Genomic DNA, 72,089 nt, shown 5'->3' with positions numbered 1-72,089 from the left:
AATACTGAATATAATGCCAATATAATTAATTTCGTTAATTACGGCATAATGGCGTTGTTTGACAATGCCACATACATGATTGATGGCAAAACTATTGAAAATAGTATAAAAAAGACGCCGATGCTGCTACAACATCAATAGGTATAACAAGACAATCTGATGATTATACAAGATCAGCTGGCCCGTCAATGATGTTTACTAAAGACACTTCTGACTTTCCTGACAGCAGACAGTATTATATAGAACAACAAAGAAACTCTGCCAACACCTGTGATGTTGATTCACAGCAGGTAATGACTAACGTTAATGCAAGCATCAACTTAATTAGGTTTTAAAACACGTCGATCGATGTTAAGAGGTAGTAGAAGATCTTGATGCTCGATTCCACTGTCTCACAATTGTTGGTTTTGAAACGTTAAAAAGGTTTTTCGGTGCCAAACATACAATTGTATTTGTAAGAAAGACTACTGACGATGATGCTATTTGGCGAGATGGTGCTTGCGTTAATGCTGGTAAAGTATTACTAACAAAACTTTCCTTGTGTATGCTGGTAATGACTCCAACAATTACCAAAGAACAAAAATTGCTCTCTTTTATGGAATCATTATTATCATGGTTAACAACAACTACAGGCAGTGTTCAAAGTACCGTTAATGGTTTCTCCACGTGGCATATAGATCTCAGCAAGGTCTTTCTGCTTCAATGCATATTTGCACTGTTTATCAAAATACTGAACAAGTAAACTCGCAAGAGGAAAGTCAAATGATATTTGACAAACTTGGAGTTTCTGAAGTTCAACTGAGGATAAATATACATCAAGAACAAGCTGAAGATATATTATTACATTTTGAATTAAATCATGTAGCACGTGCATATTATCGGTTAATAACATTTATGGGACCTGATCAAAATATAAATACTGGTTTGCAAATATCACAACTAATTTTTACAAATCTGTATCAGAGTTATTATTTTACGCTAGAACATCTTGATTTATCTAGACAATCAGTCGAACTCGAATAAATAGCTGTTCCTAATTACAGAGGAGATGCTGCAATACCCAGCGACAAAATCAATGTTACTGGAAGGTGTTGGTGGACGAATGAGAGTTGTTGATACTGTAGTAGAAAACATGTAATTAAATCACTCAGGATATTTATAAATATCATAACATGTTAGTGTCAGTCTGACTAATAGTCAGATCAAAAGCGTCAATCAAGTTCAGCAAAAAGCTGCGGAATAAAAATATCACTTAAAAAAGATCAAATCACAGGTGGTCAGAATAAACTATCCTTGTCAGAACGTCAACTCAGACATTTCAATAGCGCCAAGCAATCAAAAACAGGCTCTTAACTATATTTCCGCTGGTGCGGTTAAAAATGCAATTAAAACAGGTGATATATTTCCACTTTTTTCAGCTTTACCGGTGTTAATAGCCGCTACAGCTCCAACCATTGCATAAAAAGCTGCACTTGGTGTTTTAAGTGGTATTGCTGGACATGCTGGTAAAAAGATAACTGAAAACATAACAGGAGGGAGAATAAAAAAGGGGAAGGGGTATAAGATTACCAGGGACCCCCTATCGATACGGAAAAGTTCTGAGACTTCCAGGAACAATTCGTTAATCCGTCCAATGTCAAATTATGATTTAATTGATGCTGCCAACAAACTGAAAAAATATTTTTATGAGTGATCAATTACCAAAGCATCCAAACAATGTTGAAACGGGAATTATTAATCTTGATAATAGTCCTGGGCCTGTTACTCATTGGGTTACATACGCCTTTTATCCGCGAAGTTCTATTTATTTTGATTCACATGGGCTTCATCCACCAGTAGAATGTTTAAAATACGCCAAAAACATTGCATTTTGGTATTCATTATTGCCAAAACAAACACTAACTGGTCCGAGAATATGTGGTAGTGAAGTAATTAATGTACTCAACGCTATATCAAAATCAATATTACCACCTCTTAAAGTCGTGCATGTCTTACAAATAGCCGTTAATAGTTTAAAACAGATCTTAAAGTACAGTATACTGATTGATATTTACGGAAGACCTTCTTCTATCAGAGACGAGGAAAAAAGATGATATTGATGATGGAACACCAGACTGGAATGTTGTCAGTATTCCAACAGGCAGTTATCAAATCGAACAAATCAATGATGAATTCCAGCGAAGAATAAAATATATTACTGAAACAGAATCCAAAATAGCTAATACAGTTCATTGGCCAACGTTATCATCTGCGATTGAAATATATTCTCCAGATTACGTTGTAGATATTTATCAATCATCAATTAGATCTATTTTAAGTTGGAATGAAATTCCGCCAGGATATCAAGAACCACCAGAACAAAAAATAAATGAATTTCTTACAAATGAGAATTTTTTTTATAAGAACTACACAATATGAGAATGAATATCCGTGGAACAGTAATCGTGATTTACATAGATCCCTTGTATATTTAAAATATGAAAAATCTATGTTGATGAAAATATGATTAAATTAATAAGTGATACAATTAAAGGTGAACATCAGAATGTATTCATGACTCTACGTCAGTGATTTGAAAAATATATTCAAGTGTATCCAAATGACGAAGTAAACAACAAATAATTGAAACAATGCAACATTTAAATCAGGTTGTATCAGAGCTTGATATTACAAATTTAAAAGCTATTCAATATGCACTTAACGCGAGTCTTAGTACTAGAGGAAAAATGACACATGCAAAACCATGTATTTCTCGATCATTACAAAATAAATGAAGAACAATTACCAACATTTGTATTACCAGGATTTAACGACGACGAACAAAAATAAATAATTTAACGATATTAACTTTCCTAAAATATTTGAGTCATGGAGAAAAATAGATCCACTGGCAGAGATGGCGACAGACATATTTCACCAGGAATTGTAAATATAACATTAATCATTGCAGTTAATCTTGTTTGCAATGCAATTGATGGCAGTTATCAAATAGAGTTTGAACAATAAAATCAAATTCAATAAGGATATATTTTATATACTTTTACACCGCAGGTACCTCCTGGATATTTGAATGTACAAGAGCCTATTAATCCATTTTATCTACGATATCATAATTGGTTATTATCAAGAATACATTTAAAACTTACTGACCAATCCGGAAACTTAATTGATTTAAGAAATTAAAATCTGAATATAAATGTATACGTACGATCTTAACGTTTGTTTTTTGATCATGCACAGTGTTTTACAATTAATTATTTAATCAAGAGATATTATAAAGTGTACCAAACATGTGAGAGTTTTCATAGAAGACACAGAGGTACTTACCCTGTACTCCCTTATATAAATAAAACCCTAACCTTAACCAGATATGGTTCAGTCATGACAATGGTTTAGTCAGGGATACCACATAGTGTCATAACAATGGTTCAGTCATGACAGTGGTTCAGTCAGGAATACCACGTAGTGTCATGGCATATAATCTTTATTCTAGGGACGGCAAAATACATATCACCTGAATTATAAGGACGGCACAATACATAAACGGGAGCCGTCTCTACGTTCAACAAATTTGTGCACTGCCCAATAATCAACCCATGGAGAGTGCAAAATATTATATATACCGACGTTTAAAAAAAAAATACCTCAAATTGATGAAATAACCGTTCTATCATGATTAGTTTACTTGACATAAAAAATACCTTACATGTTTCATGACTGACAAAGTGCACTAATATATGTAATTCTGGTACTTTCACCAACAATGAATAGAAATCTCAGAATGAATAAACAATTGTTCTATCAATGATTATTTTAACAATGAGTATAATGACAAAAAAAGTAAATAAATAAATAGTAATATAATATTAGTAGTAACACCCAAGGTAACTACTTAATTACTCTACTGGAGATATCTTAGCTTGACAGCTTTACCTCCCTTCAACAATAATGAAAAGTTAAGTTTGTTTTCATTTTTTGAAAAAGCACATCTGGTAATATTATCTGCGACGCTCTGAACCGAAGGTCTGCACATATCAAACTGTTTGCGACCTGCATTCATTCATTGAAATATTATTTCTTCACCTGTCTCTACATTTGTAGATACAGCTGCTCTGGCGATCTTACTATTATGGCCAGAATTTCCAAATTTACAGTAATTTAAAAAAATATATGTTGAGCTGTCTGTATTTTTAAGGCCATCTTGCACACACAAATGCGTGTTTCCTCTAAGTCAGCACCACTCTTCAAACATGGTGTTGGTCATAAACTCCCTCTCCGTACACTTTGTAAATGATATCTGCAGAATTCGCTTACACAAGGTTTGTCACAGGGAGTTGTAGAGCCAATCATAACCCACAAGCATTTGTTCTTTGTTTGAATCATTGTATATATAATATCTTTTTGAATATATATTTGTCTTAATTATAATATGAACGAATTGACGGAGATTAAAATTAAGCCTTCTAAAAATAAATTTACTCTTTACAGAATATCACTCGACTTACCAATGCGATTAATGACGCTTGATACGATTAATGACGCCTAAAAAGGATTTAGCAAGGATGGTGCATCTCATGTCGATGAGACAATGAACGTCAAACAAGCGGCAACGATTGCAATTATCTCGACGGTCAAAGATATTATTCAGAGTAAATTTTATTGTATTAACAGAAACAAACAATACTTGGATTATCAGAGACAAACGTGACCGTGTCCTTCATAATGAAAAAATTGTCGCATTAAGTAAACATTCCAAACCAGGCATGTTAACCGGTATTCGCAAACTGTATTATGAAAGAGCGTATCATATAGCCGCGGTTATGTATGGAATTTATCTGATAAATGATAAACCCATCTGTCAGAGACGTCGCTGAATTAGGAAAGAAATAAAATTGGTAAAAACAAGAAAAGCAGAGATTTTATACGAATCAAAGCATAAATCGAATGGAGCTTTGATTGAAATTATTGATCATAATGCGCATGGGTAGACTAATGCAGTAACAATATTTCCACGAAATCAAACTGCTAAATTTTACCAAGGAGATATATTTGATTTTATTAACGAAATAAGTAAGAATGATCCTGTATCAGTGTGGTTATTTCAAAGTTCAGATAATGGAAGTTATGCTCTGTTCTTACAACCTAATTGCGTTAATTATCGTTCAAAATCTCTCCATGAAGAAATGAAAACTCATGCGTTTAAATATACCCATGACCCTGACGATATCAGGTCTGAACAATTACTGAGTAATTGTTTAACTGTTCCTTCAGCTGCTGATCATTTTGCTAGAGAGAAAAAGTCGCGGAAACCAACACGGCAGGATTTTCTTCAAGAAATACAACGCAGCTGTGTCGAATATGGCCACGGTGGATTATGGAATACTGAATACGATTATAGAAATTTTATTTCAGTTGATATGATTGCATGTTATCTGGGACCTTTTCATGGTATAGGAGAGTGTTCTGAGTATTTTGAGCGATTTGGACATCCCAAACATGAAATGACCAGAATATCGATAAATGGACCATTACCGGATTTTGATTTGACTGGATTGGCTTGTATCGAGTCATTTAAGTTTGCCAAAAATCTTCATCCCGTTTGTTATGTCAGGCTTGGCAAACATTTTTCAGAACAAATATGAGCACCAACAGTATTATTACCGTATATATTCGATGTAAACATACTAGTATTGTTAACAGTAAGTAAAGCAATTATATCATATCGTCCACAGACTGAAGTTTGGTTACCACAACAAAAGAACTATTCTGATGATGAAAATCCTGATATAACTGATTTTGAGAATAAAATCTCATGATCATAAATGACATTGTACAAGATTGATACTAGATGATTCTGAACTAGATTTTATAATTGCTGATAAAATGAATAGAAATACGTTTATAAGTCGAAGTAATGCTAATTTATCAGACAGAGCCAAAAAAAAAGGTACACTTGTGAGTTATATTGATGGCGAGTCACCGAAATTTATTCATTTAAGATCTTCAGTGCTCGCGTACGTTTCGATAAATCTATTATCAATGATAAATAAAGTTTCTGAGTTTGCTGTCAGAGTCGCTAATGATTCATTTTAAATCAATACAAAATATAGGATTGATAGAAGAACTACATATCGGCACGTATGCATCATGGGGTGAATGGAAAATAAAACAAGAACATATATTCAATTATTCTGAGACCACCGACGTTGAAATTAAAGGTGTTTATTGCCAAAAAGATCAAATATCAAAATTATCATCTGCACCATTGGTAAATTATCCTATAGCTTGACATATAACAGTTTATCTCAATGGATGTTGAGGTAAAACAACTCGGGTGATCGAATTATTCTTGAACAGTTGTTCAGAAATAGTCGTATTAACACCTACACACGGACTAAATGAAATATTAAATAATGCACTTATTTCAATGGAAGGGAGATCAATGAACTCCTGAACGAATGGGCGATAAATATATTCCAAGGATTATTGTTTGGGATGAAATATATACAGTGTCGCAAAAACACTAAAAATATTTCTTCATTGGTTATTGACAAAAAATACTGCTGTGATAATATGTGGCGATCATGGTCAACCACCGCCTTTTGTCGGATTGTCTCCATATGGATGGCTGAGGAGTTTTGTAGATTATTATGAAGAAATAACCGATGAACAAAGAGCACTTGATCCAGAATTAAAATAGTTTAAGAAATTCATCAGACTACAACCGTATAAAGTGAAATAATGCGTGTAATAATTTCAGAAACTCCTATTAATAATTTTTGGAATTTATGGAGACCGAATGATTTGATAGTTGCAAGTAGAAAGATAGTTCGTGATACACTTCAAGAACAACTATTTATATCACACAAAGAACAAGTTTCAAATCTACCCGTACGATTGTGTTATCGACCGGTTGATACGCGACGAAATATCGACGTTGATATACCAGAATCATCAGAAAAACAAAAATCTTGTATTAAATGATATTGTCTTTGTTCCCGTCAATGTTGCTGAGGGCGTTAACCATGGAAAAATTCAATGGAAGCTAGGATACGCACTGACACTTCATTCATCACAAGGATTAACCATCTCTGATACAAATGTTTGGATCGTCGATGATCGTATCGAATAGTGAAATTAATTTATCTCACAGTATCTCGAGTCAGAAAAATATCTCAGCTGCGGAGAATTGCCATAGACTTCACAGAAATTACTGGTAATAGCAATGTTATTAACAATAATATAGTAAGAAAATAATTAGTTATAAACATTTTGAGAAAAAAAATAAATAAGAGCGACATTGATGACGATGCTGAATTTATCATGACATTGAAACAACAGCAAAATAATCATTGTGCGGTCTGTAATACAGTAATGTTGTGGCAGTATTCAAATAATAATCCAATACAATTTTCCGTAGAAAAAATTAATATTAATTTTGGTCAGACACGCGAAAGTGTGATGCTGACATGTCTTGAATGTAATCGGAGTCGAGGTGCTCGTTTACAAAAGTGAATGCGGTGGTAATTGTGTCTTCATGAATTACTTGTAGTTGCTCGCGTACAAATCCACGTTGAGGAGCAGTTGAAAATTTAGTCTGTAGATTGCAGGTCTACCCGTGGATTTTACCACGCTAGAAATTTTATATGTCGTAATACTCCAAATGGGATCAGTCGCTCTTTCTTTTTTACCGCCTTCATGTTCACCGGGTTCATATAAATATCTTACAGTAACATTACCTAACAATGGTTCTTTTGAAAATTCATATCGTTGTATTGGTTTATGTTTGTTTATTTGCAATCGCATTGAGGGGTTTCATGGCAGTTGTTCGAGTAATTTCATTATTCAATGCGTTTATCACACTTGGTAATCTTGAAAATCATTAGCGAGATCTCATACCTTTCTGAAGTATTTCCTTTGCATCTCGATATCCAAGTAACCGCTCAGCAAGTGTTCGATTAAATCGTTCAACAATTGCCTGATCGCGATGAATTGCAGTATGTCCTCGTCTAATTTTGACATTATGTTTTTTCATCAGAGATGATACTGCACGAAGAAATCCTTTGGCAGGATCAACTTGTAATAGTTGTGGCCATCGTAAAGGTCGTCGTTGATAAATTCCCTCACAAGCAGAATAAACTTCAGTTGCTGTTTTAGTTGATAAGGGCTCTGCTTCCTTATATCTACTTGGAACGTCAACGACAATTAACGCGTATTTGTTTGTTAACTGACGTCTTCCAATTTTAATAGTATGATGTGGTAAAAATAAAATATCTCCTTGATGAACTTCATTAGGAATGCTGACATCAAAATGTGCATACTGAATTTATTTAGTTGGTGGTAGTTAAATTTGTCATATTGCCTGTCGTACCAACCATTTTGAAGCAACGGAACATGTAACATTTGCTGCATCAGCGGGTTTACTAATCTAACCCTCCAATATCCTCTTGGGCTATAATAAATCGATTCCATTATTTCAATAATCGGTTAATTAATTACCGGCTCCGAGCAATAATTTACCTTTCATCGCAGATCTTACCAACAAATTAGGTAATGATTCCCTGAAAGATTTATTTTTTATAGAATTTAATGCATGAATTAACTTCACATCTGCAATATGTCGTTGCTGCAGATCTTTTCTTTTATAAGCTACATCATGAGCGTGACATGCTCGATCAATATCATTTATATAATACTCTCCAGGTCTTGGTTGACCTTGTTTATCAATTCGGTTACCAGTACCACAATAAATATATCCAGGAAGATGTTTTACTCCTGGGTATTTAGCCCATGGAGTTCCTGGTAATTGTCCTAATGAGGCAGCGATATCACCACAAATTTTATTATTAGAAATAAAATTATATTTATTTGTACCACATTTTACGCATTTACCTGTAAGTGCACACTTTTTATTTTTGTTATCATTGTTGTTGATCCACTTGTGGGGGTGGATGCTCTACATCAAACAAAATATAGATTCATATTATTTATTATATTTCTACAACATGGATGTCATTGATTTCTCAGAAACACGAAAACAAGAGCCAGTAAAACATATTTCAGCATTACCAAATTCATTCAGAATGATAATAATAGTTCCATCCGGATCGGGTAAAACACAATTACTGCTTAATTTGATAATGAGATGGCTTAAATGGGATAATTTGTATTTAGTAGCTCCGTCAGGTATTGATCAGCGGTGTTATGATGTACTTAAAGATCTTAATGAAAATGCAAAATTGTTAAATGAAGGTGGTGACGACATTATTTATTTTATAACTGATATTGATAAAGTACCATCCGTAGATGACCTTCATGGATTTATGAATAATTTAGTTGTTTATGTTGATGTTATGCTTCACAAACAAACAAATCCAGCAAGAATATTTTCCCGTGGAAGGCATAACAATACTGATGTGATTTATGTTACTCAGCGATATGTACAAATACCTAAAGTGATCAGAGATAACTGTACTATTTTAGTTGTGCTTAATGTAGTTGATACACATACTCTGCGAAATATTCACCAGACTTGGTGTTGTGGGGATATGGACATGATTAAGTTCAAATTTATTTTTTTCAAAAGCACAATCTGCTCCGCACGGATTTATAACAATAAATTTACATGATCCCAGAACAAGATATCGTGTAGATCTTGATAAAATATTTGGTTGATATAATACTGATTTAATTATAGCAGCAGAGAGGGTGCGACCTCAACAAAACGACCGGTGGATAATCAAAACACACTTACAAATTTAGAAAAACACTAACGACAAAAATAAAGTAACAAAACGAACTAACAAAATTAGAGACACTCTCGGTGAGTTACTGGCTTTGGTTTGGCGTTAGTGACCTTTTATTTGCATTTTGTTTTCATATGAGGTTTTAGTTTTCAAACTGACGTTTCAGCAAAAGGTCTGTTCACCCTCTCTGCTGCTCAACTACCTCACTAATCTAATCTAGCCCTCTCTAGCTGATACTTAGCAATACAAGTGCTAAAATTACACTGTCTACCTTGGTGGGAGTAAGGCAAGGGCGATCTCCTTTAGAGGAAATGGATTTAAATCCCCTCCGTTTTTAGTTACTGCTTCCGCTCGTGTTATTAAACCTACTCATGGGGAGACCTGGCAAAGGTTTTACAACTTGAGCTCTTGCGACGTTTGGAGCGATTCTAAGGTGTTTCTCACACGAGGAAATATATTCCAGATGTATTTCAGTAATGAAGCAGATGCCTCCTCAGTCAACAAAGTGTTACTGTCAGAATCTTTTAAGGCGGAAAGTTCACCGGTCGAGAAAAAATTTGTTGGGTCGCATCGTCATGGCGTTACATACAGCTCCAGCCATTCCATCGCCTCCATCATCGCAATAAATTTTCTTACACGATACTTACAGACCAGGTTTAGATTCGTACGGTGGCCAATCTAGAATATCGAGGATATCACAGGCAGCAGCAGAAGGTTCTATTTTTGTAATACAGCCTGAAAATAATTGACGATAGTCCACGACAAAAATGATACAAATTACCACCAGCCAATAAGGCCTCAATGCTGTAATCCGGACTAAAAATATACAGAGCTTTTTAATACCGATGGCAATCCAAGCCTTGCATGTAAGCATGACTGAAGCGACATAAAAAAACACCACACACTTACCAAAAAATAGCAAAAGGAGATTGCCATGCAAAGATGATTTATGTTGAATAACTGTTTCACAGATTGATTTTAACACTGAAATATTCATATATCTTTACCACACGTTATCCAGTCCACTATGTAGTTAACTTGTGCTTGTAATAAACCTGCTTTGTAAAACTCAGTTACCATAATAGATAACAACTGGTTCAAGCCATTCACTGATATTGTATGTTGATGTTATGAAACTGTGGTTCCTTGATATTCACGTAAAAGCACTAATCGATAAAATTCGTAGAATCACAACCATAAAAATGTATAAAAACAAGAGTATATACAGTCCGACAACGGATATGAAGTTGAAATGTCCAAGACACACACGATGCATAAATGTATGAGAATATAATATCCAACAACGGATATGACGTTGACGAATCGCGTCATTCATATCAACAGATATGAAATTACGACACTGTGAACTTATCGTTATCTAGGAGATGATCCACTACAGTGTTATTGCCGGAATCGAGTAATTAATAATATAAAATATGAAATTAATGAATGGAATAACAGAAAACTGAGCAGAGATATCGAGTAGAATAATGCAAGTCTCCGACATGACTGATTCAATTTCTCTCGGATATTGAGATACAAAATTATTGGAAATAAATTTGCCGTTCTGTAACTGATAAATTTTTTTTATCATAAGATCGATTCACAGATCAAACTCAGACTGCTGGTGTAGTATTCAATTTGGACTCTCGTTAAATTATGCCCCTTCCGGGTCATTTTTCAACAGCTGTGATCAAACTCTTCACTTTAAAAACTGACCTTTTTTGTAAAATATCATGGTAAATAACGACCTCTTCAAGTCACATTATCATACTGCAACAAAATGCAACGTTGATGTTTGACCCTCTTCTAAAATGAAGGCAACATATCACTCCGACAGCTACGTGTCTTTCTTAAATATGTTTCTTTGAAGAAAATGATTACGTGAAATAGAATGACATTGTTCATCTGACACTACCGTAATTCTCTCCGTTCCAGATTTTCTAACAAATGACATAAAAAGCAGAATATTTTCAAAATGACCATATATATATATATATATATATATATATATATATATATATATATATATATATATATATATATATATATATATATATATATATATATATATAGAGAGAGAGAGAGAGAGAGAGAGAGAGAGAGAGAGAGAGAGAGAGAGAGAGAGAGAGTCAGGGTAATTGATTTTAAACGAAAAAAATAAGCCATATTTTCAATCATGATTTTATCGATTTTTTGGACAGGTGATCTACTAGCTATTTTATGAAGTACAATAAAGATACATTTTTTCCAATTATCAATGCAAAGCTTGTCTCGTAAGCGCTTCTTTGACTCCGATCAATGTGTACAAAAACAATTCAGAAATAAAATCATATGTTATTAATTCACCACGGAAAAGAGTCAGAAGACAGCCCAGAGAATAAGAGATGGTAAAAGCTCTATTATGGTTAATTCTACTAAGCCCCAACCCCTTACCCCTCCTCCAGTCCTGTCCCACATTACTTCCCAGGATGCTCTCCGTCAGAACCATTTTATTAAATGGTTTTAGTCTCTCTCACGAGACTGAAATGAGTTTTATAATACAGTATACACGGAAAAAAGGAGTCCTTGGAAGCAAAACACAACCAAGACAGTAGCAGACTCGATTTTATCGAGAGTGTTCTTGGGAACTTGATGTCTTTTTTTAAAATATTTTTACGGTATTAAATCAGATCAAATTTTCACTAAGTTTAAGCAAGATATTTAGGATTCTGAAATGCATTAAAAGTTATCTCAGATCCTCTATATTTTAATAAACTTACCCTGAACCGCCCCACACCTCAGATGTTCACGTCTTTGCCGCTCAACATGACACTTCGGCAGCTTATTCACCAGTCATATCATAGTTAAGCCCTTGATGATAGCTTACCATGTAACAGTAACTTAGAACCCGTGAATAACGAATAAACTATCTAATGTCGGTTTAAAGATGCACAATAATGAAAGACTAGATGTAATTGTTACTGTAGGTAAATGGGGTAAATTTAGGATTTTGTTGAATTAAATGGCAGGTAATATACTCATTAAATATAATCATTAACATTCCGTAGAAAGTTTGTGAAGTATCAATGGCCTAAATGTTTAAGCGTATAATTTATATAGACCATGTGTATCATATTTAACATTTCAATTGCAAAATATTATATTACTTTTTCTAGGCCTCACAAACCGTATCTCTTTATGAGGTAACGCGTCTTCACTGGCGCTGTATCCGGCGTACGTGCATATTAGAAACTTGATACAATCTTAAACATGCAACCCGGTAATCGCAAAAGCGAAAATGCGACACGTTTTGTCATGATATTAAATCAAACGAACGACTCAATTATGCATCGGCAAGTAGTATGTATTATTCATTTTAAATTATATTTCAGGAGAATCGAACATATGACCCTTTCTTTAATTGAAAGATGTTAAAGAGCTGACAATGGCACGCATTGTACCACTGCGCTATAATGAAGCTGATATTCAATACTGCAAATACATAATTTAAACTTATATCAATATGCATGAGTATCCATGATCTCCTTAAATACGAATAATGTTTATAACGGTTATCATTTAACTAACGGCCGACTGTAAATAGAAACCATGATCAATTGGCAATGTTTAGGTTTGGACCAAATGGAAACAATCTATAATATGTATAAACTCTTTATATGTCCCTGATTTTACTTATTATTATAAATGTCCGATTAGCCGTGTGGTCATAAAGTGGAATGTTGGGAGTGGGTTCGGATTTATAAAGGATGGTTAACATTTGCTTAGAATATATTCCGTGTCGGCCAAAAAGGTAATGTCATGGAAACGGCTACATGATCTCTACGTAATAGTGGTATGGACCGTTAGTTAATGTTAAACTTGAACTTTTTTCTTGTGGCACAGACTGGATAGCAATCACTAACAGAGTATGTTAGCATTATTTGAGGAGCACGGTAGGGACAAAGGGGGAGGGGCTTCCATGTCAAAAGTGAAGATGTTCTTGGAGGACAATTGGAGTTTAACATGGGCGTGTCTAGAGTCTGTATATGGACAAAGGAATTTAACATGGGAAAGCGGTATATTGAGGAACAAATGAAAATGTGTTGGGCCAGTATAGGGACAAGGGGACTTGAGCAGAATAGGGGTGAGATTGTCTAGGAACAAAGATTGTATAGGTACAAAGACAATAGAGACTTAGTAATACATAGACACGAACAAACAAACACCGATACAATATAAAGACAAAGAAGTTTTGGCCAAGAGAGTATACATTTTTTGAGGCAATGGGGCGGGCCGTTGGGTTCTTTTTCTATTTTTTTCCAGTTCTTCTTCAACTATCTCTTCACTTTCTCTAGTATTCCTTTCCTCTTCTTCTTTTCGTCCTTTTGGATCCAGTCAGCATGTCCCATGTCTCTGAACCCTTCCTGAACCTTGATATAATTTTCATTGAGTCTGTCAAAGGTCACTTTTTCTATTTTCTTTCTCCTTCCTCTCCTTCGCCCAGGTAGCTGCCCGTGGATGCTGTGATATCCGTACTTGTCGCTGTCGCTGAGGCTCCAACTCTTGCCGATGTCTTTCCAACTCCTCCCATTTCTCAATCTGGTGTACATCGGCTCTCGGTGGTGGAAGCGGTAGTGGTGCTTGGCGGTGTGGTGGTGTCCTTACCACAAGCGTGATCTCACGGCTCTGCCTCAGTATGAGGTGAGGTAGGATAGTTTATTTCTTTTTGTCCTCTTCGTTTTCTTTTTCTCTTCCTCTTCTTCTTCGATCTTGGCTTTTTCTTATATTGCCTCTATAGCTAGCTCGTTCACGAGGCGACGAGTATTATCCAGGTGCATTTGGAACTCAATCGCTTTTGCATTCTGCTCATTTGTTTTGGTTGACGAGTCAACGATGGATGGCCTGACCGTTCGTTCGTTTTAATTTACGTCTCTTTCGCTAACTCGATTATGTGATGCGTGTTAATGTCCGCACCGCGAGCTCATTAGTTTCTCGTGAGAGGGTTTAAGGAGCCACACCTGTCCAGCATTAATGCACACTACGTGTTCTAATAAGTTTAGCGTACAGGTCTTTTCACAAAAGAAGTTCCTTTTTTCTTTTTCTTCTAATCTACCGGAGGGTAAAACACCTCCCAGGAGTCCTAGTAGCATTGCTCCCTCATGGAGGGCATCACTCGATGGGTTCGCAACGGACAAAATAAATCGTGTCAGTTCTTGCTTGGATACATCCAGTAAACCTTTCCGATCTCTCTTGGACTTTGAATTTGGGGGAGTGAATTCTTTTAGTGGCTGCCCTGAGGCTAAACAGGTGGAGAAGTTCGTCGCCGATGGAGGAGAAGTTTCTTGAGACACGGGTTTCCATTTATTCATCAAATTTGGTAAAAGGAGCGTCAAATCGTGTTTGGCTGGCATTACTACATCTGCTGATGCTGGAGACAAGGTCACCGCAGGTAGTCGTTTGGGGAAGTAAGGTTTCATCTGGACAGCAGTGCCTCTTTTGTAGGTAGAAGCTGTTTTCTTGGGACTTTTCCTGGGAATTTTTTTTATGTGGCTGTGCCCTGATATTGACACCACTGCTTTTCTTTTCCTTTGCACGGTTTTGCTGTGGATATGCTTTTTACTTACGGTTTGCTGTAGGAACCTTAGGATCCCATTTTATTTGCTTTTTCATTGGAGTTTCGATACGGAGATCTGACTGTTGTTTCAAGGCTGCTTAGTGTTTATCAAAAAATGGTTTTGTTTGATGAGGGATGTGAGTGATGCCTTGAAGTAATTGACGTGCTGTCACCGTAAGCCATGGAAGGACTTCTTTCCGGCAGGCTATATTCTAAGACACGTAAACGTATTTGTAAAACGTTTTGCGAATGATGCAGTACAAGGTACGAATCAATTTGACTGGAAGATGAGACCAAAGGAATGTCATTTTGACGATGTGTATGACAGACCGGAAGTGTCGAGGTTTTTATGTTTTTTTATTCACACCGATGGGAACGTGTACACGATAGGCCCTCCATCTTGGCACCAGTTGTAAAACAGATGCGTATGAAATCGCAAATAAGGGGGGTGGCATCGTCAGGCTTATGAGTTAGCCAAGGAGTTCCTAACTGTTTGGCTAACACTTGCACTTGAGATTTATCTCTGGGACCTTTAAACAGGAGCAGGTCGTGATCATTGAGTCTGACGGTGCGAGGGGCTTAATGCTGTTGAAACAAATTTTGGTTAATGTAAATGACACTGGTATTACGATGATGCTCTTTCTGCGACAACTAGAGTTTAATTTCTTCTTCGTCTTTACATAACATGTCGTCCAAGATGACCAGATGTGCTTGACTGAAGTCAGACAAGATCCCATCATCTTCGCGAGGAATGCCTTTCACAGAAACGATGGAATCTTCTAGACATGACTGTACGTCGACTGCTATTCTTTGTAACACCACACGTTATGTTGGGGTTTACGATCGAATATATGACTTTTGTGTTCGATCAAACGTTTCACAAAATATTCGGTTTTGCATGAACCGCTTGGTCAAGCAATTAATACGTTAAAGGGATGGCGAAGATACAGTGCCTCCCAACTGGAACGATCTAACGTTTCGTCGATAACTTTGAAAGTCGAGGAAGAGATAGAAGAGGAAGATTTAGCCATAGTGAAGACGTTTGTAAATTTGAAACGAACACAGACAAGACAAGAGTTTTTACACTTTTCAGGACAAGTTTATTCCAAGTTAAAAATCGAGACGAAATACGAACATACATAAGGGCCAAATGGTTATGTAGATATATAAAATACACAACAATACGATCAAAGTGGAATTCAAACAAGTTACTGTACACCATTTGTGACAAAGGTGTGGTGTTCTAATGAGACTTTGTAATGTTCTTGGTGTCTCTGCACTTTAAACAATGTCACATGTGTCCTCCCGGAATGTCTTTCTGGGTGGTGTCGATGTCGACGACGGTACTGTCTTGAATGGTTTGGTTTTCTCCGGTGTCGGGTTCTTCTTCTGGCACTGAGGCTAATACAGAGTCAAAGGTCACATGTTCAACTGGACTTTGAATTCACTAACACAAATCTTTGCTGTACAGAGCCACCTCTTTCGTCCAAGGATTGAAACTACGACTTTTCCAGTCATGTACATCTTGCCAGTTAGGTGTCGGTCACAAGCTAAACACGCATCTTCGTACGCATCGTCAGTAGCTAAAAGTTTACGAATCTTTCTTACCCGTAGAGGTAGAGAAGTATCGATATGAAGCGCAAAGCTTTCAACAGAATAAGTCTCTCGTGTACATTTAAAGGAACCATAATAATGTATTTTGTTGTAGGTATAGTTGGTAAAAAGGAATCTGACGGTAAACGAAATCCCAGAAAGGAAGTCATTAACACGCAGACCACATGTAGTCAACAATTCAAAGGAAACATATCTTGCAAAACGTTTTGGTAATCCTCCGAAGTCTGGACAGTGTCATTGACTTCCTTCCATGGAATGTGTTGTATCACTACTGAAAAAGGTCGTGACATGATAGCAACTTGTTATGCCTACGTTGGGCAACTTCTGAATGCCCTTAATTGTATTCAAAATCTTCTCCCAGAGTTAAAGGGATGGGTGTAGAGAGTAAGTTCTGACCACTGTCAGTCCGGAAAATGGTCAAGAATGTCAATAAAATAGTCTAATGTAAATGGTATAAAGTAGAATACCCTGTAGAACGCAGATGAATCTGATGAATTTGTTTACATCTTTCACTTTCCTCTTGTGAATTTCTCGACACAAATGTTCTACAGTCACAAATTGAGATTTTACTGTGACAAGTCTCAGCCAAACTTCCTTGTAGATCTGCTCTTTCAGTTCGCTTGGTAAACGTTAAATATTACTTTAAAATTGGGTTTAAACATTTGACTCCCATGAGTTAATGGTGTTGTTAAACGTTGGACTGTTATTTTTGCCATCTCTGCCATCGCCAGGCACAGCATCGCACTCGACTTCATCATCACCTCTTGTTGACTTGTGTCTGTCTGAAAGAATTCATCTTTGTAGCTCGGCCTTTTAGTCATAATGAAGTATCTGTCTTGGACGTTTTCCTCTTACATCATTACTACTATCGGCGTGTCCGTACGGCTAAGTGAAATGGTTGGGAATTCGTGTTCGCTCCTGGTACACGATTTAAGACATATTTTCCCAAAGACCGGCTGATAATGTGGTTTGTGGCGAATCGTGCAATATTGTGCGATTCGTAGGTGGGTACTTTAAAATGTTGATCCTCCCAGTTTTCAGCGCTTCTTTCAGCACGCCAGAGATCACCACCTGACTCGTTTGATAATTTTTTGTCAATCTTTTCACTTTTCACTACGTGTGCACTTCTCGTTTGTCTCTATTCATGACCGTAATGTTTAGGTCCTCAGCTAGCAAAACTTAGAATCTTGTCTTCGGAGTGCTCGTCCGTCCAGGCTCTTAAACGGTCTCTTTCGAGTTTTTGATGATTGTGACCAAGGCGATTACTGTAGATGCAACTGTCCGTGACAAAAGACAGTACACGATCTCATAATTGATGTAAGGTTTCGTACAATTTTAAAAAAGCATGGGCTGTCACGTAGGGCGCAATGATGACATTTACAACATTCCTCAGCCGGTACAGACTCAAGTTCTTTGTAATTGACTAAGATCACTCCTTCACGAACGACGTCCACGTGTTTCATGTATTTGGTTTTGTCGGGAATCTTCTGGAAGTAACGGGAAGGATCTGTCAGGTACTCATCATTACGAACGCCTTCCTTCGTTTGTTTGAAGTGATCTAAAGTGATGCCTTCCTGGTCAAAGTATTTCTCTTTGAATATTTATTTTGGTGTTGACGAGATTGACATCAGGAAGGGTAGCCGATGGCTTCTTGTTTCAGTTTCAAAAAAGCATCCACATTATCCACGAAAATGCCTTTCTGAGTTTCGTCACATTTTGGTAATATTATATCTTGTGAAAAAAAAAACATAATATCATGCTCTTCTAACAGTCTGTATCCTAGTTCTAGTGTTTTAACAATTATAAGCTGACCCACGTTCCGTCAGTGCGCGTTATTACTGAGTGTGATGACAAGGTTAACTTTGGTTACAAGTTCCGGCACAAGTGCGACACAAGGGAATTAAAACGGGATGGTACTAGTCCGTAGGAGTCACAACGTTCCATTTAATCAATCTTTGGTGTTGTCAAGTGTTTTCCACGTGAATGTGTACCGTCAGCAATTGTGGATGTCCTGCGGAAAAAGTTACAATATTTGCACACGTAAGGATACAGCGAACACAGTTTAAAGTCGGAATCAAGTTTCAAACAGTGATCGTACTCGTGGTCACACATTTCCACGATTTGGTGTCCTTGCTGTTCTAACTTCAAGCAGCTTTGACAAGAGTCATTGTTCAAGACTTCCTTGGTCCTTGGTTGTAAAAACTGCTTTTTGGTGTTACGTTGAGGGTAGCAGGTCGGACATCAGTGAAATAAACAGCCTTTATATAAGCAACCTTTAAACTCATAGACGATCCTTGGGTTTTCTAAGTCTCAGCCATCCATCAAATACATTTCGATGTTCTTTTCGCCTCCTCCGTTTCATAGCATGTTGAATCCATTTGTGCTCCTTGTCCCACATGTAATGCAGAAGACAGCTTAGAGCTTTGACCGAGTAACCGCGTTTGACAAAGTTGCTCATTTGAGGATGGATGTCAGCCAGAGTGTTATCGGTCATGAATAGTTTGCGGTACACTAAGGAACACTCTTGGCAATGGTGTAGAACTTTTCGACACTACCTTAACATTTCTTAGTTTCCGTCATGTTCCAACTCTGTCGCATCGATTCATTGCCCACAACCGCTAACGTGCCTATATAGTGTATGTGACGTCACGGGTAGCTCTCTTCTGATTGGAAGAGAGAATGCGAAGTGACTGAATTTTGTAACGCGTGACTGAATTTGTGAAAGAGGGCAATCCGTTTCGATCCGCTCTTAAAACATAAATATCCGCGACTCATCTCATTCCATTCACCTGTTCTCACGACAAGACGTGAACTAAAGTAGGGTCGTCTACTCTTATATCGACGATACTGTTCGACCGGACTGTCTCATGCATGTGAAATCATCATAGGCTGACACAAATATCACAGATATGGCCATTTGGAAACGAAGGGTTTATGTGAAGAGGCAATTCTGTCAGAAGTGAGTCTTAATCTACGGTCCGGATGTCAGACGAAGTTTGAGGAAGATAAGAAGACCTGAGCGATGTCCCCTATGTTTACTCAGTGTTGTTAACAAAATCCCAAAGGCTCTTATTTGGACCCATCCATTAACTTGAAAAGATGTCTACTTTCTTGCCCCATTTTGTGGTCTTTCTATTGTATTGGTGTTTGTTCTTCGTCTATGTATGTCTAAGTCTCTGTTTTCTTTGTCCCTTTACAACCCTTTTCCCAAGACAATTACACCCCTGTTCTATTTCAATTTCCTTTGTCCCTATACTGACCCAATACATTTTCGTTTGTCCCTCAATAGACCCATTTCCCATGTTAAATTCCCTTGTCCCTGTACATACCCTAGACAGGCTCCTATTAAATTCCCATTGTCCCCCAAGTGCATCTTCCAAAGACCCATGTTAAATTCCCAAGTACATCTTCACTTTTAATATGAAGTCCCAACATTTGCTCCCATTACTACTTGACTTGGAACGAACGCCTCGAATTTAGGAGCCGTAAGATAAGCATGATCAATTAATATCAACGACTTGTCAATGACTCTGAAAGTGGACTGTATCATTTTAGCGAGATTACATATTTTCAAAATAAAATTCCGTTTACATTGCCTGTCATTAATACAATAAATATTGATATATCTTTTCTTTTCTTTAATCTTTATACATTGCGGATGACAGAACTCTACATGGAATGACTGATGGTTTACATGCCTTGACTGATGACTGACATGCCTTGACTGATGGCTGACATGGAATGACTGATGGCTGGCATGCCATGACTGATGCCTGCATGCCATGACAGGTTGTATCCTTTCTCATTAATTGACTTAACAGAAGAACGTTGATACTGTCATACTATCGTGCGAAACCATCAAAATGCAAATAAACACAGAAAACATTGTATGACAATTATAGTGAGGCAAAGAATAAAGAAATGAGATGGTAGCAGTATATTACAAAGTGCTAAATTAAATAGCATCGAAAATAAATAATGAAATAAAAGACATATGTAGCTCCACCTTCTAATACACATTTACGCAAAGTGCAGTCGATTTTTTGCACTAATTTTCATTAGTCTAAATTCCAAACGACTTTGCACAATACATATGTTACATATTCTGCACTATTCTTGTGTTGAACATATTTCTAAATTATATTACACAAACACAAGCACGGTTATTTTATTACTATTTTTCAAATGTTTGCTTTATGGCTTATATATGAATGTATGCATGCATGCATGCATGCATGTATGTATGTATGTATGTATGTATGTATGTATGTATGTATGCACACATGCATGCATGTATGTATGTATGTATCTTTGTATGTATGTATGTTTATAAATATGTGTATGTGTTTGTTTGTGTATTTACGTATGTATTTACTTACGTATGTATGCATCCTTGCATGCATGTATGTATGTATGTACGTATGTATGTATGTATCTATGTATGTATGTATGTTTATAAATATGTGTATGTGTTTGTTTGTGTATTTACGTATGTATTTACTTACGTATGTATGCATCCTTGCATGCATGTATGTATGTATGCATGCATGCATGTATGTATGACTGACTGACTGACTGACTGACTTTATTTCCTCTTTAAAAAGAGATTACATCAGAATAAACAAATTCATGATAATACAAGATCATAAAATAAAACAGAAAATTGACAAAAATACAATAGTAATACTGTGTCAGCTACCGTATTGACAAAACGAAATATCTCACTGCCTGCAATTATGCAAATCTGCAGTCATTTGGCGGAGCAAGGCACTAATCTTTTAACAGTTGCTTGATGATGATAATATTTCGAAAAGTTAATACGTCTATAGTGTTATGTGCTTAACATTAAGTTCGAGATAGTAACGAAAATGAAATGAAAAACTTTTAACAGTGTAATTCTATATGTAGTTTTTTTTCTTTATATGACGCATGTATTTATGCATATATATACTTGTTTGCGCGTATGCGTGCGTGCATGCATTTATCTATGACTGACTGTCTAAATGACTTAGTTACCTCTACAACAAAGAGTATATCAGGTTGCTAAGATACATATTATACATATCATAGGATTATGAGACACATCATAGACGAGAACGCAAGCATGATATATACATCGTCAACTAATGTTTTTACAAAATGAGATATATAAATACAGAAAACCATATAGAAATCTCTTGGAAATAAACATAAACAAATACATAAACAAATACATAAACACACACACAAACAGCTGTCATACAACAAAATTTGCTTATTTGACAAGAAGACTTTGGCCTTTAATTGTTTATATTTAATGTTAATTTACTACTTACTTTTAATATCATGTTAGGGCATGTTAGTTGATAGTAGGGCACACATTTTATTGTAGAATGAAGCTATGCTGTTTGCGGTCACCAACATGAGCGTATCTGATACGTCATCGTCAATAGGCGACATGCAGTCAACCGTGCTTCCAAGAAGTGTCTCCAACAATATATATCGTCTTCTTGATTGAATAAGTTAACCCCGTCTCTCACTTCTAAAGAGTCAATCACTCTCTCAAAGAAAACGTTTCGTTCCTCAAGCAGCATTTCGCAGCCTAAAATAAGATGTTTGGCTCTGTCGTCAGTCTCTTTTCCACAGAGTTTGTATACCATAACTTTACCAACAGGCATGATATATAGTTTCATTACTTCAGAGAGAGGCCATAACATGGATGGAAATTTACGCCCAAGAAACCATATATTACTTGGTTTTAAGTCCAAATGAATGTTTCTGAAGTGAATTAAATCATCCCTCAGTTCCATATTTGCTCTCCAGGTAGTTTCTTCATGGTTTTGGATAATATCAATAATATGTCGATTCCAGATGAGTCCGTGTCAGACTGTAGTCATTAAGTTCACGTTGCATTTTTTGTGTGTTAATTCTATGTATGTTGACTACATCTCAAATCGGTTGACGCTGTGTGTGTTTATGTGCATGCGTGTCCGCGTGTGTGATTTAGATTTTTAATGTAGATTTAACAATAGTAGTCATATCGGTACGATGTTTGCAGTGTGCTAATACCGTTTTTATAAGTCTTTGATACGAGTCGGCCGAAGGGGACGCTCGAATCACTTCGGTCTCTTAGGCCACCGGCGCGTCCATTGAACTTATTCAAAACTAAATATATTATCCTCAGAAAATCAATTCCTGAATATTATAAACATTATTATTATCATTATTATTATTATTAGTAGTAGTAGTAGTAGTAGTAGTAGTAGTATTGGTTGAAGTAGTAGTATTAGTAGAAATAATAGTAGAAGGAGTATGAGGGGCTTTATTATGGAACAAAAATTGCATAATTAATTCTCCACATGGGGAGGGCACGTATAGCTTATCTCTTTCTTAAGGAACTGAAACCCATACATCAAACTAAAGAACAAACAGCAATACAGATATTTTATTCATGTTATATGCTGATCATTTAGAGCTTTAGTTATTTTGTTACTTCGTTAGTAGATTGCTGCACTTAGGTTTTGATTTAGTTTACGTTATCCCCTCTTTTTCCCCACTTCAAGTATACTAATTTATGGCCGAATCTCTCTGTCAACAAATTAAGCATGCATATATTTCTGCCTTCACACATGACTTTGTTTATTCTGGATATAACCGGATCTTACTAGAATGACAGTTGAAACTTGAACAAGCTTTACAAATTTTGGATTATTGGTACGCATACAGTTACTAAAATTGTCAGTCTGGTGTACAAGAAAATGTTATCGAAAAGCTACATTACCACCTTAATACAGACATCTGTACCATACAAAACAATTCCCGATTCTTTACAACAATGGGCTGAGGAAGCACCAAATGCAGAGGCTTTCATTTTTCTTTCAACAGATTTTAAGAAACAAAGTGTAACATGGAAAGAGTTAAACGAGAGATCGTGGGATTTTGGAAAGAGATTGATACAATTTGGTGTCAGAAGTGGAGATATAATCGCACTCAGTATTCCAAATCGTCCGGAATGGTTGTACTCGGCGTTTGGATCGGTGATAGCCGGAGCTATTCCAATATCTATAAACTTTTCATTTGCTGATGGAAGTGATGTTTTGGCGTTATTAACAAAGCTGGAGAAATGTTCGACCTTTATACTGGATCCGAGTCCCGACATTAGAAATTGGGATATTTTGAAAACCTTCATTGATTCATTTTCCCCAGATGGATCTGTGAAGTCAACGAAGATACCGTCTTTGCAACGCTTGCTGCTTCTATCACAACCTGACAGCAACGACAAAATTCTGCTTTTGGATGACTTTCTTAACAAGGAGGTTTCAAAAATTGATTTCCCTAAGATAGAGCCAGAACACATTGCCTTTCTCCTTCACACTTCAGGGACTACAGGAGTGCCAAAGGCCGTTGCGCACACACATCGCTCTCTTATGTCCGGTGGTTTGCACGGGGCTTCATTTATTACTCACAAGGACAAATTTTACTGTGATAGAGGCTTTGGCTGGTCCGGCGGATTCCCGTATAACATTTTCATAACGGGAGAAACGAGATTGACGAGATCCAACATGGCGGATAAAGTAGATGCGGCGGAGTTTATTCTGGAAGTTTTTCGTCGAGAGAAGTGTACTATTTTGACAGCTCTCCCACCTCTCCTTCATTCAATGCTTTCGAAAAAGGTATCCAATCTTTTATTTATAGAATGTAGACAATATGTAGACAATATGTTTGTCTATCAAGGACACATAAACATCATACACACCACTTATCTTCCCTTATATTTGATTGTTTGACTGAAATGTATACACAATTGGTAGCAAATCGTTATATATATATATATATATATATATATATATATATATATATATATATATATATATATATATATATATATATATATATATATATATATGAGTTACCTTATCAAAATGTGCGAAATACAAGTCATTCCATCACTTTCCTGCCATTTTATGCTCTGTATACATCAGTTACCTTATCCATGTGGTCACAGAAAAGGCCTTCATGCACATTGTTAAGTTCCAACTGCATTTGTTCCTGTATGAAGCACTCAAATGTAATTAAATAAATACATTATTTTATGTCTTATATATTCGCATTTTTAGGTTGATGTCATGATTTAGGTACCATTAGAAATAATCTACTCTCATCTTAGAATTCTTTATCTTACGTCATCTTTCTCTTTATGACTTTTGCTCCCCTTTCATCAATAATTTCAAGAGGTTACCTGGTGGTGTGACACTCTTTAATGGCGCGCTATCTAATGAACCGATCGTCACTGGTCCGTATGGTGACCATATATATATATATATATATATATATATATATATATATATATATATATATATATATATATATATATATATATATATACATGTGCGTGTGTGTGTGCGTGTGTGTGTATGTGTGTGTGTGTGTGACAAATATGAGATCGTTCTGAAAAGGGAGGGGAAGTCATAAAAGCCGAGTCTGTACTGCTTATACATGTGAAGTCATTTTTTGCAAAAGTTGTTATTGCCTATTGTTTTGATATCGATGTTTTTATGATTATTTGTTACTTAATTCTGTTAAGATGAACTTAAGACTGTTACAAGGGTGAATTCTTGCATATACGTGGCTCAAGTCCAAATCTGACCAAAAAAAAACTTTCGCTTTTCCATGTCTGGAATGCACTGGATCAGCAGTGCTTTCTCTTGACCATTTCCAGTTCGTTGACTGGCGATAGAATTCAGCATTCTCCAGATGTTGAAAGCCTGTTCACAAGAACCGAACAAGAATTGCCACACATGTGCTCTTCAGTACATTAAACAGCCATAGGACAACCCATTAATTAGCGAACACACTATGATAACTTTTAATGACGTGCATGAAACTGTAATGCTTCCTAAAGCTATTGCACCAGTTGACCGACCCATAGAAAGCACGTGCATACTATTATTAGACTGACAAATCCCTGTTATTAGTTATTTCCATCTTATTGACAAACAGTTGTATTAGATGAACCTACAAATAATGGTAGCACAATTTTTAAATCTGAAATATAAACAATACAAAATAAACATTTTGCCGAGTTTAACAATATGGTCAAACTCGATTGAACTTGTTGAAAAGTTTAGATGTGCCCAGTACGTTTCAAATGTGTTCAGTGTTACTGGAGGCAAAGCTACATTAAACAGTCTATAAATATAATCAATTTTGATCGTTTTTCTGAGAAAATGCTATGTCTTCCCTTCAGGGACAGGATGAGCTCATAATAGAGAGAATCATCACGACAGGACAACCATTATCTGGGCATGCCTCAACTGTTGTAGGGTCTTTATGTCGGCGACTCATACTCTTCTATGCAGGGACGGAAACCCTTTTGGTATCTGCCAAAGTCATCGACGAAACCAATATCGACGACCCGTATTCGAGCGGAAGACCTCAGGAAGGGGTTGAAATAAAAGTAGTTAACGATTCAGACGAAATAGTACCGATAGGGATTCAGGGTGAAGTTTACGTTCGCTCATCAAGTGTATTTCTGAAATACTACAATGATGAAGAGAAAACGAACAGTGTAAAACATCAAGATGGTTGGTACAAAACTGACGATGTAGGCTTTATAAATGAAGCAAGTGAGATCATTATACTTGGCCGGAAGTCAGACATGATGATCTCAGGTGGGTTGAATGTGATGCCCTCTGTGATTGAAAAAGTGTTGAAAACCCATCCAGGTGTGATGGATGTCTGTGTCGTACCGATTCCTGATTTCGTTATGTTCCAAGTAGTGTGCGCATGCGTGATTCCTATCACTTCCGCCAATAAGGATGAGCTAGAGGAATCCCTTAGAAAGTTTTCTGCGGCTCATTTGTTCGATGTGCTTCCTAAATACTACGTCTTCGTTGATTCCTTTCCGCAAGCAAGCACTGGAAAGATTGACAGAAAAGCCTTATCAATCAGAGCTAAGGAACGATTGGGAATCAGCTGAAAATGAAAATTTGCACCAAGAAGAAACCGAAAGAAATTCAATGCTTGAACCATTAATGCATATATGCATGTATGTATGTATGTATGTATGTATGTATCTATGATTTTCCTTTACTTCTGCTTGAAAAGAGATTCCATTTAGTTGTTCTCATTATTACATAATTGTACCAGGAACCTTATTGTCACATTAATTGATACACAGTCGACTAAACATGTAATATATATATATATATATATAGTTCCACAGTGTCATTAATTTCATAGACAGCATGATATACCCAAAATGTGTGTTATGTTCAAAACAAGATAATTTTTTTAAAAACGTCGAATAATTTGAACATACGTATGAGGTGCATCATATAATTAATGTTAGTAGTATACGATGTATTTAAATTTAAATATTTTTGTTATACATTAGTAAGTGATATGAGACAGGTTATTATATATATATCAACTAGTTATATGGCGCACAAATACAGGTACATATGCATAGGTGCAAAATGTATGTATGTAAAAATACTTTACAAACAAATCTTGAATGTCATCATTTTTAACTCTCCAAGGTAAAGATGAATAACGAAAAAGATGAGAAATTGAGAACTTAGGAAAAAATGCTTCGGTCAGCTATTGCAGAAATGTATCATGTTGTACCATAGGTATTGTAATTTTGGGTATGGCTGAATGGTTTATGAGAGTAGTATTACCAAAAACAACACATGATTCATTGTTTAATGATACATATATATTAAAAAAATTGTATTGAAAACTGGATAGACTGAAGCAAATTGCATTGTTATTGCTACAAGACGAGGCTATGAGTATATACTGACCTTATTTCACATGGATATTTAGCACATATTGGCATGTGCATGTTCATTTGTTTTTTCTTGTACTTTGTGCAGGGTATTATACTTTTGATATATACCAATTTTTTGTTGTACGTATACAAATGTTGAAAGACTTTAAACCTCTGAAAAAAATACAAGCAAAAATAATATTTTTGCTGTTGATGATGTGAACCTGTGGCGGTGATGATGATTATAATTTCTTGATATTTTATTTTAGTGTTCCCTTTAGTTTATCCTCATAGGTATAGAAATGAGATGGTAAATGACGAGAGAAAATGAAAGACTTGATATAGTTTTATCACTTAGTCCCTACTGCTTTTGTATCATTGCCTTCAAAGAAACTTGAATATATGTCAGTTGTTAAGAATCTATGACCTCTGAATTTCGCCATATTTTTATAAATGTGTGACAGACCACATTTTGGAATTATGTATGTCACATGTATGGAAGATGATCCTCTCCAGTTGTATCCCATTTATTATGTATTATTGACATAAACAATCTTAAAATATATCCCTTTTTAAAGTTTGGAAGATAATATGTAACATTTTTTGCTTGAAGTAAGACTATTTATTTATTCTGCAAAAATAATTGTTTCTTAAATGATCGTTCAGGCAAATTACAAAATTTGAAATGTGGGCAATTTTTCTTAATGCATGGCAGCAAAGTCTTCACGATTTATTACATTCACAAAATAAATGTTTCAATGCATTTTTAGAATTATGATGATGATGTATATCCAAGAAATAATCTTAAATATTCACTGTAAAATTGTACTTATTCCATATCAGATTACACGAATATCATTTTTGTCTTACAAATAATATGTGTAGGCTTTTTAATATGGGTTTGCAACATAGTTCTAATAATATGTGTAGGCTTTTTAATATGGGTTTGCAACATAGTTCTAATAATATGTGTAGGCTTTTTAATATGGGTTTGCAACATAGTTCTAATAATATGTGTAGGCTTTTTAATATGGGTTTGCAACATAGTTCTAATAATATGTGTAGGCTTTTTAATATGGGTTTGCAACATAGTTCTAATAATATCGCACGATGAGTTGGATGAAGTTGTGAAAGTGTGGAACATGCATATCTTTAGGCCAAGAAACTTGGCTATGCCAAGTGGACGCCCTGCAGTTTTGTACCAAATTCCTAAACTATATGGGACTCACAATTATCAGTCATTTGTCCCAATGGAAGACACTGACACTTGCAGAGCTGATAGACTTTTTAGAGAAACATATCCTTGTGACAATGAAATATTTTACTTATGTGCATTCATCTTGTAATAAGAGAGACTAGCATTCCCTACTGACCCATATGCAGGCCTAGATTTGTACCTTTTTCTAACGAACAGTATCAGGCAGGATCTTGAAAATCTACCGTGAAATCTTATTTAGTTGCTTATTAATCATTAGCGTAACAAAGGCTGTATATCAGAGATGTTTGTCTTTGATTATGAATTATAATTTATCAGCTCTATCAAACAATATTTAAAGAAATGGAAATATTCTTTTAGTTCCATAAATGTGTGGTTTATTGTACAATTTTATAGGCTGTGTTCAATAGCATGAAAAATTAGGGTAATATCTAATAATGTCTTTGTTTTCCTTATCCAAAAGGTCCCGCATACAGTTTTAAGAAAATAAAAATCAGTGCATATTTCAACGACTACTTTGAGAAAATATCGCGAAGTAATCAAATTGTACATTATAATATATAAATCCTATTTTATGACGATCCCATTTTTTATTTAGTCATGGATGCATGAATAAATCAATAAATAGATGGATCTGGTCTACTGTTTCTAAACAGTGATGAAGGAAATCCTACACATGGCAAATTTTTTACAAACTATGGCCGCTGTTGACTTTGATTTGTCAAATTGCTTAGGGTTTACCTGACTGCAAGTAATTTTACACAACTCCATTGTTCTGATTGTCTAATAATGTCAACTATAATCCTTGTGATATATCGTACAAGAAAAGCAAATGCATGGAAAACTCCATTGGGGAAAAGGAAAATTGTCAATCGAACATTTTCCACCTCAGCTGATAAACTGAAATGCATAAACAGAAAAAAGCTAGTAATGATTGTGAATTCCAGTCAGTGTCCCTTTAAAAGAGTTACAGGCTTTTGGAAACTTCCAGCTGGGACAGTGCTTTACACGTGTGCACATGCTGACCTAGTTAAGTAGATGTAGGCAGAAAGACTAAAATAATTTTTTGAACAAATCAAGTGTATTAGAAAGTTTACCAAAAATTAAACATAAAAGATAAAAGATTATGAATGCACAAAAATGTATTAATGTATCGTTTACAAAATGCATTTTCTTATGCTATGAAGGAAAATAATTTTTAAAAAAATGAAAATAATCACAAATTTTGTTTTAAAATTTAAAGGTTCCGGTAGGATGTGTTGATAATGTTCATTGTGATATCTCTATACCCGATTTTTAATATAGTAACATATCAAACGATTTCTTGCAAACATGTGTCCCTATGTTTTATTTAAAACAGTTTTAGCATTGCTTCACGCTATCTATGGTTAAACGGAAAAGTCCCTTGAGGGACAGGTAATCAGATACTATTTACTACATATATAGTTAATGCTCTGTGTTTGGTTTACAACCTAACAAATGTTTTCAAGTACCAAAATATTTATTTAACCTTGATAAGTGCCATATATATTGCTATTATGGATTTTGGTATAAGGAAAATGTTCATTGGAGTGAGCTTTTGTTAACATAGCTGTATATAGTTGATCTAATTATGTTTGGTGAATTGTAAAAATTAGGTTTAGTATTGAGAAGTATCAACCTTATGGAGATCATACTATGTTGTGTCACACTATACTTATTTCAGACAATACTAATAAATGGATTAAAAAAAACATGCAATCAACAAGTATGTTCAAATTTCCTCAAAAGGTTATAAGTGCTACCAAGTGGTCCAAGTGGACCTGATACTGCTAACCGTGTACTGGCCTTGATACATACCCCATTAAAAGTATAAGAATGAAGTTTGACCAACATCTCAGCTTGATCCAAAACATTAAATGTCATCAATATTTTGTACCCGTTATAAAGTTTCTGCGATGGTAGCAAGTAACAACTAATCTAAGACAAGAGTAAGTCGTTTATTGGTATTTGTTTTGTAAGTAGCACATTCTAACAAGATTTTATTAACAAATTCAGAATAGCAAGATTAATCAGTTTCTTTAAAAATAACACCTCTAGTATATTCACAATGTCAACCAGTTGGAGACAAAATCCAGTTTTTCCCTAGAGGTGTAAGACTGAGAGTAATAAGTCACCTTTATGTTAGAACTGGAGTAAAAAAGAAATATCCTCTTGGTGTAAGAACTGTTTGTAAAATTAAACATTTTGGGATTTCTGAAGCACACATGAGGGTAAAGGGAAACCACTGAAGATCCAATCCCACGTGTATGGAACTTTTCATCTTGAGTATACATTTAATTCAAATTGTGTCTGAAAAAGTTGCTATGTCACATTTTTGGTCAGTGTATTTCTATAATTCTTAATATACAAAATAAATTAGTGTAATGCAATTACATGCATTCTAACAAAGTTTACTAATAACCAGCATTCAAAATGGGAATTAGTTTTGACACAACTTGTGATGTGTGACAGTAAAGGTAGATAAACAATATGCACAGAGTATGCTGGTATTCTAAATTTCTAAAGACCATAAAGTCTGACATATACCAACTGTCATCAAAATCTGTTTTGAAAACATCTAAAACAGAAATAAAAAAGCACAGATCACTTCATTGTTATATTCTTATTTCACTGGCAATAAAATTCATCATGCTAGCTTCACATACTTCACCAGAATTTTACCTGGTAAATCAAAAAGCCAACATGAGCCCATAATACCTCTTTATTATCCATAGATTTTATCAATGGATTTGTATCATTTATCAAAACATGGACTTTGGTCAAATTATGTCACCTGGTTTAAGGGTAGTCTTTCTAAGTTTTGTTTCAACTTTTAGTAATACAAGTAAAACCCATTATAACAAGATTCGTTATAATGTGATTCTGCTTATAATGCGATGGCAGCATGGCTCCCATTTTTTAATTGAAGGTGACCTCTCTTTATAACATCCTAAATACATGTTCTCTGAAAAGAGATTTATTCGTATCCCTAGCAGATTATATGATCAAGAGGTTAGATACAACTAATTACTTTGAAGATTCAATGCATTTATATGGGGGAAGTTTTTCAAAACATTTGTTAACACAATCCCACTTTTACCAGTAGGTTAATTTTTGCACCCCGACCATCGCGTTATAACGGGTTTTACATGTAGTACTAATACTGGAAAGAAGCTCAAACAAATCTGAGATACTGTCCTCAGGATGTTGTCACTTAAATTTGTTTAAATGCAGAAAAGATTTGAAATAGACGTGGAAAACAGCTAAATATGACGCATGACAAATACAGGTCCATAGCATATTAAGACAGATTAGCTTACAAGTCAGGCGTCAGCCTATATCTAAATATATTTATAAAAAAATGAATAGTTGTCTATCCTCAAAACGACAATCTGTACGTTGCTCATGCTTTTTGAAATCAATGATAGTTCAAAATGAACCAAATTTTAACACAACTTGTTTGTATCATCAGCAAACTACACATGTTCAAAGACATCCATCACCAATAATGCATTTTAACCAAATGGATGAACGGCACGCAGTTTTGTAACACATTTCTATATTAAATACAGTATGGTACTATATAGCCAAACATACACACATGCACATACAGAGGAAATGAATTTAGGAATATGTACAAAATGGAAAAATATGAACAAATTCAGGTGAACTAATACGCTGAAACTAAAGGTGCAAACAACTACTATGAAAATATATTCAAGAACAGTTATGCAAAAGCATATTGAAAGCAAGAATACACTTGATTCTGAATATATAACACACTATCCTTAACATCATTTCATAACATTTTCTGTGAAAAAAATAAATGACTGTACTGCATAAAGTTACTTCATAGTTATATTATATCCTTGATCCAGATCCGTGATTCCAATATAACATTGAATTATCTGCGGAATTCGACAAAGCTCTCTTAATATGATGGTAATTCAAGAACACAGCCACAGGTGTGTGCGATTGGTCTCCTTGTGAAATCAGAGTCACAACACACTAACCGAACACATATCCTTTGTACAGTCAATTGATCAGCACCTGCAATAAATCAATATAATGTTATTCAACGGTATGACCTTTAGATGTGCCTGAAAGATTAACACAAAATTCTAAAAATATGGATTTATGGGGACAGATCTGAAGCATAATTATTTAAGGTTTGGGGAAGTGTCTAAACATTCGTTAGCTATACATCAAAGGTCTGTATTAGTGAACAGTGTATGTCTTCAAAGTTCTCTCTATGCAGTTCTGAATAATTTTAGAGTCTAAATATCAGTTGTTAAATGCCGTTTTGTTCTCATTCTTTGGAATGTTTGTTCATATACTCGAAAACAACATTTCCAGCTGCATGGTGAAATTCAGGCAAAAATCAGCTTGAGCTGCATTGTAAATCAAGGCTGTTTGGAGGATGTGGCAAAGTTTGGATGATATTATCCTTCAAGGAGTCTGTCAAGATTGCAGATTTATGTGCGGATGCAATGTCATATAGTAAGTTACATCGTGAGTACCGGTCAACGACCACTGGCAACACTTTGAAGGAAACAAATGTCCAGTGATACTAGTTGAATCAGGCATCAGTATATGTTTGAACGAGCCATTTGCATAAACAAAATGCATCTAAAACTATCTTGACAATACAACTATGTCAAACAATTTGTGATCTTTGCTTGTTTACTCCAATCCAAACTTTATAATCTTTCTCTATTGCTAGGTTAAACAAAAGTAAATACATGTTTTGTCACACGTGACAATTTCATTAAAATGTTTGTGAACACCCTGTTCATTTTAGGTGAATAGATATGTGGCAATTTCAACCGGACTAACTTTTGATTTTGTCAACAAATGTGGGACATTTCTTGTAGAATTGTTTCTTCTTCTTTTGGCATTGTTTAAGTCATCATCATTTACCTACATGTTTGCTACATACTTCTGCTGGTGTCTAGCATGATGCACAAACATTTCATAGCATGTTACTTTGTCTATTGATTGTCATGAAATTGATTGACAGGTTCAAAGAAACTAAAAAGTTATATCCAAATATTCAGAACGTTAAAAAGCAATTGTATGTAAGTTAACTTGATATTTTATAGAATTTTCCTGCATATATTCTTTTACTTTCTCAGGTTATGTGTTTGTTTTATTTCACAAGCTACATTAAGCACAGTGATTATCTTGTAAATGAATAAACATCCTTGGAACTATTAAGCATTATTAATTGGAGATCTCTTACATGCCATGCCAGGTAATGCGGAATACTATTATGTTGCATGCTCTTAATTATTCCCACTTGTTAATGTAACCAGGAATGTGTAAATTTGAATATACAAATCCCTAACTTACATTGATTTATTAAATACAAAATCCACCATGTTTTGTTATAGAGGCTAAAACACTTCTCTTGTTTGAGGTAATTATCTCTGTGGTAAATACAAGCACAGAACCATTTAATAATCTGACAAAACCTTCACTTTTTACTTGATATTTTTATCACGGATGTGGTATATGCATTATTTCAATCAATTTGAGTTTTCTTTTTAAGTTACCTTTATGCTTGTTGCATTTAATCTTCTTTATCATATGACTCCAAATCATGCAATATAGAACAAAAAGGAAGTTCGTTTCGCTTGAATACTACAAGAAATTCTAAGAAACTCTTCCAGTATTGTGAATAAATTCCCAAATAATTCAAGATGTCCTGTCTCAGGTCCAAAAGTATAGAGTGTTCTGAATGAATTCGAACAGTCTTGAATGTCCTGATGAACAATTATGTAATCCAGAATGTCTTGGAATGAACTGTCAATAATCCCAAAGTAGTGTTTTAGTCCTAAAAGTTAATAAGCACTTTGTAATTCCATCAGTTCCCACTAACTCATACACAAGGTCAAGTGATAAACTCAGATTCAAGTAAACATCTTGTTTACTTCTTAGAAATATGACAAACGTCAGATTGGAGCAACCCTCAATCATGGAAAAGCTTTTGCACACAATATCGATATACATATCACTGTTCTATGTCGACATTAATCAATTTGATTAGCCGCAAGTATATTTTCATGCAGTATTGTTTATTTTTATTGATACTTAAGCATATGATTACGAAAATGATGACAAGTGGAGTGTTGGTGGGGGGGGGCGGACATGGATCCTTTTATCAGATCAAAATATCTCATAGACATAATACATGTAATGACGTAATCATATTTAGTGCCCAACTCGTTCTTCTAGTCATATTATTTGATGACCAAAATTTATGAAATGCATGTACTCAAATATTACTTTGAAAATGATTTTTAAATCAGCAATATAAGATATGAAGGAGGCATAGATCATCGACACTTACAGTTCAGCCAAGTAAAAAACTGTAAATTGCAATGTATAAAAAAATGAAGTTTTGTTACATAAATTAGTCACACTCTGCTTTGAGCCATGTTTCGATCAAATCATTTCAACACCACAAAATAATGTCTGGTACGTTTACTTGATTTACTGCGTTGAGGCCTAATGTGATGACGGGGCCATCCTCTTGACTAGAAACAGCACCATACTGCCTCATCACATAAATCTCTTGTGACATCTTATGTTACATAATCTTATAAACTGCTTCATTTCATTTTTGCAGGCAAGTTATATTACACTTATTTAGATATCTTATATACATGTCAGCTAGATGTATTATTTCCATCGGTGTATGAATACTGTATGAATACCAGGTATGAACAGTTCAGTGGTATTTCCAGTAGAACCTATGGCATAACCTTATCATCAGTTCGTATGGCTTGATGCATTTGCACTAGGTACACTGATTGTGCAACATTTGACAAACCACAAGGTGCTGTCATGATGGACTGAAACAGTTTGTGGCAATGTGTGTACACACAGCCACTACCTGCTTCAATCCATCATATATGTAACCATGTGGTCCCCACATTTAAGGAAGCATGGTGATGGTTACTAGTTTAAAAGTATAGATGTTCTTGAGATCAAACTTTGTGCACAATTTAATTGAACATATTCAACATTTCAAAAGTTATTTAGAAGCAGTTATAGTTTTTAAGTAAAGAGCCATAACTCCATCAAACATGAAGTCATTTCAGTTATAATCCCAGTTAATCAAGGCAGTTTTGCATCATCTTTTGTATAAAGTTTTTAATACCATATGTCCAAAGTAAATGAATGGACATAACAATTATAAGTTGATAAACGGAGATAAACTTGAAGCAAATATATAAAATCAGATTTTGTTAAAAATGTTACTTGGTGTAAGATATTCCAGATGAACATTGTAATGTACCAACTTCAGCTTAAATACACTTAGTCTTTCAAATGCTTGGTGGAATCAATGTGGGGTGCAAGTATGTACTTATGAAAACACAGAGGTACCACTATGTCCCTTGGGATGAACAGCACGGGCATATAAAGACCACACTGACAACTATAACTACACAAAAATGAGAGCACAGCACAAAAGTGAAAATCAAAACATATCTTCCTCAGACGGTCATCATAATGTTTGTTAAATTCTCAAGCTGGTGCAATCCATTAGCTGCTGTGTAGTAGTAATGGGTGTTAAAAGCTAAGGATGAACATGGTTACAAAATGCTTATTACTTGGGTAACAATAAACGTAACCTTTTCGTACCCAATATGGTTCTGTTTTACTTTTCTTGCAATATATCTGAAAACAGTGGTGAAGATGTGGTATAAAAAATGATACCGGCCTTAATAGTTCACCCTTTTTCCATCCAAAATTAACAGATTTGTTATAGAATTATGTATTTTGGTGGCTAATCAACTGAAATGCAATGCAATGCAGTTGATTAGTTGTAGAAAACATTATGAAAAGTTCTTGACTTCAAATATCTAGTTCACAATGTCCCCATAAATCCTCTGCATACCAATCAATCATCTACACAAGTATTATTTCTGCCATGGATATATTTACTTTCATCCTTAGACAATGCCCACTGTCCTATGTAAACTCTCATCAAACTGCCTGCATATCTAATTAAGTATCCAATATTTGAAACCTACACATTGCCAAAATTAGTCATGTGAGAAAAATACTGAAATGGCCTATTCTTCATCATCAATTGTTTTCTCCAGTTATTAATCTTACTACATCCTTGGGGACTACTACTTGATGAGCTTAACTAATTATTCATATACTATGAGTTTCTTGTACTTTGCATGCTTACCTGTGACAAATCTCAAGAAGTTCCTCAACATATCTTCAGAAAGAACTTTAATATACTTCTTCAGGTACTGAACATTTTCACTCTGAGCACCGGACAAGTCATCTGGAACATCAAGTATCTGCAACATGTTTGTGCTGTTGTAGGAGCCAGACATGAAAAATAATTTACTATGATCTCCTGGTAGCAATGGTTGAAGATCCAAACAGAAAATATCATGCCAACATTCAGCACCAAAGGCAGGTGCCTGGATGAGCTCGTTGTGGGCGACCTGTTTCAGTATTGTACTAATGCTATCTTTGGTTGGTCTGTGACGTACATCATGAGATTCACAAGCTTCAAGTATATCGTCGAGGTTTACAGATTCAAAGTCAGTTGATGCTTTCATTAATACATCCCTTTCCATGTCAGAAACATACTCCATAAATGTACTGACAAGACAGTCACTGTATATATGACTATTGCCTGGACCATCCATTGCACTTGACAGAAAAGGTACAGCAAGCTGAATAGGGAAATATCTCTCTTGTTTGTACCCAAGAACAATTATTCTGGCACAATCTTTCCATTGTTTGTCAGTCATGCTGTGAGAAATCATTGGAACTTTAAAATGATTGCCAACTGTCCTTGTTTCATAGAATGTATGCCAAAAGTATGATAGTGCATCGCGTATAATACCACCACTGTCCTCCCCAGCCTCTTTTTGACCACTGGGTAATATAATTTCTACTTCAATTCTGTGCCTCTTAAATCCAAACTACTATTCTCAAGAAGAATTCAATAAATTCTTTGAAAGCATGTCCTCTAAGGAGCTGAATTACTTTCACACATGTTCCTATGGTATCATTTAGGTCAGACATTTCAGATGTTGGATTTAAGAAGGAGAACATAACCTCACTGGGAGTGACCATAAGTTGCCATATCATGGGACAAAGGAATCCCTATAAAGTTATTTCTTGAGGAATGGAACTTATGCTAAAGTCACTGATATCAAATGTAAACTGATCCAGCTTGCGTCGCATTGACTCTCCATTAGGAAAGAATATTATGTTTGCTCATTCCAGTAATGCTGTCATTGTAATGTGCAAGTCAAGTTTAAGTTGTCTTGTACCAACACCATTAACTGTTTTGACTCTGTTACTAGATCAAAATCCAACCATCTAACTTATAACCTTTACTGTACGTTCTTCGCATTTCGATTTCCAGTTAACGAAAGATACCTTCCATGAGACTGATTATTGTCTTCACTATCAACATTACATTTCTTTGAACTGAGTCGATGTTTCAACCGCATCAAAAGATTACGCTTTCTATCCTCGCTTGAACTTCCTTTCTTCACCAATTCTGAAGCTACAATGCGTCTAGGAAAGGCAAGCACTGCTATTTTGTCACCATGCTTAGGAACATATTCCTTTAAATCCTCATCTGTCACCAGAGGAATGACAGACTCGTCAACCTATAATGTTGGAATAATGACAAGAATGATGATAAATAGAAGAAGAATGGGTTGTTTTGTTTAAAATATAAATATCAATGTTGCCCCTAAAGATCACAATAGTTGATATTAGTATGTGATGCTGGTACTTCATAGAGAGATGGAAAAATATAGGACGGTGTAAAAATAAAAATAAAAATAAAATTTGAAAAGGAAACTTGGAGATTTTTCGGTCTCTTTTTAATCTTCCTCTCATGATATACAATAGTTTAGTGAGCATGCAAAAAAAAAAAAAAAAAAAGCTTTTCAGAAATGAAGCTAAGTTTTACATTTGTCAAAACAATGGACCAGGAGGGAGAAATCGTGGACCTCACTCCACAAAAGAAACCCAAATGTTGAAAAAACAAGATATTAAAAATTATAAAACACTGCATACCAAAAACGTCAAAGTCCAAACAAGAGTCATTGAATGTGAATTATGCTCTATTGCTGATCTACTGAGTCTCATAACCTTTATTCCCCAATAACAATATTTTCCAATTAGCTGCTGTGGTGGATATATTCAATGTCGGAATGAGATTGGCACCAATTCCATTTAGGACAATCAATACTTTATTTAGAACCAACACTACATCATAAGAAATCGCCTGGAGGAAACCCCAATAGTTTTCTGCTATCTTGCCTACAACAACGTGCGATGGACAGATATATCCCTCCATATGGCAACTTATGGTCACTCTCTAGATAATAGCAGTGAGGTTATGTTCTCCTTCTTAAATCCAACATCTGAAATTTCTGACCTAAATGATACCATTGGGACATGTGTGAAAGTAATTCAGCTCCATAATGGACCTGTTTTCAAAGAATTGTTTTGAGTTCTTAATGATAAAAGTAGTTTGCATTTAAGGGGCACAAACATTGAAGTAGAAATGATATTACCCAATGGTCATAAAAATGTTGGGGAGGACAGGGTTGGTATTTAACGCGATGCACTATCAGAATTGTGGCATACATTCTATGAAACAAGCACAGTTGGCAATCATATTAAAGTTCCAGTGATTTCTTACAGAAGCAACCTAATAGTGCATAGTTTTTAATACATATGCAGTATTTAATGTTTTTATGATTAGCTTTATTTGAATCTTAAATGGTGTTTATGAATTAAGTAGTTGTCCCATTGAAGGCCCCATTAAGTGGTCAGTAAAGAATTAAATTTTAAAAGCATTAGCTGCCTTACTGTTTCCAAAATTAAACAATTAATGATTGAATCATAGACTACTATTGCATTAAGGTTGCTAGCTGAGCAACATTACAGTGTTACCCTAGTCTTACTGTGTAAGCTTTCGCCCCTCATAAGTACAGCGGGATTAGGGCTGGTACTTGTCTTACTTCCTGAACAAACCGTGCCGGTGGCTTAATAGTGTCTGCCTTGGATGAGGGAGATTGTGGGTTCTCATCCCGACCGGGTCATACGAAACACTTATGAAAATGCAACTAGCAGCTGCCTCGCTTAGTACTCAGCATTAAGAGCTTAGTGTAAGAACTGGTTGGCCAGGTGTCAGGATAATGTAACTGCATGGTCGGTCTTAGTCTCATGGGACCGACTTTAAGTTCAATATCAGAACAAAAGGTAAGTTCAACATCATATACAACTTGTTTTAAAGATTATTTTTAAATAATCACAAGGGGTCGCGTGCTTAAATCCAGGGGGCCCCACCAAAATGATCCGAATCGGGCCCCACATGGGATTGAATGGGACAAGATGCTACATGTATGTAGCATAATGCCTATTGCTGTACATTATTATAAACTTTCTCACTGCAGACATCATTGCGATATGACTAAAAATATTTTAAAGCTACATTAAAAATTCAAATCACACACATTTCCTAAATAATATCTGCTGCATACATGTACCGTTGTCTAACTGCTTTGGTCATATTGAAATTATCATTATGACTTTTTACTTCTGGAAGTATAACCAGATAGAATCAAGTAGTTTATTGTTTTTAAAATTTTGGACCACCAGGTAATTTAGTTTCTTTTAAATGTTTGGACCACCAAGAGTTATTAACCACTTTATTAAAAGAAAATTTATGCTTAGTTCACACATATTAGGCATATATCTTCTTCCATATTTCTTCAATCTACTGAAATGATGGTCAACACATTTTGAAGAAAAAAATACCTGATTTTATCTGTATATACTTCTGTAAGGAAAAAGGCGTCAGTGTACATTTTGTATGATTAACACAGAATCAAATCTGAGCACTTTTATCGATATGGACTGTGTGAGAGATTCTTGAAAACTTGTCCTTGTTATTGACTGCTGATAGGTTATGATATAGATCAGTGAATGTTCAGGCAGTACATGGACCATCCACCAGTATGTATCAGGTGTGATGCCATACATGGTATGACTGACTGGTACCCTAGTAGCAGCTTCTTATAATGCTTCTAACGTCTGTTGCATAGTAAATACGTGAATGTGTTTTTGGTGCAACCAAATACTGATTATCCTGACTCCTTGGAAGATACCAACATTGGGCTTGATAAATGGTCCTATAAAAAATGAAATGATGTAAAGCACACATTTTAGGTATAAATGACATTTAGCTTGAATAAATGGCATTCCAGTTGATCGGTTTAACTATAAACACTTTTGTTTTAATGACCTCATTTTACATATTGACAACTTTTTCTTCCCATTGCAATATAATATTTCTCATTATCATTAAAAATAGCTGGAAGGATGATGTTGTCATTGTGCTATCAAAAGTCTGTCTGATTTTTCTGCAGTTTTGTTTTATCCATTCGTATGTCCTTTTGCTGACATTTACCACAGATATGTATCATAAATATACAGTGTGTCATGCGCAAGGAAACATTTTTTGTCTGATGTCTTTTACATATCCGATACGTACTTTGTTAGCTTCTTGAAATATGATGATGAAACTATATGCAAATATACATTATGGCTCACCGTTTTCACATTTTTGATAGGTCCCAGTTTTAAAGGCCAGATCATAGCAAGATACGAGATATATACTTTAAGATAAGTAACAGAAAAGAGTGAAAAGCATTAAGCCTTGTAAAATTCAACAAATAATTTACTTCCCTAGAATGCAAAGTGAAAATGTAATTAAAAGGAACTGATGTTATTATGAATTTAATCCCACATAATCCTTGAATTACCGACACAAGTCCTAAACATTCAAAGGCCTGAATAAGTTAAATCCAAAACTGAAGTTGTTGCTGTGTCTGTAGTAGCTTGTAGAGTGTTCACGTTCCAACAGTCTTTTGTTGAATCACATTATTATAATTCCAGGTTTGAATTCACTATTTATTCCAGTGACTGTCTCTTTCCAACATTTTTATCAGAGCACTTTTGTATTTCCAGAGAAAATAATCACTTGAATTCAATAATTTGAAGAAATAGATTGCAGTCTGAACACAACTTATAATTCATCTTGAAAGACCTAGATCTTAAAGCGTGACTGAAAAATCCTCTCAATTACAAGATTACATTGCACTCTACTTGACCTCAGGTTACTGATAGCATTTTCTAAAGCAAAACCTAATACCTATTTGATAATAACCTTCTAGAATGATCCTGATGCTAACAAATAAAAATGTTAGGTATTATTAGAAAGCAGAATCTGGGCTATGTGAAATAAACCAGGGGAATTTCAAAACCTAGACGCAGACAAAAACAAACATATTTACTTCTTCTGTTAATAATGATCCTGATATTAAGTCTATACACAAAGAGAATATTTTAGCTATATATAATTTGTTTACAAAATAAAATTTAAAGAATATCAGTTCGGGTCAAGCAGAAGATAAACTCAATTTAGGACATGGTCAAGTCCAACATACAATGTTACATTACAATAGCATGCAATGAAATACAAAATTAAACAAAAAACTAACAAGCATTGAAAATTAAATTTACATAACAGCAGAATTTTGTGAATATATTAAATGTCTTGCCCCTGGAGTTTAGCTCTTGAAATAAATTAACGTGCAATGCTTTAAAAAAAACCCAGATGTGGTCATAAAACCAAAACTACTGTAAATTCCTTTCATGGTGATTACCAGAAACAACTAATTGCAAGAAACCGTGATAATCTGTATTGGAAGACGAACTCATGTATAAAGGATATCCACCTAGTAACATCTATAATTTGAAATTACATGATTATAACATGTTATTTAAATTGATCAAACTAGATTGTTTGGACCTTTTGTTGTTTCAAAATAATTATATTTCAGAACATTATAGCACCATCAGAAATAAATTTATTACATACTACAAGCTTTCACATGGAAATAAAGAAAACACTGTTAAAGCTAACATCTGTACTTTCAAGATTGTTAAACAACAATTGGTGATGACTATATCTCACAATCTATAACAGAGTTCATCTTATGTCAAAACTAATTGTTCCAGTATATCTAAACCATAGTTAGGTAAAGGTACATTATTCCATTTTCGAGTTGATATGTTGCTAGAGCTGTTAACAATTAAACGACCGAAGCAATCACGTAATTGATTCGTAACTAAACTGATCGTGAGTTAAATATATCGAGTTCTAACCAGAATATTCGGAGGGTGCAGAATGGATTGTTTGGTTGCAAGTAGTAAACATATATATGCTGAGTCAGTCCGATCGACCAGTGGAGTAGATTCGCTTAGTAGACTTTCATTTTCAAAGTCAGCTCGTTTTCCGTATATTTCCTTACATGGAAGCTAGGAAAACCAATATAGCATCAAAAGAGGCCAGCATGGTAGTGACAAAGCGTATCGTCTTACTGGATAGTCTAGCAAACTTTCAAAGTTTCTAGATCGAGTGATGCATGCATGAAGTCCATCTGAAAATATTTATTTTCCCAGAAATAGTAAGTACTAAAATCGTTATGTCTTTAATCTGCTGAAAGAGAAAATAAAACCACGTCGTTGACAAGGTGCTCGCGATTTGCATTGTTTGTCGCATGAGTACTGTACACAAATCTAACAACCCACCTTTGAAAATGCTGTACAGGAAAAATTTAAAAAAATATTAAATGAAAGTCGTATATTCGCTGTAATAAGAATACAAAAACGAAAGAACACAAAATTCTCCATATTTATATATTCCGGGAACAACTTTTGAAGTATTGTTATATCACGTGACTACCACGTTGATATGTGATCTCTGCTTGATAAGTCTAACTTTCCTTTAATATAATTGAATTCCTGCACAGCAACATTATAAAGGAGTTTGTTGTTGATATCACGTGACTATTGTACTTCCGGTAACCCCAGTGAGATTTGTGAAGTCATGTGACTAGTAATGCAAATGGCGAGTACTGGATCGCGTTTCATCTACGCCGTAGTTTCGTTTTGTTTGTCTGAGGATTAACGACATAACGATTATAATATTTGCCATTTCTGAGAAAATAAATAATTTTCCGATCGATTTCGTGCAGGCATGAGTCGATATAACAAAAGTTTACATTTTCTAGGCCTGCAAGTAAGCGATTACTATATGTCGCTAACGCACGGTGGCGTCAAATTCCCCCAAAAATTAGATATGCAGTTGCAATGACCCACACCCCAACCTAAATGTCCAAATATGAAAATTGGGGTGGGAATATTCGAAGTAAACTCGGATTAAAAAACGTACTGCTAATCTTTTTTTAGCAAAATTTTTAATACAAATTGTTGAATCTCAGAGCTGAAATGAGATACTGTGCTCCCTTGTATTACCACCATGTCGACCAGTTCTGTGCGTCGGGTAATTTTGCGCAACGATACGTAATTCTGTAAACATTGGATCACGTGTTATATGTTGCAATAAATTCATTTTGTATCAAGTAACAAAGATCTTAATTTAATCAAGAAACGTGATATCCATAAAGTGTAAAACAAACGTCCCACATTTCGACTCGAAATGCATATGAAAATGTGATTTCTAAATGTTAATATGAAGACCCACTCCATGACCTTCTTGAACCTGTAACCCAGAAAATCCTATTTACTATGTATCTGTTAGAATCATACAAATAAATACATTTTATAAAAGATGGAAATGTATACCTAAAAAAATTATGCATCTTAATCAAAGTTTCTAATTTTTCAAGAAGTCGTCCCACACGTACAAAATCGTCTGCTACCAAACATGTCAGCTTGCCGCTAGATCAGGATTCTCGCAGAATTTCCCTGCCTATAGTCTGTTTTTAAATTTTTTATTATTCTTCCCCATAAACAAGACGTTCCAAATACATTGCACCCTATTCGTTGTTGTTTCTCTTCCACATAACAGCTTACTTTTTTATTATTATAAAATACTGAATTTTACTAATTTCTTTACAAGATCGGTTTACTTGGCCTAATATCACTTGCCATTTACTGTCATTGTTACGTTGAATTTTGTAAAACAAGCTATAAACCTGATCAAATTACTCGACTGAACTGGTGACAGAAACAGTCAAAAGTAATGTATTTCGTTTCTATAGCCAGATGGATAAACATTATATATTTTCAAACATGCGGGAGGAATTGGCCGACATATCGCGAGTCATGAAAACACGGTGGCGGTATCCGGTGTGTCCAAAATCAATATTATTTTGAACGAATATTGTGGTGACAGTTGCCTCTATTCAAATGGTAAGCATTGCAGTACTTTATTTTCGTCAATCGGTTGAATTCAGTATGCATTTTGCTTCAGTATTGGATACGGAAACCTTAGGTGCACAGAAATGCCCGACAGCATTTAGTATTAATATTAGTACCCTTACTCCTACCTCGTACTAACACGAACATATACGTGTCAGTGTAACATGTTCCTTGCATATAATCCAATAAATTGAGTAGTCCTCTTATTTAATACTGGAAGTATCGAAAATCGTTATAGAAATAGTTGTAAAATCTTGTTTACCTTTTCATCCGGTACATTAGTTCAAATAATGATTACTTCCAGTCCCAGCCTAGTTTGTTTGTGTGCCATATAAGGACATTGAGGCCTTATTTGGAAACGCAAACAAATCGGAGTAAAAATATGGCGCGATTTGAGTCGGAAATTGTGCTTATTAAAAGTAAATAAGGTGTATCGGCAACTTTGCAATTCCACCAATTACAGTCGTCGACATCGACACCACCCGAGAAAGCCATTCCGGGAAGACACATGTGAGATTGTGCAAATTGCAGAGACTCCAAGAACATTAACAAAGTGTTCCTAGAACAAAACACCTTTGTCACAAATGGTGTAAATTAACCTGTTTGTATTCCACTTCGATCGTTTTGTTGTGTATTTTATATATATAAATAGCGTTTGGCTCTTATGTACTTTTGTATTTCGTCTCGAATTTTAAGCTGGAATAAACTTGTCCTGAAAAGTATAAAAACTATTGTCTTGTCTGCGTTCATTTCAAAATTGCAAACGCCTTCAGTATGGCTGCATTGTTCTTTTCTACCTCTTCCTCAACTTTCTAAGTCATTTACGAACCGTTAGAACGTTCCAGTTGGGAGGCACTGTATCTTCGCCATTCCTTTAACATGTTAACTGCTTGACCTAGCGGTTCATGCAAAACTGAATATTTTGTTAAACGTTTGATCGAACACAAAAGTCATATAATCGATCGACCACCTTAACACAACGTGTGGTGGTACAAAGAGTAGCGATCAAGTCTAGAAGATTCCATCGTTTCTGTGAAAGGCAATCCTCGCGAAAATGACGGGATCTTGTCTGACTCCAGTCAAGAACATCTGGTCGTCTTCGACGACATGTTAAGTAAAGACGAAGAAGAAATTAAACTTTGGCTGTCGTGGAAAGGGTATCATCGTAATACCAGTGTCATTTGCATTAACAAAAATTTTTTTCAACAGTATCAATCCCATCGCACCATTAGTCTCAGTGTTCACGGCTTGTTCCTGTTTAAACGTCCCAGAGATAAATAGCAAGTGCAAGTGTTAGCCAAACAGCTAGGAACTCCTTGGCTAACCAATGAGCACGACGATGCAACCCCTCCCCCCGATTATTTGCGATTACAAACCCATCTGTTTTACAACTGGTGCCAAGACGGAGGGCCTGTCGGTGCGAATAAGAAACACAAAAACTTCCGACACTTCTGGTCTGTCTTACACATCCTCAAAATGACATCCTTTCAGTCTCATCTTCCAGTCAAATTGATTCGTGCATTGTACTGCATCATTCGCAAAATTGTTTACAAAAACCTGCACGTGTTTTAGAATATAGCCAGTCGCAAAGACGTCCATCCATGGTTTACGGTGACAGCACGTCAATTACTTCAAGGCATCACTCAAATCAAACCAAACCCTTTCTTAATAAACACAAAGTAGCCTTGATAGAACTATCAGATCTCCCAATCGATACTCCAATAAAAAAGCAAATAAAATGGGGTCATAAGGTCCCTACAGCAAACAACAAGAGTAAAGCCTATCCCCAACAAAACCGTTTTTTCAGGAAGAGAAGAGCAGTGTCGTCAAGACCAGGGCAAGATCCCATAAAAAGAAAAGTCCCAGAAAAGTCCCAAGAAAACAGCTTCTAACTACAAAAGAGGCACTGCTACCCAGATGAAATCTTACTTCCCCAAACCACGACCTGCAGTGACCTTGTCTCCAGCAGCAGTAGTAGCAGCTTCTTCCACTTCACTGTTGCTAGTAATGTCACCCTAACTCGATTTCACGCCCATCTTACCAAGTTTGATGAATAAATGGAAACCCGTGCCTCAAGCAGCTTCTCCTCCGTCGCCGACGAAATCTTCCACCTCTTTAGCCTAAGGGCAGCCACTAAAAAGTACCCTCCCCCAAATTCAAAGCCCAAAGAAATCGGGAAAGATTGCTGGATGTATCCAAGCAAGAACTGACACGATTTAATCCTTTGCTAACCCCTCGAGTGATGCCCTCCATGAAAATGATACGACGTACCGTCAATCAGTGGCGACGTATTCCTGTATAAAAAGACCCGTGCCAGACGGTGGGCATCAGAGGTCTTGTATTCCTAAACGAAAGAAAATGTCACTCCTGAAACATGCACACCACCATCGACGCTATCTTGTCAGAAAAAGAAAACGAAAGGACAGTCTCGTCGTTTGGTTCAACATCCAAAAAGAAACGCTTAGCCAAACATCGTCTGCACAAGAAAATACTCTCCGACAAACAAAAAAAAGGTCACTGCAAAGGAGATAAAACATTCATTCCTCTTTCTTAATGGGACCCCCTACTTCAAGATTTTGATTTAATAGGAGAAATAAAAATTAAGATATAAGGGTGCGTGTTGGGCCATTGATTTCAGTGCATTTTTCGCTCTGGAACGAAAACAGATGTCACACGCAAGAAGCCATTCCTCTTCTGTAAACAATTTAAAGAAAATGAAAGGACCACGATCTTGTTAAGCTATATATATGTATATCTTGTCCGTCCTGTCCAAATCTCCTCCAGCCATGCGAAAATAATCTAATTGAGACATCATCGAAAGGCATCATCGAATGTAGTTTGAATGTCTTGAAAGGAACAGTTCCTTTGTCCAATCATCCAAACGAACACTTAGCAAAACATCGACACGTTCTTCGAAAATAGTTCAAAACAAAAAGATGTTGGAGCAACGCGGTGACTTTATTGTGTGCCCATATAGAACCTTTGATCAAAGGGCTTGGCGGAATAATGCTAATAGGAGTCCTGGGAGGAACTTCTTTTGTGAAAAGACCTGATACGTGTACTTTAGAATCTCATGGAATGACGAAAGCTGACTTTAGTACCTTACAAACGATGGATAGAGATAAATCTCTGGTAAGAACAACGGACCCCTCATTAACCTCCCAATCCTCATCTGATCGAGACGTCTAAAAAACAACACGAAATTCAATCGTTCATGGGTCTCAGCGATTGGTCAGAAACGGAAACTACTTCAACTCATTCACTAGAAAACTTTAGACGAAACAGCTATACCGACTCTAAAATATTTCAAGACCCTGACGTAAAGTCCACCGTTACAACCAACACTACCACCTCCAGGGCCCAAGACAGACGCAACCACACCAATGCCAGAGAAGAAGACGCACAGGTAGTCCTTTTTGTTGATGTTGTTGTTGTTGTTGTTGTACGGTTTAACGCCATTTTCCAGCACAAGATAGGCTATACATGACATCCAGTATACATGCTAGAGGAAGAACCCGGGAAAACGTCTGAAACAACCACGAAAAGTTACTCGAAGCTTTCTCAAATGCCCACACTGGCAGAATCAGAGACTCAGCTCCACGCAGACAGAGGTGAAATCCCAGTGATCCGTAACGGTGAGCGCATTAGACCACTCAGCCACTAGGGGCCCAATGAGAAGTCTTTCAAACACCATCAGCAGCTCCCATCCCTAGTAACAACGCAGCGTCCTTGCTGAACTCTTCCCCACATCCCAATAAGAAGAACCGAAAGCTTGGGTTAAAAAGATGTTGCCCACTCCTCCTTCGACAGAAGTTAAAAAGAAGGAAAGGAAACCATAAGTTAAAAAATAAATCAAGTAAAAAGCCATCGCATTGCCACCACCACCGACTTCTACTCCTGTGGTACGTCGGACACACCAATCCATTTCCAAATCACCCCACCAAAGCAATCAGTGAACAGTGGGCGACTTATTGAAGATAGAAATAGTCTTGATGGGGAATCAGTTAGACAGTATTTACTACGATCCAGCCCATTCTGCCGGTTATGGAGGAGTTCAAAAAATATATCGTGCTGCCAAACCCGACAGAAAAGTGTCCGCTTATCTCAAGTGCATCGATGATTACAAAAACATTCCACGTACACCTTGCAAAAACCCATTCGACAGAAAGTTTCCAGGAGTCGCACCCGAGTGGAGGCCATCAATCATCAATGGCCAGATGACTTAGCCTATGTCTTTCATTTGGTCACCTTCAATCGCGGCTGCAAATATTTGTTTTAAGACATCGATGTCTTTTCCCAATATGCATAGCTCGTGCCCTTGACGTCCAAAGCGAGCTCTGACATAGTGAGCTCATTAAAACTGGTGTTGACAAAAAGCGGTTGTCAAAGGCACCGAATGTCTTAACCAAACGATCCAAAACGAATTGAAGAAAAGAGACTTCCTTTTCATCACCAACCAGAATCCCGAAAACAAGGCCAGCATCATGGAACGTTTTCAACGCACCTTGAAATAACACATGTGGAAATATTTTACACATCAACACACTCTCAAGCACATCGATGTCTTACAGAGACTGGTCAAAGCGTACAACCAATCTTACCATCGAGGCATCGGATACGCACCAGAAGAAGTGTCTACCGACAATCAAGTAACCGTATTTGAGTGCCTGTTTGGCGCGTCCACGACTACAGCTGTGTCCCAAGCAAGGCAGAGTGTTGACAGCGATGATTTGGTGCGCATAGGCAAAACCAAGCATCCCTTCTACAGAGATTACTTAACCACTGGATTGCAGAATTGTTTCATGTCACATGACGAGTGCATGGCAGTCATGCCCCCGTCTATAAATTGGAAGACATGAACGGTGAAGTGTTAAAAGGAACTTTCCACTTACCCTTGTTACAAAAAATGAAGACGAGGAGTGCAACATCGAAGGCAGAAAAAGACGACGAAGACATCCCATCCAGAGGACTTTACACACAGGTTATCAGAAAGATAAAATAAAGAAAACACAAACCGTCAGAGAATTAGATGCCTTTGATTATGCTGGTCTCCAATTTTTTAGAAGTCGTCTGCTTCAGAGATAACATGTGCTAGTTATTATGGCTTTTGACGTTCTCAATTCATATATGAAGATTAAAACAACTGATTGGCTACTGGTTCTAAGATGTATAAAGTTTTACATTTTACAACTATGTCTTGTGCAGATAGTAACGTTTTAATCATAAATTGTAAACCCAGGCCTTTTCATGTGTTTATGGTTGTTTTTCATGATAGTATTTCACCTGTCTTGTTAATGTAACATTTTTAAAAAGCGTTATATAAATAAAATGTATCACTACACCAAAGGCGAAACACTATTATATATATATAATTACATAGCTTAGACCTTATTCAGTGTCTACACGGCACTTATTGGCTTGTCTCTTGAATTCATTAAAATGGGCCTCTCTTGTCACTGTCCAGCAATCGCATGCAAGCATTGATGGGCTCCATTTGCTCTGATAGCGTTTCTCCATTGTTGTAATGTCCCGGTGAAATCGCTCGCCGTGCTCGTCGCTCACTGGTCCCCAGTTCGGTGGACAAAAAATATAGACGAGAAGGGAAAATGCATCTTTAGTGACATATTGCAACCAAAGCTTTTGTATGCCTTGAGTAGGTTTCCTTTTCCTGTTCAATCTCTGGCGAAGATTTGTTGCACAAGTGTTTAGCATATTGGTGGGGGTTCCTCTTATCATGATCTCCAATTTTGCAGCCAAAATAAAGGTGATAGGCTTTCTTAACCACAGTGGTTATACTGCGCTTTTTTAATGAAAACGTCACTTTACCACAAGCATAGCAGATATTATTTGCATTGTTCAAACAAGTACCAGGCATATCTGCTTACTTTAGTTAACATAAACCTTTCCCTGTGTCAAATCAAACACTGACAAATAAGAAAGTAAGACACTATGATTTCTATAGATGATATAGGGCAATTTGTGGAGCAGAGTGATGCAAACTTAGTTATGATTGCATCATCCATGACTTCTAGGTACATCATGATGTAATTCATATCATGAATGACACAATACAAGCTTCAGATTGCATCATTCATTGTTTTGCCTCAAGAGCAAGTACTGTCCAAACCCAGTTATAGATTTATTCATAGATCCAGTAAAATACGTATTTGAGTCATTTCTGGATTAAATTGAGATCCCTTTCCTTTATATTTCACTTATCCTCAGCCATTCCCAACTCAAGGGTCGTATATACTGACCCAGTATAATAGTACTAAAGCCAATAAATAAGTCTAATCATAACTTTCGTTCTCAGCGACCCAGAATGAGCAAAGTTTGACTACATTTATTTCGGAAGTATTCTGGATGTAGTCCAGTGTTATTAAACAGAAAAATACATGATATACCGAGAGTATTGCGAATGTTCCAATTCAGAACTCAATATATTTGCCATGCCACCCACCATAATGACGATGCGAGAATTCCATTGGGATGAATTTCATTCCGTCTTCTTTGTGACGACCTCAGCCCCATCAAATTGGAAATCAAAAGACAGCACAAAGACTACATCGATCTAAAAAACAATTATCTGTACCTAAATGTAAAAGTTCTCAAAACGGACGACACCGCTCATGGATCCGATGCCAGAGTAGTAGCAGCATGGATACATACCCATACTGAGTGTACCTAGAATATCTCTTGCCGAACGGAAAGACGCCAAGAACGCTCATATGCATGCTTGCGCAGAATTGAAACCTGACATGCCGGGCGAGTAACAAGTTCAAATACACATCCGTGACAGAACCTTACAATCCTCACAATGTGGGCTTTAACGACCGTCGAAAGAAAAGCCTACAAGGACGTAGGTTAGAATTGATAGGTCCTTGCATTTTGAATGTGGTTGCATGAGAATTCTTTGCTGAAAGCAGTGTATGTCCGACTGGAACTGAATCGAAGCAGTACCGTTTCCTATTTGATGGCCAATGCCAACGGGTACAAAACCATCATTCAAGGTGGCAGACTCTACGTGCGTCGCGTGGAAGTCTTACCTAAAGTGGGAAACGACATAAGCCACACTTTGAGCAGAATGGCCGCCAGGTATCAGATACGATGAGTGGAAGTGAAAATCTTCACCATTGCCGCTGTACTCCGATCCAAGATCGACGATCATCTGTTCAAGGACAGTTACCCAAACGTTTAATCATTGGTATCGACAGCAGTGAAGCCCTCAAATAGTGACCTGCCAATCCTTTGGAGTTTAAATATGCGACGATTGGTGGTCTTATCAACAATATCAAGCAATAAGATAGAATCTAATAGATTAGGGCTAAATTAAAAATGCAGCTCAGGGCCTTGGAGGGAAGAGGCAGGGCAAATGAATCAATACTTATGTGAAAAACTGGAGACCAGCCGCTTAGGAGGTGGTGTTATGCCCGTGCATATACGGCGAACTCTATAATGATCGAAACAGACGGAACTGTCCCCCTGGACCATGCTGAGAATGTACTTACTCGATTTAGCAATGTCAGTGGTAACAGGCACCATATCAGTTATTATTAGTAAACAAGAGTGAGGCACTAATTCCCTCCCGTACGAGTAACTTAATATCCAGTGGTGCTGAAACATACTAGAGGCACATGTCTGGATAATTTATCGACCAGGAGAGCAGCGAACAGTGCAACAAATATTACTTGAGTTAGACATGGAAGTATTCATTCCTGAACAAGCCTGAGTGCGATGTTATGGTTAGGCCTCAATATCGCCACAGGACGAAGCCTTACGGTGAAAACAAGGAAGATGAACAACACTCTTGCTAATTTGTGAAGTGAGACTATTTAGCAATAACTGGAGAAATGGCCTAAACTTTATCCTATTTATTCAGAAATTCCACAACAATCACAAACAAGCCAACAACAAAAACGTAAAACTCGACTCACTGCCAGCCAAAGAGCAGGCGTGGTCAGCTGTATATCTGGAACTGTATTCATGATGGCTAATCAAAATGATGCACTAAATTACATAGAAAATCTAAGATGGGAGATGGATACTTATCAAACGTCAGGATGTCAAGGGAAATGTATCTTGTCTCGTGAGAGTAAATTTTTGAATGCTGCCCTAAGGCTCAAAATAATTTAAGATGATTTCTCCTTGACTAAAATTCCATTATTAACATTAATATCCAGCGCACCGATCAAGGTTTACAACATGGAAACACCAAAATTCCAATCACCGCCAGAATATGAGCACCTATCTCTCGGAGATATCATCTGTCCGAGTATAATTGAATCAACTGTCAGATGGAAAAAATAATATTTCACTAAACAAACAAGATCATTTAATCACCGTTCCAAATTAGAACACGGTTTGTGCATTCATACGGGAGAGATGTGGCTTCTTATTCCCTCTCACGTGAAACTAATGAGCCCGCGGTGCGGACATTAACACGCATCACATATCGAGTGGGCGAAAGAAACGTAACTTAAAAGAACGAACGAACGGTCAGGCTACCCATCTTTGACTCGTGAACAAAATCAAATGAGCAGAATGCAAAAACTGATTGAGCTCTAAATTCACATGGATTATACTCGTCGCTTCCTGGACAAGCTAGCCATGGAGGCAATAGAACAAAAAGCCAATATTGAAGAAGAAGAGGAGGAGAAAAAGAAAACGAAGAGGAGAAAAAGAAAGAAACTATCCTACCTCACCTCATCCTGAGGCAGAGCCGTGAGGTCACGATTGTGGTAAGGGCACCATCACAACACCAAGTACCACAACCGCTTCCACCAGCGACAGCCACTGTACCCTAGATTGAGAACTGGGAGGAGTTGAACAGACATCGGCAAGAGTGGGAGCCTCAGCGTCAGCGACCAGTACGGAGACCACAGCATCCACACGCTGGTCGCAGAGTAGTAAAGGAGAGAAACTTCACTATCCCACAAACTGTGGATTGGGAAAATGAGACTACCCATCCCGCAGCTGCGCTCCCAACTATAAAGGTAGATTGGGAGAATAATTTGAGTAGACGCTGTGTGTGTGGTGCTAGACCTATGAGGTGCAGGCATTGAGAAGATACATATGGAGCTCACAAAAACAGCCCTTTCCAAGGCTAACCAGGTCTCTTTAAAAGACAGAGTCATCAAAAAATTGCCAAAAATATTTGTGTTTGTTGGTATTGCGTGTATGTGTGTCTTTTTGTCTGTAACGAAAGATGGTTAGAAGGGTCATGGAGGAGGAACTAAACAAGATAAAAGCTTATTGGGCCAAGGAGAGGAAGGAGAAAGAAAATAGAAAAAAGTGGCCTTTGACAGACTCAATAAAAATTGGATCAAGGTTCAGGAAGGGTTCAGAGACATGGGACATGCTGACTGGATCCAAAAGGATGAAAAGAAGAAGAAAGGAATACGAGAGAAGGTGAAGAGATGGTGACATAACTGGAGAAAGTGAACAAGATCACAAAGGCCCGCTCCATTTCCTCAAAAGATGTATACTCTCTTGATCAAACCTTTTGTCGTTATATTGTATGGGTGTTTGTTTGTGTCTATGTATGTTTTCGTCTTTATTGTCTTTTCCTAGACAATCCCACCCCTGTTCTGATCAAGTCCCCTTGTCCCTACACTGGCCCAATACATTTTCATTTGTCCCTAAATAGACCCATTTCCAATGTTAAATTCCCTTTGTCCATATACAGACCCTAGACACGCCCATGATAATCTCCCTATGTCCCCTAAGTACATCTCCACTTTTAACATGGAAGTCCCCCTTGTCCGAACGGTGCCCCCCCCCCCCCAATTACTACTAACCTACTCTTTTAGTGATTGCTATCTAATATGTGCCAAAAGAAACAAGTTCAAGTTTAACATTGACAAACGGCCCATACCACTATTACGTAGAGATCATTGTGCCGTTTCCATAACAATACCTTTTTGACCGACACGAAATATATTCTAAGCAAATGTTAGCCAACCTTTATAAATCCGAACCTTTGTGTACAACGATTATGTGCCAGTAAATTAAAGAAAAAAATCAAAACTTTATACATACAAACAGAGCAAATAGATATATCTCATTGATTTTGCGACACAGTTGTTAAACGATTGTTATAAATTTATTTTTTGCGATGCTAGATGAACATTAACATCTTTAACTGTATATCTTCCACACATACTTCCCTCTGCCTTCCCTTGCAAATTCATCAAACGTGGATAGGTCTTTAAAAAGCTTTATAACAGCAATGTATGTTAACTTTCATGTAAATACAATTGTCGTGTGTTTTCATTGAAAATAAATTGTGGTTCATACTAACGAATAATATCTCCACAAAACATTAGGGAGATCTACTGTTTGTGGCTTGAAATGTTCGCCATGCGGAGACGATTTGCAGAGTGCAACTTTCAGTCACGTAGGTTCAAGGTCAAAGTAATATTTTGAGGTCCTCGGATTTTACGATTTTTCTTGAAATAAAATTAAGAAATGTATTTTTAAAATTTCAACCTGGTTCTAACCCAGGACTAACATTCCACGTTACGTATTGTATAACAGTAACTGCACCTTGGACCACACTGCTAATTGGACATATATTATAATAATTAAAATCATGGACATAGTTTATATCTATTATATATAGTTTACGTTTGGTCACAACATAAACATTTCCATTTGATCATGGTTTCTCTGTACAGTCTGCCGGTAGTTAAATGATAACCGTTATCAGGGATACTCATACATATTGATATCAGTTTAAACTATTTATTTGCACTATTGAATAGCACCTTCATTATAGCGCAGTGGTAAAATGCATGTCATTGTCAGCTCTTTAACATCTTTCAATAAAAGCAGGGGTCATTAGTTCGATTCTCCTGAAATAGAATTTAAAAATAAATAATACATACTACTTGCCGATGCATAATTGAGACGTTCGTTTGATTTAATATCACAACAAAACGTGTTGCAATTTTGCTTTTGCGAGTACCGGATTGCATGTTTAAGATTGTATCAAAGTTTCTTATATGCCCATATACCGGATACAGGCGCCAGTGAAGACATGTTACCTCAGAAAGAGATACGGTTTTTGAGTCCCAGAAAGAGTATCAATATAATATTATTTTGCAATTGAAATGTTAAATATGATACATATGGTTTATGTAAATAATAACATTTCATTTAATTCAACAAACTCCTAAATATACCCGATTTGCCCACAGCAATAAATATACCTAGTCTTTCATTATTATGCATCTTTAAACCATCAGTAGATGGTTTTCTCGTTATTCACGGGTTCTTAGTTACTGTTACCTGGATAGTTATCATCAAGGGCGTAACTATGAATATGACTGGTGAATAAACAGCCGAAGTGTCATGTTGAGCGGCAATGCCGCGAACGTTTGAGGGGTGGGGGTGGTACGGAGTAAGTTTATTAAAATCTAGAGGATCTGAGATAACATTTCATGCATTTCAGAATCCTAAATATCTTGCTGAAACTTAGTGAAAATGTGTACTTTTTAATACCGTAAAAATAAAAAGAAAACATCGAGTTCCCATGTCCCGATAACAAAAATAACAATATCGGAGTCAAACAAGCGCTTACGAGACACGCTTTGCATTGATAATTGGAAAAAAGTGTATTTCTATTGTTCTTCATAAAATAGCTAGTAGATCACCTGTCCGAGAAATCGATGAAATCATGATATATATATTCTTCTCCTGAAATATAATTACTTTTTTTAAAAATCGGCAAAATTCTGTGTAGTCATTCAACAGTCGTATTGAAAATATTCTGCATTTTATGTCATTTGTTAGAAAATCTGGAAGGTAGAGAATTACGGTAGTGACAGATGAACAATGTCATTCTATTTCGGGTAATCATTTCCTTCAAAGAAAAATATTTAAGAAGAACACATAGGTGTCGGAGCGATATGTTGCCTTCATTTTAAAAGAGGGTCAAACATCAACGTTGAGTTGTGATCGCAAATAGTTTTGACGCAGTATCATAATTTGACTTGAAGAGGGTCGTTGTTTAACAAGACAGTTCACAAAAAAGGTCAGTTTTTAAAGTGAAGAGTTTGATCACAGCTGTTGAAAAATGAACCGTAAGGGGCAGAATTCAAGCAGTCCAATCTGAATAGTACACCAGCAGTCTGAGTTCGATCTTTCACTCGATCATATGATAAAAAATTTCTATCAGTTACAGATTGGCAAATTGATTTCACATAATTTTGTAACTCAATATCTAAGAGAAATTGCTTAGTTGTCTGTTATTCCATCAAATAATTTCATATTTTATATTATTAATTACTCGATCCCGGCAATAACACCGTAGTCGATCATCTCTTAGATAACGATAATTTCACATTGTCGTAATTTCATGCATGTTAATATGAATGACGCGATTCTTCAACGTCATATCCGTTGTTGGATCGTATATTCTTATACATGTATGTATCTTGTGTGTCTTGGACATTTCAACTTCATCTCCGTTGTCGGACTGTCTTTACTCATACTTTGATATATTCTTATGGTTGTGATTATACGAATTTTAGCGATTAGTGTTTTTACGTGAATATCAAGAAACCACAGTTTCATAACATCAACATTCAATATCAATGAATGGCTTGAACCAGTTGTTGTCTATTATGGTGACTGAGTTTTACAAAGCAGGTTTATTACACGCACAAGTTATCTACATGGTGTGGTAAAGACATATGAATATTTCACTGTTAAAATCAATCGGTCAATCTATTAGTATTTCGTGCGGTATACCTCATGTGATTATTTGCTTGATTTAAATTCAGCAATATATTAAAATATGTTTTGTTCCGCAAGGGTAGCATACGTCAGACTATGTTGTTGTTGGGTTTAACGCCATTTTTCACCACACGATAGGCTATACATGGCGGCCAGTATTAATGGTGGAGGAAGAACCCTGGAAAACACCGGAAAGAACCACCGACCCACGAGAAGCTACTGGCAAACGTTCTCACATACCCACATTAGACGAATCCAAGACTCGAACCCACGCAAACAGAGGTGAGATGGCATTGATCCGTAACGGAGAGCGCCTTAGACCACTCGGCCAGTCGGGGTCCCTTATATTCCTTAATTTATACATACATACATACATACATACATACATACATACATACATACATACATACATACATACATACATACATACATAACAGAACAGATATCTTGTGTGGTTTGAAATGCTCGGATAAATTATAAATTCTCTGTTTGTAAGTGAGAATATATGATACAATTATCTGTGATCTGTTGTGAAAAGCAACACTGGTATCGCGATGGAATCTAGTTCCGTTATATGTTCTTAACACAGCCGATAGTGATGTGGCTAACATCGACGGAAAGACAATCTTTCGATCGACCTGTGGTAACTCATTTCAAGTTTGATCCCAGGAGTACCCGACAGACAATATTTTTCGGCGCTGGTAACAATATTATTATAATTTGGCGAAGTGTGTTCGGACACGACCAACACAAAATAGATGAAATATCATTGAGCTGGTAATTGTGAAACTTGTAAAACTTGACCCAGGTACACCCACCTGACCCAGCCCCCTTCCAGAACCCAGTAACGTTGTTCGTTTTAATGCACCGCGGTTCACTTAGAGAATGTATGCTTAATTACAAATTAACATTAAAATTTAGCCTGGACGGAGTCTGAATGTCTAAAATCTCGTTCTAAAATTTAGTTTTGCACTGAGGATTCACAATGAGGTTTATTCACGCTCAATGAAAAAAAAAGAAAGCGAAAATTACCCGTGAAAAAGTTATTCAACATCAATCACCTGGGCATGGCGATCTCCTTTTGCTGCTTTTGTTGTAGGGTTTCTTTCTTTTTTTTTTGGGGGGGGGAGCGAAATTATTATGTTGCTTCAGTCAGGCTTACATACAAGGCTTGGATTGACATTCGGTATTAAAAACCTCAACATATTTAAGGCCGGATTACAACAACGAGGCCTTGTTGGAAGTTTGTTAATTTGTATCAATTGTCTCAGCTGGATTACAAATACGGAACTTTCTGCTGCTGCCTGTGATATCCTCGATAGTCTAGATTGGCCACCGTACCAATCTAAACCTGGTCTATAAGTATCGTATAAGAAAATGTATTGCGATGATGGAGGCGATGGAACGGCTGGAGCTGTTTGTAACGCCATGACGATGCGACCTAACAAACTTTTTCTGGACCGGTGAACGTTACGCCTTCAAGGATTCTGACAGTAACACTTTGTTGACTGAGGAGGCATCTGCGGCAATACTGTAATACATCTGGAATACATTTCCTCGTGTCAGAAAACACTTTAGAATCGGTTCAAGCGTCGAAACAGCTCAAGTTGAAAAACCTTTCCCAGGTCTCGCAATGATTGGGTTTAATAGCACGAGCAGAAGCAGTAACTGAAGAACGGGGTGGATTTAAAGCCATTTCCTCTAAAGGAGATCGCTCTTACCTGACTCCCACAAAGGTAGGCAGAGTAATTTTAGCACTTGTATTGCTAAATATCAGCTAAAGAGGTCTAGATTGATGATGTAGTTTAGCATCAGAGAGGGTGAACAGACCTTTTGCTGAAACGTCAGTTTGAAAACTAAAACCTGATACGAAACAAAATGAAAATGTAAGGTCACTAACGACAAGCCAAAGCCTCTAACTTACCGAGAGTTTCTCTAATTGGGTTAGTTTATTTTGTTACTTTATTTTTGTCGTTAGTGTTTTTCTAAATTTGTATGTATGTTTTGTTTACCCACCGTCGTTTCACTGAGGTCGCACCCTCTCTGCTACTATAATTAAATCAGTATTATATCAGCCAAATATTTTATCAAGATCTACACGATATCTTGTTCTGGGTTCGTGTAAATTTAATGGTTACAAATCCGTGCGGAGCAGACTACTTTTGAAAAAAAGTTTTGAACTTAATCATGTCCATATCCCCACTACACCAAGTCTAGTGAATATTTCGCAGAGTATGTGTATTAACTCCATTAAGCACAACTAAAATAGTAGTTATCTCTGATCACTTTAGGTATTTGTACATATCGCTGAGTAACATAAATCACACAAGTATTTTTATACTTTCCATGTGAAAATATTCTTGCTGGATTTCTTTGTTTATCAAGCATAACATCATCATACACAACTAAATTATGCATTAATCCATCAAGGTCGTCTACCGATGGTGCTTCATCAATATCAGTTATAAAATTAATAATGTCATCACCGTCTTCATTTGACAATTGTGCATTGTCATTAAAACATTTAAGTATATCCTAACACCGCTGGTCAATACCTGACGGAGCTACTAAATTCAACTTATCCAATTTGAGCCATCTCATTATCAAATTAAGCAGCAATTTTGTTTTACCCGATCCAGATGGAACTGTTATTATCATTTTGATGGAATTTGGTAATGCTGAAATATGTTTTACTGGCTCTTGTTTTCGTGTCGCTGAGAAATCAATGACATCCATGTTGTAGAAATATAATAAATACTATGAATCTATATTTTGTGTTCGATGTAGAGCATCCACCCCCACAAGTGGATTAACAACAATAACAACAACAAAAATAAAAGCGTGCATGTAAGTGTGCAAAATGTGGTATAAATAAATATACGTATATTTTGTAATAATAAAATTGGTGGTGATATCGCTGCTTCATTAGGAAAATTACCAGGAACTCCATGGGCTAAATACCTAGGAGTAAAACATCTTCCTAGATATAATTACCAAGACCTGGAAAGTATCATATCAATGATATTGATCGAGCATATCACGCTTATGATGTAGCTTATAAAGTAAAGATCTGCAACAACGACATATTGTAGATGTAAAGTTGATTCATGCATTACATTCTATAAAAATTAAATCTTTCAGAGGATCATCAGCTAATTTGTTGGTAAGATCTGCGATGAAAGGTAAATTATTATTCGGAGCCGGTAATTAATTAACCGGTTATTGAAATAATGGAATCGATTTATTATAGTCCAAGAGGATATTGGAGGGGTAGATTAGTAAACTCGCTGATGCAGCAAATGTTACAAGTTCTATTGCTGCAAAGTGGTTGGAACGAAAGGCAATATGGGAAATTTATTTACCACCACTTAAATAAATTCAGCATGCACATTATGATGTCAGCATTACTAATGAAGTTCATCAAGTAGATATTTTATTTTACCACATCATACTATTAAAATTGGAAGGTGTCAACTAACATACAAATACGAGTTAGCTGTCGTTGGTATAAGGAAGCAGAGCCCTTATCAACTAAAACAGCAACTGAAGGTTATTCCGCTTTAGAGGGAATTTATCAACGACGACCTTTACGCTGGCCACAGCTATTAAAAGTTTATCCTGGCAAAGAATTTCTTGGTGCAGTATCATCTTTGATGAAAAATCATAATGTCAAAATTAGACGAGGACATACTGCAATTCATCGTGATCAGTCAATTGATAGACGATTTAATCGAACACTTGCTGAGCGGTTATTTGGATATCAATATGCAAAGGAAATATTTCAGAAAGATATGAGATCTCGCGAATGGGTAGCAAGATTACCAAGTGTGATAAATGCATTGAATCATGAAATTAATCGAACAACTGCCATGAAACCCCTAAATTCGATTACAAAAAAAAAACATATACCAATGCAACGATATGAACTCTCAAAAGAACCATTATTAGGTAATTTTACTGTAAAATGTTTATATTAACCCGGTGAAATTGAAGGCGGTAAAAAAGAGTAACTGATTCCATTTTGAGTATTACGACATATACAATTTTTAACGTGGTAAAATCCACGGGTAGACCTGCAATCTACAGACTAAATTTAACTGCTCCTCAACGTGGATTTGTACGCGAGCAACTACATGTAATTCCTGTAGACACACAATTACCACGGCATTCACTTTTGTAAACTCGCACCCCGACCTCGATTACATTCAGTACAGGTCAGCATCACATTTTCGCGTGAATGACCAAAATTAATATAAATTCTTTCTACGGAAAATTGTCTTAGATTATTATTTGAATGCTGCCACAACATTACTGTATTACAGACCGCACAATGATTATTTTGCTGTTGTTTCAATGTCATGATAAATTCAGCATCGAAATCAATGTGCGCTTTTTTGTCACACTTTTTATAACTATTTTTTTTTCTTACTATATCATTGTCAATAACATTGCTATTACCAGTACTTTTTTAAGTCTATGACAATTCTCCGCAGCTGAGATATTTTTTTTCTGACTCGACACACTGCAAGATAAACTAAGTTGGACCATTCGATACGATCATTGACGATCCAAACATTTGTATCAGAGATGGTTAATCCTTGTGATGAATGAATTGTCATTGCGTCCTAGCGTCAATGGAGTTATGTCCATAGTCAACGCGGAATCAACAACATTGACGGAAACTAAGACAATATCATTTAATACAAGATCTTTTTTTTCTGATGATTATGGTATATCAACGTCGATATTCTGTCGTCGCTTACCAACCGGTCGATAAAACAATGGTACGGGTAGATTTGAAACTTATTCTTTATGAGATAAAAATATTTGTTCTTGAAGTGTATCACGAAGTATCTTTCTACTTGCAACTATCAAATCATTTAGTCTCCATAAATTCCAAAAATTATTAATAGGAGTTTCTGAAATTATTTCACGCATTATTTCACATTGAATTTTATGCTGTTGTAGTCTGATGAATTTCTTAAACTATTTTAATTCTGGATCAAGTGCTCTATGGTCGTCAGTTTTTTTCTCTCATAATAATCTACAAAATTCCTCAGCCATCCATGTGGAGACAATCCGACAAAAGGCGGTGGTTGACCATGATCGCCACACATTATCACAGCAGTATGCTTTGTCAATAACCAATGAAGAAATATTTTTAGCGTTTCTAGCGACACTGTATATAATTCATCCCAAACAATAATTCTTGGAATATATTTATCGCCCATTCGTTCAGGAGTTCATTGATCTCCCTTCCATTGAAATAATTTATGATAAGTGCATGATTTAATATTTCATTTAGTCCGTGTGTAGGTGTTAATACGACTATTTCTGAACAACTGTTCAAGAATAATTCGATCACACAAGTTGTTTTACCACAACACACAGGCCCATTGAGATAAACTGTTCTGTGTCAATCTTCAGGATCATATACCGACGGTGTAGATGATAATTTTGATATTTGATCATTTTGGCAATAAACAAACTTAATTGCAACGTCGGTGGACTTATAATAATTAAGTATATTTTCTTGTTTTATTCTCCATTCACCAATTGATGCATTAGTGCCTATATGTAGTTCTTCTAGCAATCCTGTATTTTTTATGGATATAAAATTAATCATTAGCGACTCTGACAGGAAATTCAGAAACTCTATTTATAATTGATAATAGATTTATCGAAACGTAGGCGAGCATTGACGATCTTAAATGAGTATGCTTCTCTGACTCGCATCAATATAACTCACAATTGTACCTAATTTAGTTCTATCTGATAGCATCATCTATAATCAATCTTGTACAATGTCGTTTATGTTAATATGATCCTCCTTGGGTGAATTTACCGATTATTTTTCTGCCAAGGTCTTTTGCGATTTTATTCTCAAAATCAGTTATATCAGGATTTTCATCATCATAATAATGTTTTTGTTGTGGTAACCAAACTTTTGTCTGTGGACGATATGATATAATTGCTTCACTTACTGTTAACAATAATAGTATGTTTAAGGTAATAGTATATATACCGTAATAATACTGTTGGTGCCCATATTTGTTTTGTAAAATGTTTGTCAAACCAGACATAACAAATCGGATGAAGATTTTCGGCAAACTTAAATGATTCGATAAAAGCCAATCTAGTCAAATCAGAATCCGGTAATGGTCTTTTTAGCGATACTCTGGTCATTTCGTGTGTGAGATATCCAAATCGCTCAAAATACTTAGAACACTCTCCCATACCAAGAAAGGTTCCCGGATAACATGCAGCCATATCAACGGAAATAAAATCTCTAAAATCGTATTCAGTATTTTGGGGAGATTTTGTACGATAAATAACGCAATTAGGTCGTAAGAACTGAACATAATTTACATTATCTTTGAAACTTTGAAATAACCACACTGATACAGTATCATTCTTACTTATTTCGTTAACAAAATCAAATACATCTCCTTGGTAAAATTTAACAGTTCTATTTCGTGGAAATATTGTTACTGCATTAGTCTGCGCATGCGCATTATGATCAATAACTTCATACAAAGCTTATTTCGATTTATACTAAAATCCGTATACAATCTCTGTTCTTACCAATTTTATTTCTTTCCTAATTCAGTTACGTCTCTGACAGATGATCATGTATCCGTAACTATTTCTCCGAACTCGTTTATTATTTTATGTCTTTTGCCTGTTAAACCATTTCCACGTATCGCGTTTGTAAAATGTTCCGTTACTCGTTCGATTACACAATTTATTTTCGAAATTTTATCGGTTTTAGATCACTGACGCTGAGTTTATTATTTATCGGATAAATTCTATACATAAAAACGGTTACAGGATAAGCTCTTTCATAATACGGTTTATCATTACCAGTCAACATTCCTGGTTTGGAATTTTTACTTAATACGATAATTTTTTTCATTATGAAGGAGAGGGTCACGTTTGTCACTGATTGTCACTGATTTGTCACTGATAATCCAAGTAATGTTTGTTTCTGCTAATACGATGAACTTTACTCTGAAAAATATCTTTGATCATCGAGATAATTAATAATCATTGAAGCTCGTTTGTCGTTCATTATAGCATCAACAACTTTGTCGACGCACGTGAGATGCACCATTCTTGCTAAATCCTTTTTAGGCGTCATGAATAGTATTAATCAAACTTTAATTAGTCGGATCTGCCGGAGCTCGCATCTGTGAGTCGGGGGATATTCTGTAAAGATTAAATTTATTTTTAGAAGGCTCAATTTTAATCTCCGTCAATTCGTTCATATTATAATAAAGACAAATATATATTTAAATTGATATTATATATAAAATGATTCAAAAATAGAACAAATGCATGTGGGTTATGATAGGCTCTACAACTCCTTGTGAAAAGCTTATGTAAGCGAATTCTGCAGATATCATTTAAAAAGTGTACGGAGAGGGAGTTTAGGACCCAAACCATGTTTGAGGAGTGGTGTTTGTATTGGAGGAAATACGCATTTGTGTTTGCAATGTTGTGGTAAAAAATACAGAGAGCGAAAAATATATAAAAGAGAGTAATTTTTGTTCTTCGGCAATTGTTGGAGTCATTTCCGGCATCCACAACGAAAGTTTTGTTAGTAATACTTCACTAGCAATAACGCCAACACCTTCTCGCCAAACAGCATCATCGTCAGTAGCCCCTCTTATAAATACAACTGTATGCTTGGCCCCAAAAATAATCTTTCTAACGTTTCTATGTGAGACAGTGGAATCGCGCATGTAGATCTTCTGCTACCTCTTAACATCGATCGACGTGTTTTAAAACCTAATTAAGTTGATGCTTGCATTAACGTTAGTCATTACATGCTGTGAATCAACATCACCGGTGTTGGCAGCGTTTCATGGTTGTCCTGTAATATACGGTCTGTGGTCAGGAAAGTCAGAAGTGTCTCTAGTAAACATCATTGACGGGCCAACTGATCTTGTATAATCATCAGAATATCTTGCAATGCATATTATTGTTGTAGCAACATCGACGACTTTTTGACTATTTTCAATATTTTTGCCATCAATCATGTATGTGGTACTGTCAAACAACACTATGATGCCATACTTAACGAAATTAATTCTATTGGCATTATATTCTCTATTATCAGCTTTCAAAAGTTCCCCTTGTACTTCAGTAAACGCTTCAGCAGGTAAGAAATATCTGCTTGCATCTTGAACATGTAAATTAATTTGACCACGCTGATCTGGTTGTCGTGCGTCATAACAATAATACTGATAATCGCGTATGGATTCATCTCTCAGAGCTGGCGCATCCAAGTCAAATACTGGATAGCATATACGTTTGAACATTTTATACTTGTCATCGTCTAACTCGAAGACCACTTCCCGCTATTAAACTTGCCGTTATATTATTGCTTATATCAGGCAACTCTGCTAGTTATTTATTTGTAGCTTGATTTATTATTTTACTGATATTTGCAGGCATAACTTCAGTGCTGGGTAATTTTACTGGTTTGGTTTTCTTCGTCCTAATCGAGCTAATCTTTCTTTAATCGATGAAAATGCTTTACCGGCCACATTACCAATAGCACTAATACCTTTATTACGAACAATCTCAATAACCTTCATCCCCAATTGTTATGCAATGTGTATTGATTTTGGAACCATCCTTCTAGATAAACCCATAACAACATCACCGAGTCTATCGCCGTAAATCGCTTTGAAAGTTTGTGAATTTACTACCCTAACTATTACAGGCCCACGTTGGGCAGTGTGTATAATCATTTTTAATTACATGCTAATTAATTAATTGTTTCAGTCGCTGTAATAATTATCAGTGATTTCATTAATAAAAGAATGATAAATTTTGCGATCCATAACACCGCCTGTAAATAATCTTCGACAAATATCAGATATTTCATTAATAATTTCTGGAGAAATATTTCCTGCGCTTTTTTCTCAGAATTTCTAGTCGTTCAACATCGGCAAGAATACGGTCAAAACAAGTAATACAACCACTTTTTTGATTGGAAAAAACATTTCCGGTTGTTCCTTCTTCTTCACTTATTGTTTCATCCGCTTTTTGCTTCCATTATCTTAAATGTGATCCTTCTAGTTCTACTTTTTTAAGTTGCTGCTTCATTTCTTTTTCCTTTTGTCTTCCATCTTGTTTTTGTTCTTTAATATACTCATCTACTTTATTCTCAAAGACCTCAAAATTATAAATATCTTCATTAGGTGGATTAGCGGAGTATTAGTAGCGACACGATATACATCCTTAATCCAATCGGTAGCTTTCAAAGTATTAATATATTCGGGTTTTACATATTTTTCTCTTTCACGATATCCAAACGCGGCAATATCAATTACTTTGTCTGGGTTTTCGATATCGGCAATACCTTCAGACATAAATTTATTTATTATGTGGGTTCTGACTCTTGGCAGAGGTTGTGTTTGAAATTCGGGTTGTGGTTGAGAAGGCTGATGAGGTGGTGGTTGAGCTGCTTGAAGACGTCCAGCAATATCAAAAGGCAATATTTCAAGAGCCTTTTGTGTTGCTTTAGTTGCTGTAACAATTTTCTTGGTTGGTTCAACAACTGGTTGAAATAATTATTCTGAATCTTCTGCAAATTAAACTTGAGATTCTTTACGTTCTTGTAGTTTTCGTCTGAAGGAATCACGGACGGGAAGAAATTTTTTAATTGCTCTGATCTTTCTCTATCTAATCTAGCAGTATAAGACTCCATAGCTGGTTCCATTATTTATATAATAATTATTTAATATTTAATTATAGCCGTAGAGAAGGTGCGACCTCAGTAAACCGTCCGGTGGGAAAACAAAACACACATGCAAATTTAGAAAAACTTTAACGACAAAAATAAGGTAAAAAAATCAACTAACGCATTTAGAGAAATTCTCGGTAAGTTAGAGGCTTCGTCTTGGCGTTAGTGACCTTATATTTTCATTTCTTTCGTATAAGGTTTAAGTTTTCAAAATAACGTTTCAGCAAAAGTTCTGTTCAGACTCTCTGCTGCTAGTTGTCTTATAATGTATTATGATGGGACATTGAATTTGATAACACGTTTTTAAAAATCCAGAAATCGTCGTTTATCTATTGCTTAGCCAGTATAGGGTATTATATATCACGTGCTCGAAAACTTTAAAATATCATTCTTGAATGGCAATGAAGTATATCAAAAACTGCGAGAGAGAAAACTTTTTATACTTTTCTGATATATATCACTTGTTGTGACAGTCAGATATTGATGTACATTATTGAAAAGTCTCATTAAGCATAGCGTCTAAGAGAAGTTCTTTCACGCCAAGTTACACTGTGTCTAAATAATTGTAAAATCTACAACGTATTTAAAACAGGTAACTACTTTGTTTTGACCGGAGTGACTAGTGTCCCATGGGCTACAGTCCTTATACTCATTAAAAAGCTTAAGGAGAAAAAAGGTAAAACGTACCTTTGACGGACGTTCAGCAGCGTATATAGAAGAAAGCTTTGTTTACATATATCCACATGCTAATAAAATACCACCCCCGCCACCCTTAGAAAACCAAAGGTACTGCCATCCTAATACATACATGTCCACAGAAGGACTCATAGTCCATCATTACATTTATAGCCATTAACGCCCGTCTAAAACCCTTTTGCTCATAATCAAAGTGTTCGAATCACACCTTAAATGCGTTTACACTTGATAGGATGGACCTGGACAGGCTATGACCTGTTTTCATCTCAGAAATCATTAACCTGTAATTTCTAGCAGTTGTGAGATAAAGTTTAGACGTGAAAGAATTTTTGAGAGGAAAACTTCGACCTCGACTTCGAATTCTCCTGTATTTGCATAAGTGCATTACCATATTACGACATGTGATGGTTTGCAGTAGGATAGTTTGTTTCCTACATTGAAATATTCTAAATGTCTCAAAGGCTTACAAATGCATGATCATTTCGATGATTTTACCAACATAAATACCTGTGTTTTTATGATTGTAATAACGTAAATACGGTGTTTACATGATGTTACCAAATTAAGTTCGATATTTCCAGCATAAAGAATATTGAAAAAGTTTCGAAATATCAATTTAATATTAATTTGAAGTACCAGGTGGAATTGGAGTAGTAAATCATAAATAAGAAAATGAATGAGACGTTCATAAAACGAAGATGAAAATATAAGGAAACACTTTAATTTTAGAGTAAAGTAAAAACAATCTTCATTTAAAGAATCATTGTACTCTTCCTAGGTGTCACATTCACGCATATATTTTCCATGTCTCTGTTAATCTTTAATTAAACGACTTATTTGATGGAATGTAAATTTGTATGTAAATAGTAGATACTTAATTTGCACTTTGTATTTTTCCACGTACTTGTTTGCTTTAAAAAAAATCGGGCTGGATGGTGGATTTGTTTTTACTTTTTGCATGATGTCTTTCACGATGAATAAGTAATTATACAAATTCTATCTTGAATTGGGCGGGGAGTAGTCATTTAGTAAATGACATATTAAATATCAATTTTCTTTATATCCGGGCTTGTACTCTGTTTGAGATGATTTTGTTAAACACATTACATATTTTCAGGATAGAAGTAAACATACTCATGAGATATGAGTTCAGGTCTTGGATTTTCTTGAAAATCTAAACTCACCTAATTGCTGATTAAATAGCTACTGAAGCACTTCAAACGACGTTGACAAAGTTAATACGATTTCAAAATAATAATTCAACATTTAATTTTCTTCTGAAATTACTTCTTAGTTTTATTTTATGTCAGTGATGATTTCCTTGTAATTATTATCCTAGAGGAGTAAAATAGTTATATTCAATTCAGATGTGTGGATTTAATTTATTTATTTCAATCATTCATTAGAATTACAAAGTTTGCAGCCATTAGAATTTAGCAGCTGCTTTGAAATTACTGCGGATTCATTTAAAAACATTTTTGATTGTATTGATGTGATACATCAAGATTATTGACTCAGTACAATAGACTGAACCTCATTCTAAATACCTCTGGAAATCATTCGGAATACTCGTTACATTTTGACGTGTGATGCAATGTTTAGGACTACTTAGGATTTCTTTCACCATACTGAACGTTATTTTTAATTTTTCTATTTTACGAAAATACTTGATTTGTTCAATTTTACAATTTTTTTCTCGGTTTTCACTCTTTTTCTTACTGAGTTTAAGACTATAGAGTTGTAACAATATAAGGTCCATGTAGACATTCCTCATCAGACTTTGCTGGTCCTGATATAATATTTTTATTGGAATCTTTCATGCGCTTCAATCATAAGTTTTTTCCTATCCGTTTTTCCAGAGCGACTTTCAGGGAATTTATCATACAAGATGTAATGGGTAGGAACTGCTGTAAATGACCGAAACTTGTCCATGTACTTCTCCTCGCACAGACAGCGTAGTTTTTCCTCCGTCAGTTCAGAACCGGGCTCAGGAATAATGCATGCACAAATTACCTGGTACATGACTGGATGATGAATTGGAACGACTATAGCATCTTTGACTCCTTGCAAGGAGGAGAGAACTGCTTCCAGTATTGTTGGGATAACATTAATTCCACCTGATATAATGACATCGCTCTTTCGTCCTTCAGCAAAAACCTCCCCATATTCGTCAATGTAACCAATGTCATCTGTTTTGTACCATCCACTCACAGTTTTCACCCTGCTTGTTCTTTCTGGATCGTTGACATAGCATTTAAAATTATGCTGACTTCGGACATAAATCTCTCCACGAGTGTTGATTGGGGCAATATTACCTTCATCGTCGACGATTTTTATCTCCACCCCTTTGGTAGGTTTGCCGCAGTTAAAATCCTTGAATTCGTTTGGACATTTTACGACTTTACGACAACATTGGAAGCTTTCTGTAGCACCATAGACAGCCAGAAAGGTTTCACTTACTAAACCAATTACTGAAGCAAAGTAGGAGGATATTGGTTGTCCGCTACACGCGATTGTCTTTACTGGCCAATCAGCTGGAAGGCTTTTCTGGAATAGCATCATATATGTTGTTTTCAATTACATGAATATAAATCAAACTTCGTGCATAACTATTTGTGTATAATAGCAAGACTGATACAGCAGAATCTCAGAAGCTAGGACACAAAAGGGATCTAAAACTTAGAATGATCCTTTGTTTGTAAGAACAAAGTTCGATATAATTATTTTGAATTGAGCCATCCAGGTTTGTTCGAATCAAATGTGTTCGAAATAAATGTGTTCGAACCAAATACACCCTGTTGAATATTAATATCAACGCTGCGATAGAAGAATTCAATCCGCAGAAATATATACGTTTCTGATATGAAACTGTTAAATACATGACTTTTATGTCCTTCTCAAATATAGTACAAATTTAAAAATATAATGTGTATCGAACATATTGCGAGATATTGTGCGCATGCACAAGTACTAGTTCAAATTAGTGCAACCTAGATATGTTTTTTATTCAAAATGTGACGTTTTGACAATGAAAACCGTTGATGGGTCACACGTTTCTCATTGATTACCATCTTGCAACAATTTCTGATTTCAATGTGCATTTAAAAACAAAAACTTTACATACAGTATCAGAGGAAAGGTTGTCTCTCAAATTTTAAGTTGAATTTAAACCCATTTTAAGTAACTCCTCGTGATTTTCAGCCACATGAATCAGTTCGTAATGATAGTGTGGTAACTTAAGATTAGCTTAGTTATTCCTTTATAGATGGATCAATGGGGTGAGAGAGAGAGAGAGAGAGAGAGAGAGAGACAGAGAGACAGACAGAGAGACAGACAGAGAGACAGAGAGAAAGGAGTGAGATAATTTTAAGCATTGGAATTTAAAGCAGAAGGAAATTCCACATCTCTATATGTTGTTTGTTGATATTACCTTTGAGTCCAGTAGTCTTTGAACAGTTGGTGGTAACATATAGATCACGGAGCATCCCTCCTTCTGCACAGCTTTAATCATGACTTCAAACGGATCGAAGTCTTCTTTGGTGAACCATCCAGTAACTCTCTTAATCCCAGTAACTACTTCAAAAGGAAAGCCAGCAATACAGCCAAAACTCCGGTCATTGTAGCGATCCATCATGCCTTCGCCATAAACATTA

The 72,089-nt window shown here is 35.8% G+C and overlaps 3 protein-coding genes across 3 annotated transcripts in view; 1 reads left to right on the top strand and 2 right to left on the bottom strand.

Annotated features, from left to right (window-relative positions):
• Positions 1-23,574: 23,574 nt before the first annotated feature.
• LOC149782219 (medium-chain acyl-CoA ligase ACSF2, mitochondrial-like) lies at positions 23,575-30,746 on the top strand. Its single transcript, XM_089933608.1, has 2 exons — positions 23,575-24,608; positions 26,183-30,746. Exons 1-2 carry the CDS (start codon positions 23,694-23,696, stop codon positions 26,912-26,914), a joined length of 1,647 nt encoding a protein of 548 aa, XP_089789734.1. The 5' UTR covers positions 23,575-23,693; the 3' UTR covers positions 26,915-30,746.
• A 143-nt stretch (positions 30,747-30,889) lies between these two features.
• LOC149782218 (uncharacterized) lies at positions 30,890-39,031 on the bottom strand. The gene is made up of 2 exons (XM_089933609.1): positions 37,153-39,031; positions 30,890-32,996 (listed from the first exon to the last, which is right to left on the bottom strand). Exons 1-2 carry the CDS (start codon positions 37,745-37,747, stop codon positions 32,878-32,880), a joined length of 714 nt encoding a protein of 237 aa, XP_089789735.1. The 5' UTR covers positions 37,748-39,031; the 3' UTR covers positions 30,890-32,877.
• A 30,110-nt stretch (positions 39,032-69,141) lies between these two features.
• The window catches only part of LOC149782217 (medium-chain acyl-CoA ligase ACSF2, mitochondrial-like), a 3,966-nt gene continuing 1,018 nt past the window's right edge, over positions 69,142-72,089 (bottom strand). Inside the window, exons 1-2 of the mRNA XM_089934853.1 lie at positions 71,867-72,089; positions 69,142-70,983 (exon numbers count right to left, since the gene is read on the bottom strand). The exon at positions 71,867-72,089 is cut by the window's right edge and continues 1,018 nt beyond it. Of these exons, the coding sequence (XP_089790979.1) occupies positions 70,240-70,983; positions 71,867-72,089 (967 nt within the window). The 3' untranslated portion in view covers positions 69,142-70,239. The remainder of the gene's footprint in view (positions 70,984-71,866) is intronic.

The sequence above is a fragment of the Sinohyriopsis cumingii genome, chromosome 15, assembly GCF_028554795.1.
Source record: "Sinohyriopsis cumingii isolate HCF-2022 chromosome 15, ASM2855479v2, whole genome shotgun sequence".
NCBI lineage: Eukaryota > Metazoa > Mollusca > Bivalvia > Unionida > Unionidae > Sinohyriopsis > Sinohyriopsis cumingii.
Note: the sequence above shows the minus strand (reverse complement) of the source record. Positions and strands in the feature narration are given on the sequence as shown.

Bases quoted from the DNA above. Each gene is read 5' to 3' on its own strand.
- LOC149782219 (XM_089933608.1), top strand. From the start codon at position 23,694: ATGTTATCGAAAAGCTACATTACCACCTTAATACAGACATCTGTACCA. The intron at 24,609-26,182 runs GTATCCAATCTT...TCTTCCCTTCAG, and splicing joins ATTCAATGCTTTCGAAAAAG to GGACAGGATGAGCTCATAAT.
- LOC149782218 (XM_089933609.1), bottom strand. From the start codon at position 37,747: ATGATTTCTCACAGCATGACTGACAAACAATGGAAAGATTGTGCCAGA. The intron at 32,997-37,152 runs GTAAGCATGCAA...GATTTATTGCAG, and splicing joins CTTCTTGAGATTTGTCACAG to GTGCTGATCAATTGACTGTA.